General features: G+C 28.1%; 1 protein-coding gene across 1 annotated transcript; it reads left to right on the top strand.

Moving 5' to 3' along the window:
* The first annotated feature begins 29,496 nt into the window (after positions 1-29,496).
* Positions 29,497-31,181, top strand: LOC111285498 (uncharacterized). The gene has a single exon (XM_022874981.2). It carries the CDS (start codon positions 29,964-29,966, stop codon positions 30,906-30,908), a length of 945 nt encoding a protein of 314 aa, XP_022730716.1. The 5' UTR covers positions 29,497-29,963; the 3' UTR covers positions 30,909-31,181.
* Positions 31,182-72,089: the final 40,908 nt, after the last annotated feature.

Genomic DNA, 72,089 nt, shown 5'->3' with positions numbered 1-72,089 from the left:
AAAAAGATTCATAAGTTAAATGGTCATTCCTTAAAAAGAAGATCTTCAATTTAAAACAGCTATGCTTGATCCAATATGAATTTTTATTGGGACGTAATTTAGGCCAATGTTCGGGGTTTTAAAAAAAAAAGGATAAATAAGCCCAAAATAAGTATTTAAGGGTAATTAAACCAATGATCATTTTTCATTTGAAGGATTCACTTTAAAGTATATGTCTTTTTATTTTCCCATGCTTGATCTTCTAGGAATTCCAAAATTTTCTCTTTCTTTTAATTGGTTGTTTCATTATTCATTGCTTAGGAAAAGATTATCACCTCTTTATATCATAATACTATAAAACAAAGGTAGGGCTGACGAATTTAGGTTTATATCATTTGCAGGGTTATAGTTAATGAGTGAAATCATTTAATTAATTAAAAATGATGTGAAGGCATTTGGTGAGTTTATTTCTAATAGAGATTGCCAATTCTTTAGAAACTTCTTCCATCTTTTATTACAAAACAAATTTTTTTTCCTTTTCTTTTTTTTTACTCTTTTTTTTGTTCTTTCTTTTTTTCAAGGAACTTCTCATTTTATGATTTCAAATATTAATTGTGTAGGGCTTTTATTCATAAAAACAAAATTTCATAGAAAAACTCCAAAACATCTATTTCTTTTAAAATAAATTCCAACAAGATTAATCCAAATAACTCCTAGGGACACCATATGTATGTCATACAAAAAATAAAAGGCCAAAGGTTAAAAAAAAATCATCTTATCTTGATCTTTCAAAACTTGAGACCTTTTTTCACATTTCCACTTCTCACATTTTATGATTGAATAGAGTCAACTTCCATTGTTCTTTAAGTTTTAGAGTCAAAGTACTACTCTTGATGATATCTTTAACATTTTCCTTTAGTTGTTTGCTTTTTTCAGTCGAGTAGCCAATTGCCCTTATATGATAATCATGTTTACCATTAGGATCATAACTCATTGTCAATGGATTTGGTATTATTTTTTTAGGCACAGGAATAAAGTATCGACCTTTTATTAGCAAAGGCAAAAGGTAAGAAATAGGGATTGAAAGTTTCTCTTGGTCATTTCTTGGTCTTTTTTATTCTTTGTTGGTCGGATGGTAGGCTCAAGTGTAGGGACAAGATCACAAGTGGTCATTTGAGGATGGGGATTTGCTTGAAAGCCCAAATGCTAGCTTGGTTGACAAAGATATAGGCTTTGAAAGATATTGCCTATGATAAAGAAGTGGGGTTGATGAAAAGAATAAGGATTGCACGAGATAAAGTTCTTGGATAGATGCCCCTCAAGTGTGATTGCTCGCACCTCCTTTATTCTTTTTTGATGTACTTCCCTTTTCAATATTAGTTGCCTTTTTCAACTTAATTCTACTTTTCTTGATTGCATTTTCAATTATTTCCTCAAAAATCATCATATCAATAAAGTTTTTGGAAACATTTCTAATCAGTATTTCGTAATAGGGAGTGTTTAGGGAATTAACAAAAATAACACCAATTTTTTTCTCTGTTAGGAGTGGATGTACTTAGGCCACTATGTCTCTCTATCTGTGTGTATACTCCTTAAAAGTTTTGGATGACTTTTTCTTTATGTTCTGCAGGGATAACTTATTTGACACCATATCTTCAACATGCTTGTATTGTGCTATAAAGGTTCTAACCAAATCTTTTCATGAGTGAATCTTATTTCGAGTTAATTAGGCATACCACTTCGCTGTAGATCCAATGAGACTATCTTGAAAATAATGAATCAAAAATTTGTCATTACAAGTGTGACCCGCCATATTTTTTGAAGTTTGGAACCTTAAACTTGGTCGTTATGACTAGATCAAGCACCAAACTCAACTCATTAGTATCAATATTTCCATATTCATCGTGTTCTTTGATAGCTTTTAACCCTTCCTCTACCAAGTCATACTTGTTTTTCATCTCAGCATTCACTACTAGCTCAGACATACCATATAGCTTTTCTTGTTCAATTGGGTCATCCAAATTTGGTGTTATAATAGGATCGATAGGGCCCGATCCTTGGTTGATATTTAGATGCATCTAGGGTTGACTAATAGACAGACAGGCACATGTGTAAGGTTGTGTAGGCAATGGCTACAAATAGATTCCTCGAGAAGTAGAAACTCAAGACGGGGTGAACCCTAGAGGATATAATGGTTCCTCTGTATTAATTCCATTTTCTAGTCTTGGTGTGCCAACAACCCCTTTAACTTTTAGCGAGCTTGCTAGCAATTGTCTTAAATGAGACATTTGTGCCTCAATGTTCAACTTTATTTTCATGACTTTCTATTTTATCTACTCCTATGCCTTCTCAACCCTCTCAAACCTTGCTATATTTTTTCCTTCCATGATTCAAGAATTATTCTGGATATTATGCCTGTGTATACTTGATTTCCTTCCTTGGCTTTGCTATCCTTGGACCTCCATTCCTTTTTCATGAATTAAAACACATGGCATATATTATTATTATTATTATTATTATTATTATTATTTAATGTAATGCAAACGTGATGCTTATATGATGTATGCAACAAAATCAAAGACTATACAAATAAAATGAATTAATAATCCAAAACAAATAAATAATAGAAATAACATAACAATCATATAATACAATAGAATATATATGTTGTCTTAACTTTTGGTGACTTTCTAAAAAGGCAATGTTGCTTTACCCTAGGTAGGCTTCCTATGGCTCGTGATATACTGGGCCGAGATTTATTCATCTAAAGGTTCCTAGATCAAACCTTACACCATCATCCATTACAAAGTACTAAGGCACACAAATCCTCACCCATTATATGCTATGAAAGAAAAGTGTTCAATATGAGAGGAAGTGTTTCACTAGCAAATACGAAGGTTATCACCTCACAAGAGCATAACTACTTCACATCCTCTTAACAAGGACGGAGCCCGTGTTTAGAGCTCATGAATGTAAGTGAATATGTAAAATTGTGCAAAGTGATATACCACTCAAAACAACATAAATAAATTACAAATAACAAAATCAGAACAAGATAATAACTAACATGTATTTTTATTATTTTTTTGAAAATTAAAATGAAGGGAATTAAATTAAATATCAACTAAAACCAATTAATTCCAAAACTTTCAATAATGCATGATTAAAATTTTTGGCCTGACTCTTAAAATATCTTTAGTGGAGTTGTCAAGCTGGCATAACATATCGATTTGGAGACTCTATCACTATACGTAAAAATTTAAAATTGTAAAAATATGGGGAATCGCTATCAATCTTTTTTAGAGTATGATTAGCCACCCAAAAAAATTTTATCGTATTAATCAAATAGTGAAACGGATTTAAAGTTTATTAAAAAGATACTTTCAATCTATGAACATGATTAGGTTTGGGAGTCGGTTATATGAGGGGAAAGATTAGCACCCATAAAAATTGGTACCAATTAATCATGCACTATCTATAATCTTTGATAAAAATGTTTTTTCATTTAGAAATTTAATAACAATTTCCTTCTTTTTTTTTAGAAAAAAATCAGTTAAAAATCCCTAATTATGAAATTCTAAAAACCTTTAAATTAAAGAAATATTTTATAATTCTCTAACATATAGGCAAAATTCAAAAATAATTTTTTTCATATAAAATTTATCAAAGCATTCCTATAAAAAATAGTAAAATAATATTCTTTGCAAATGATAATCATTGACAACTATCTAACATCTAATTAAAATACCAAAAATTATATTTTTTGAAATGTTATTTTAATTATATTTTTTAAACTAATTTTTTAAAGAACTTTTTATGCAAAAAAAAATGAAAAATACTATAATATATATACATATATATATATATGCAGAACAAGTGCAAACATTAATCTAAAATGAGATATATGCAAATAAATGTCATAAGTAAAAATGATATGCGAATTTAAGATCATATCCTTAAATATAAAAAGATCACTTGGACTCTCTAACCTCTAGGTATTTGTGTATAACTTTTTATATTTAAAATCTCATTTTTATTTTTTATTCTTTATTTAATTTTATTATTTCAAAATAAAGAATTATACGAAAAGTCTCCATGAAATAAAATTTAGTAAAATACCCCATTGTTTAGGTGGTATTCAAGAACAGATTATTTCACAAGAAGTTTTCACACAAATCCTTAAATTTTATGATGGTTTTGGGATTTTAGGTAGATTTAAAGTTTCAAAGTTTTATTTAAGGTTTCAGGTTTCACCTAAGCTGTCGGGTTACACCTAAGATTTAGGGTTTCACCTAGGATTTTGGGGTTTCACCTATAGTTTAGGATCTCACCTAGGGTTTTGGATTTCAAAAATTTAAGAGGCTCTCTAACTCTCCAACATCTAACAGATTTTTGAAGCAAGCTCATTTTTCATAATTTCTCGAAAAAATGAATTTATATATTTTCCTTTTTCATTAAAATTTTACTATTACTATTATTATTATTATTTTGCCTTTTATTATTTAATAATTTTTCAACATTTAGGCAAAATTATTACTATTATTATTTTTAAAATATGATTTTGAACTCCCTCCAACATCAAAGCAGAGATTAGAATAAAATTTATTATTATTATTATTATTATTATTATTATTATTATTATTATTATCTTTAACCGAGCCCATAGAACAGTTTTATGCCAAGAGAGACTAACCTCCATTCTAGGCTACTCAAAAGGGAAAAAAATTGCATGACGATGTAATGCACACTCTAAAACTACAAACATGGCACCTGGGTTAAGGAATTTCTTTCATTGCTTTCCACAACTATGAGCTCAGGCCTTTCACTGGACTTCTCTTTTTTCTAAAACTGTTAAAATATAAAGAACACATGCTCTTATCGGATCCAAAACCGAAAGCATAAAGAATAAGGGAGTAAAAGATAATGAACCAAAAAGTTTGTGCAAATGGAGAATTTAAACTTCCCTAAACACCCGTGCCCACAAGCACGTCAATGTGGATGCTTTATGCTAAATGCAAGTAGACCACACACTAGTCCAAGGAAACAAGAAAGCTAAGCATAAAATGGTTAGGAGTTTTGGGGTTTATACATGACAAAGACAACATGAGAATGAACATGTTAAAGACCTTCACCTCAATAGATTCTCCTAAGATAGCCCGAGCCTGGCCTCTCCTTTTCCAAGCCTCCCCAGCTGATGGTTTTGCTTGATTAGCCTTTGTAAAATCAACAATAGCAGATTCATGCTCTCGTTGGAATACATATACAGTCCCTCTTCCTCACGTTTATGCTTCTGTTTTTTCTGGTCTATATGAGCTTCCCTTTTCTGATTTTCTTCTCCTCTTTTTTTTTTCAATTTCTGTCTTTTTTTGCTGTTGAATGCCGCACCTCTACTATTGAATACCTGTTGCCTGAAAGCTTTCTCTTCTTCACGGAGCTATTTTTCCTTTTTTCTATTCTGCTATTGCTTTTTTTGTTCACGCCACAGTTTTCCACTTCTTTTGGTTCTGACCATTGCTTCTTTACTCCAGCCACTCTCCTCTGGTTTTTTTCTTTTTTCTGGTGCCTCACGCCCCTTTTCCTTTTTCTTCTCCCCTTCTCTTTTTCGGGTTCCCCTTTTTGGTTCACACGAGCTTCTTCCTTCTTTTGGCCACCTCTTGCTTCTTTTTGCTGCTCTTCACTACTCTAACTGTGCCCTTCTTCAGTTTTCGAAAACTGCTTTTCATTCTTCATTTTTTTTAGAGCTCTTCCATTTGTTACTGGCGCTCTTCTGGTATTCTTCTCCTGCTCAGTTCTTTTTTTTCTTTTCTTTTTTCACTAGCCTCTTCTTCTTCTTCGCTTGTTTCATTCCTCGCTTCTTCATTTTTTCCAATGGCTTTTTCAGTTTTTCTCCTCATGCCCCACGTTTCCAGGCCATTTCTTCATGCTGCTCTTCAATTTGTTTCAGCAGTTTTTGCACATCCCATGCTTGACTTCTTCATGCATGAGTTTTATCATTTTTGCAGCACCAGTTTTTTTCTTAATTTCATGCCCTCATGCATGCCCATGCCTTTCACGTGGCTTCTACTCCCATGCCTTTATTTAAGGCCTTGCTCCATGGGCTCTTATGATTTTATTTTGGGCCAAGCTCTCTCTTATTATATTTTTTTGTTTAATAGGCTCTAAAAATAAGTTTTTTATTAGGCCTTTTATCAAGCCATTTTAAGTATTCATTCGGGTCAATGTAACGGATTCCACCATGGGGCTCACATTGGGCCTCATATTTGAGTATTTGAAAATGGACCATGTAATGGGCTCAAAAAATTATGATAAAGGCCTAATTGCAAAACTGAGCTTGGATTAAAGTGATAAAATATCCCAAACAAAATTAAGTATCTACACGAGGTTGTGTCAAAGGTTATAGAATGTCACGCAAGGGCAAAATACATGTGAGGAGGGGAAGGCAAGCATAATGAGGTCACACTGGAAGGAAAAGGGTTCACAATTAAGGGAAGAAAGGTCACAAGAAAAGGGTGCTAACTAGAAGGTGAGAGATGTAAGGGTAAGCATCAAAAGCCAAAGGGTCTACATGTTACGACAAATTAGGATTTCTTTCAAGATGATATGTAGCTAGTGGCTCTAGGTTTTACGAAGGCCTAAATAGAGGTTGAAGGCTATTACTAGACTTTTTAGCAACTAGATAGGCTTAGGCTATTCAACCTTTAGGAGAATCATAAGAACTAAGGAAAAGGAGAAATGTTAGCGAAATGGAGAAAGCTTTTGCAAAGAGAAGATGATTTATTCCTAGTTGTTGTTAGTGAAAATGAAAAACAAGAGTAAGTTATTTCTAGTGAGGGGTTGAGTATTGGAGATGAGGGTTAGACTCCATCATATGAGAGAGATAATTCTAGGTAAGAATTATCAATTGAAAAATCACATTCATAACCTATATTATCTCATTGTGAAATTTATTTCATATTTTTATCCCAAAAGGTAAATTATCAATTGATAATATCACTTGGGACGATAAATTCTGAAAAAAAAAAAATTAATCATGAAATTTGACAAAAAATGAGGAGTTAATTGACACATGCGATTGCCAATCAGCATTTCATTTCCAATATCGCAAGCCCAAATTTCAAATGACCATAACTTTTTTCATTCGATGTTAGAATTAAGTTCATTTTATCTCATTGGAATGCTCAATGAAACTAATTTCACTAAAATTTCATAGTAATATACTAGATAGGCTAAAAATACTAAATATATGTCACATTTCAAGACATGCATCTAATTTTAGTATATCTTATTTAATACTAATCATATTTAAGCTTATAACATATCAAAAGAATGGGAATTAAACTATATTTCAAAAAATGTAAACTTTTATCAAGTATTTCAAATGTCTTGATAAGGCTCAAAATTAGACAAAATCAAACATTAAAGTAAAAGTTCTCTATATGGTTTCTAAATCAACTTTAATGCATAAGTATCACATCAATTTTGATTTGCCCAAAAATTTCCAATGCCTAATTTAAATGTTCAAAGCCTTTTGAAAACCCAAACTATTAGGGTACAACATTTTGGGCTTACACATACTTTGTAGTTTTACTTTGGTAATAAGTGGAGGATTGTTATATATATTATCAAAATACATATTTTCAAATGTGTTTTAAGTGTTTTTACAAAATACAAAGGTTTTCAATCATGTTGTTTGAATTTGTGTTGAAAAATAAAGTTTGGGAGTTGATAAATAACCTATAGAATGTAAAATAAACAAAGGGATTCCAATGAAATTTAAAGGGAATTCAACTGATCAAACTTAAAAGCATTTTCTTTGAGATTTTACCTTAGACATCCAAATGCCTTGTAGGATTTTATATTATATCTAAAAATTTGCCTATGAAATCTAAATTCCACCATTGGGGCATTTAAATGCTCTTGAGAAAAATTAAAAAATCTTGTTTGCTGAACATGATGCTTTATTCCAAATATGATGATTTTTCTCCTAAAAGATGTTTATTAATGAAAAGGTGTTTCAAACATTGATTGAAACTTACAAATACTTTCATTTTTATTTTAACACAACCTTACATGTAATCATTTGAAGAATTAAATCATTCTTTCTCACTCTCTTTTCCTGATTCATGGTTTAGGTATGGTTAAGAATAACTTGAAGTGCAATCTTATGTTTCTTTGATTTAGGTATTGTGTCCTAAAAATAACATTTTCAAGAGTCTATTTCCACCTAAGTGGGAAATTATTGTCATTAAAAAGGTTTTCTAAAAATATCTTACCTATGTTTCTTCTGTTTAGATTAGATGTATTAGTAAACCCCAAATACAACAATTCTAATAATGGAAAATTTTCATTTTGGTCAGTTTACTATGTAGCAAGAAAATACCTAAGTAAAGCTGAATTAAAGGCAAACTAGTGATTAACTATATGGTGTAGGATATGGAGGGCACTAGCCTTACCAAAGGTTAAGTTCTTTATGTGGTGCTTTCTTAAAAAGATTTTACATGTGATAGAGGCACTAAACTAGAAAGTTATAGCAATTGAGATATCTTACTTTATGTGTGGCCATTAAAGTGAGTTATTGATGCATGTTTCTTTGAATGTGATTTTTGGTAAGGCCATTTGGAATGAATTAGGTCCCTTGTTATCTTTCTTCCTTAACCCTTGATTGTATTTTATTGGTTTTTAAGAGATACTAGCAATCATGTTTGTAATCTAGATGAGTAAGAGCAAGTAATGAATAGATGTTGGTTAATTTGAAATAACAAAAATCAATGTTTCCACGATAATATATGTCCATTACCTTAAGGATGGCTAATACAGTAGAAAAGATGATTAGAGGCCATAATGGAAATTTCACTATGCTAGAGAAAAATTATGGACATGCTAGTGGTGATATTTGTTTTTGGCCACCTCCACCATTAGATATAGTTAAAATCAAAGTTGTTGTTGCTTATAGATAAGGATTAAACAACAAGCCGTTAGAAATATTTTCAAAATATGAAAATATTTTATTAAGTAAATTGACTTAATCAAAGAGAAATCATGGTAAGATACTTAACTTATGGAATAGCTCAAAGAATATAATTCTAGTCTTAAAAAATTGAATATAGATAGCCAACTACCATGCATAAAGGAGTCGACACTTTTAGGCTTCTAGGAAGAGCAGTCGACCACTATTGACATGGAGTCAGTTGCTTTGACAAATAAAAGCTAAACTTACTTTCTATATAAATAATAGTTGGCTGCCAAACTTAAGCAATCGACTATTATGGTTGGATACGAGTATAATCAATTCCAAACCCTCTAGGAATCAATTGTTATTGATTGATAGTCTTTTGAAAATTGCCCTAAGTTTAAAGCAGTTAACTATTAACAAAAAGAAGTTGATTGCCCTATTGGAGGCAAAATGTGGAACCGTTTTGGAAATTGAAAGGAGTCAACTATTATATGAAACATTTAGCTACTCACATATTGAATGCATTTTGTAAAATCATAAGAGTCAATTGCTTTATAGAGGAGTCGACTCCCTTACCACAAAAATCATTCTAGAAATTAGAATTGCAAAGAATAGTTGGTTGCCTTTTTGGAGTAGTTGATTGCTTTATGTGAAAAGTTACAATTTTTAAAAAAGTGAAATATTGTTTCTCTTTGATTGAAAAGTTCAATAATTTAATGAACCAATTCATCCTTAATTATTCTTAAGGACATCTCTTTAATAAATGGAAGTGATCTTTTATTGAAACAATACAAAGAAATAATCATTACCTTAGGATTAAATCTCTATAAATATAGATTGTTATGAGTTCATTTAACACAATTTAGAAGTTTTTTTCTTCTTAACTTTTCTCTCAATTCTCTCAAGTAAAAGGTAAGTTTTCTTAGCATTGTTTGCTACAAAAAACTTTGTTGAAGATAAGGTATTTCCATCTCTCATCAAGGAGTGTTTAGTGGTTTGATTTTTCTAGTGTAAAGTAAACCAAATATAAGCTTCATTGTATCTTAGAGGTAATTTGATTCAACCTCTTGTGCATATTGTAATTGGTAGAGGTGAAATTAGCCTTAAGAAAAATCACATTTGTAGCACACCTTAAAGCCTTTTACATTTGTGATTATAGGTTCCATTTGATGTACTTAACTTGCAAAAAAGAAAGCTACAAAAAGATCACAAGTTTTACAACTAAGTATATATGCATTGTTCTTGCATTCTTAAGCCTTGTATTTTCTAACACAAGCCTAGGAACGGTGGGTTGGAACTTAGATGGTGAGATTTGAATCTATGTTGTATCTAAATGTTATGTGGATAGTGTTTTTCACGTGAAAATAAAAGTTATTTTCTTTGGTCTAGTTTTTGCTCGAGATAATAATTTTAGTTCACTTGTTAATAAGGGGTTTTTTATTTTGTGACAAAAGGATTTTTAGTGATATGTCGTACTTAATGAATTTATAAAAATTATTTTTTTTTTCACAACTTTCTAATGAATTAAAACCCAAAAAATAAGTAAGAGGCTAAAATATGAAAAAAACCTTTGAAGAATTCAAAATAATTTAACTAAATCCTTGTATTATTATTACACCTCAATAAGCCTCTTAACTTTTATTTTTCACTATCTAAGCCCCTTTAACCTTAAATTAATGACATGTTGGTATATTTTAAGATATGAGAATAATGAAATGACAAAAAAATATATGCATGTGCAAAAATAGGAAAATTCCAAAAAGAAGGTGGTCTAACAAAAATTTTTATTAATTGATACCACGATCAAAAATAATTATAAAAAATAATAATATATAAATTTAATAAAAAAATATCTATATTTATGTGACAATTAATAAAAATAATTAATTATTTGATTCGATGATTGAAAATAATTGGTAACAGGAAATGAATATAATTAAAATTATTATTTATTAATAAAAATCTTTATATGTAAATTTAATAAAAAAAATATCTATATTTATATGAAAATTAATAAAAAAGGATTAATTATTATTTGATACCAGGATTGAAAATAATTAGTGAAAAAGAAATGTATCTTAGTAAAATTAATAAAACAAAATATCAATATTTATATGGAAATTACAAAATGAATTATTTTTTTATTAATTTTTATATAAATATAAATATTTTCTTTTTTATAAATTTATATAATAGACAATTTCTTTTCTAATAAATAATTATTATTATTTATTATATATATTAAAATTATATGTACATAAAAAATGTTTATTATTTGATACCATAATAAAAAATAATTAGTGAAAAAGAAATGCTCATAAGTAAAATTAATAAAACAGAAATTTAAATTATTTTTATGACTTTCGATGTACATATTTTTTTGACTAAATGTACATATATTTTGTTTATATGTCTGTGTGTGTATATGTATATATGTATATATATATATATATATATATATATATAATAACCACTTGTTATTTTGAGTTAACACTCATTGAATATTAAAGTTATAAAAATAATTTTATTTTTTATTAATTTTATATATTTTTATTAATTTTTTTAATAATTATTTTTTGTTGTGATACTAATTTAGAAAACTGTTGTAATACCATCTTCTTTTTTTTTTTGAAAATTTCTCATTTTTGCATTTGTCATGTATACATTTATTGCTACATCATTGTCCATATATCCAAAATGTCATTAATTTAAAGATAAAAGGAATTTGATAGCAAAAATAAAAATGTAGGGGCTTATTTAAATACAATAATATAAGAGCTTAATTAGATTATTTTGAATACTTTAAGAGCTTTTTTCATATTTTAGCCTAAATAAAAAAATCAACACACTTTCTTTACTACTTAATTTAACTAAAGGCAAAGGTAAAGGGAGTAAAAATGGGCAATGGCCTCCCAAAAATTTTAACAATAAAATATTATTAGAACTTGGCCCTCACTCAATATAAAATTAGCCCTTCCAATTGGTATATGAAACATGTAAACTTGGCTTTTTGTATATTATTTTATTATTTTTATCACTTCATTAGTTATCGATCATTTATTTATTTAGCCCAGTTTAAAAATTCAAGCGAAATTGAAGCCTAGTTTACTATTTAAACCTAATTGAAATCCAAATCAACTATTTTATTATTATATCTATGTGCCTTATTAACATATCTAGCTGACATCTCTTTAAAATTTTTATTAAAATAAATTTTTTCATCCCATTCCCAATCTAGCCATCTTTTTGCTTTAGTAAAAATAAAATTTTCATCTCGATTGATGGTGAATGGTTGAAACACTCTCTTGATTTTTGGAAAAACAAGTAGACAGTCAAATCAGGTTTTTTTATTCTTTTTTATTAGTTTACAATGATAGTAACATGTGCTTTTTAATTTTTTTTATTTATTTATATTGATTTGTTAGATTGTTTTAATTTAATATATGCACCTTATTTTTTATATGTTTGCATTAATCTATTATATTATTTTAATTTAATATGTTTTTTTTTTTTTGCATTGGACTATTAGATTATTTTAATTTAATATGATATTTATGTTGTTATTTATTTGCATTGATTTATTACATTATTTTTTATAAATAGACATAGAAATTTTATTTTATTATACTTATATAGCAATTAGTAATTTTATTCAAATTTTCAAAAATATTATTATAGTTATGAAGTCAAGAACACTAGATTCTTGTTTCCTTAAGAAAAATATTTAAAATATAAAGTTAGGGACAACACTTTCTACTCTAGAAGTTATTAGCTCAAGTGTAAATAACAATCCAAGAAGAGGTGAATTAGATTATCTCCAAAAGTCTTACCTAAAAATAGATTTCAATAAATTTGAATGGAAAATATTAAAAAATAAATTCTTTGATGGAAATTTGATAATATTAACAATAATGAAGAAAATTAAGGCACATATAAATAATAATGAAAATAAAGAGAGTAATGATAAAGAAATCAAACACAAGAATTTATAGAAGTTCGGTCATTCTCCAAAGGCACCTATGTCTTCTCTTCTAGCTTTCCTAGTCAAGCTTTAAATCCACTAGCAAAATGTTTTTACACAAATTACAATCCATATCTTATCAAGGTCAAGATAGCAACTTTTACCCTTTTGTAGGATTTTACCTAATCTTACTATAAAACTCTCAAGAGGATACCTCACCTATTGGTCTCTAATCCCCTTTGTATACTAAAGGTTTTTGCAAATAATAAAATACCTCCCTAAGGTTAAGTGTTTGCCTAATTTAAGTACAAGAATGATGAATGAAAAACAAGAATAACTTGGATACAATAAATACAAAAGATATAGACTTTGAAGCTCTAAAACTCTTGATTTCTTAAGAGATTTTGATTAAATGTTGTTTTGATCTTCTTTTTATTTCCATAAGTGTGTTGGAATGTCCTATTTATAGATGAAATGAGTTTTTAGCAATTAGAGATGAATTGGTGACGAAAATACCCATTGAACATTTGAAAAACTAGCCGTTTGAACCTAAAATAGCAAGAACCAATTAATCCTTTCTTGCTAAGGATCGATTACTTTTGGCTGTTCTGCAATCTTGTGGCTTTCTAGACAAAAAAAAAAAAAAAAAAAACAAATCAATGCATTCCCTAAAGGGATCGATCCATTTTACCTAACCCTAGACCTAATCAATCCTATATCATAGAGGATCGATCCATTTTGTAAAAAATTAAACTTGAAAGCTTTTTGCCTAAAAAATCGATCGATCTTATAATTTAAGGGATCAATCCATTTTGCCAAAGGATCAATCCTATCAACCAAGGGATCGATCCCTTCTTTCTAACTTTGCATAAGAAGGTTTTCAAACAAGGAAAAAAGTTAGTTTTTTTACCTTAAGACATTTTCCACTTGAAAAATAGCTGACAAAACTTTTCTTTTTAAGTTCAAAATATTTTTTCAAGTTTTCCAAGTTTTAGCAAATCAAATATCATTTTCATAAATATATTATACTCTTTATTACAAAATAATAAAACTTAAGAACATTGTACTAAATAAATCTTTTATAAAATCATAATCAAACTTATTTAGCTTAATATTTTGTTATTTCAAAATAAGGATTAATTCAAGTCTAAGAATCTATCCCTTTTTAATATGACAAAACTTAAAGATAAATTTGCTTAATGAAAAATATTTTAGGGTTTTGAAAGCCATTTTCAATAATCATTTTGAAAACTCTCCCTTAAACAATGTATATCAAAACTAAATAAAATTGTCTTTTCAACTAATGCATTTCAACCTAATCCAACACAACTCATACATATATGTTAACGCAAATATATCAATTAAGCACACACACATATATGTATATCAAAACACAAGTAAATTTGTCCACAAAAATATTTCCCCCATTTTTGTTAATAGTATACATATAGAAGGATTTCCATAAACTCTCATCCTTTTTGTCATAGCAAAAGAAAGAGATCAATTTAAGGCATAGGACAAATGCAAAAAGAAATAATACTAAGAGATTAATGAATGCATGTATTCAAGTAATATGCATAATTAAGTTCAAATGCACCTATTCAAACACAAGAGCATAAAAGTATTTTAATTTATCCAATTTTAGTAATTTAGCACAAAATCATTCATAGCATGATTGTTATAACTAAAGAGATAAAAGTATAGTATGCATACTACTCATACATCATGTTTTCATAAAATGTGCTTAGAATGTAAAACATTAATATCATATAACAATATATTCAAGCACATGTATTTAAGCTCATATCTAATGTTAAAGATATGTTATCAAACAAATCATGACAGGTACAAGCTATATCAAGGATAGGCACATATTTTATATCAAGTATAAACATAAGAAGCACAAGCATCGCTGAAAGTTCAAAAATTCATTAGCAATTTTATCCATTAACTTTCAAAAAGCAAAAATATTTTATGCATATGAAAGGTTCAATCAATAAGTCTAAAATGATGAGAGCAATCTTTCATAAGCATATCTTATCCAACTAAATATTCAACAAGAACCACATACCTATACATAATTAATAAAAAATGAGTACTAATGAGCAATGAGATTCAATCATCATGCCATAACCAAAAATTATATAAGCATGATTTTCCTAACATGATGAACATAAATGCTATAGCACAGACATAATAAAAGCATAATTTTTTTAATATATTTCAAATTATTTCAATGCTTAGCAATGTACTTAATTCAAACATATGCAAGTATCCGAACATATATTTCAATCAAAATCATATAAGCATATGCAAAAACATTTCAAATCATATATAGCAATATACCCAATTCAAAAATATATGCAAGCATTTAGGCACAATTTGGTATATGCTATCTCAATATTCTCAATTAATGAACATGTATAAAATTTTAAATCTTAAGTTCATAATCAATGGGTCAAAACAATTAAAATTCAAGAAATTAATATATTCAACTCATAGCCATGTTCAAAGATTCATCTTAGACAAATATTTATGCATTAAAACTATCTTAAAAATAATAAAAAACTAGGCGTGAATATCATTAAAGGTGAATTAATCAATCCAAACTTTCAATAATATTAAAATAATCTTTACCAAGTGGCTTGGTGACTAATATGTGCAATGTGTTCATATATTCAACCACAAAATCATATATTTGCACATAATCTCTCATGAAAAACATTCAAAGCATTTAAATTAGTAACATTTACCTTCATCCTTTTCAGGCTTTGTTGTTGTGCTCATTTAAGTTGAGTGAGGCTTTGAATCCTCTATTCCACATCATTAGAACAAGTCTTTTGGTACTTGGGCTTGATTGATGAAGATGATATACTTTGTTTGCAAAACTTGAAATTTCAAAATATAAGCTCATTCATGCACTTTTCAAGTTTCTCTAGCATAAATTTAGAAAAATTCTTAACAAAGAAATATTCATTAGTAGCATCAAGAATATCAATTGATAAAAAATATACCAATTATTAAAAAATTATTTTCATATTCTAAGTCATTAGAGGCAAAAAAAATTTTGATTAATTTAACATAAGTTGCTAGTTGCAAGAGATAAACTTAAGCTAAAAGGCCATATCAAATCAAATAGCTCGAAGATAGCACAAAGGCTAAAGTTCTCAATGTAATGTGCAAAAAATTAATAATGAACACAAAGAAGACATGTTCAATATTCATATGTATTCAAGAAATCACCAAAAAATAAGTCAAAACAAATGTTAAGCCATAAAAAATTAAAAACTCAAGGAAAACGTGTTCATCATCCAAACATATTCAAGCAAATTACAACATAAAAGAATAAATATGTCTACACGAATCATCGACCATAATCAATAATAACTTAAGATAAAAACAAGCATCATATGAAAATCATTCATTTAAGTGATGTTGCAAACATGTCAAATCAAGCTAAATAACTTTTATCATATAATGATTCACTAGATAAGTATAATAGATGAACTAACAATATATTTAATTTAAAATCAAGTAGTTCATCATGCATCAAATTAAAATAAAATATTAAGAGATATATCAATTGAGCACAAAAATAAGCATATTTCAAAAATATTTGACAAAATTTAATAAATCAATCAAGCATAAAACACCATTTCACAAAATCCAACAATAAGCCATTTAGCAAATCAAAACACAAGCATTAAGATCAAGTTGGATCAAATATCATGTAAGCATATATCTTGACCATGACTATAGATGAACCAAGGATCAATATATTTCATTTAAGCATAAGAAGTTCATCAATCCACAAACATAAGAGAAGAAATAAATCTTGAATTAAAGATAAAGATTTAAACCTTATTTCAAGCTATTTCATCATAATCAAAATTCATGATCATAAGCAAGCTAATAAATTTTGAATTATTAATAAAGATAAAATATATTTCAAAATCATTTCATAAAAATCAAGAGCTAAGCAATTTAGCATTTTTAAAGAATCAAGTATTTTAATCACATAAAAATCCATAAAATCCATAAAAATCATATGTAGCACCAAACTCTTTTCAATCAAATCTATTTATGCAAAAAAAAAAAAAAGATAAACCATTCAAAGCTTAATATGTCCAAAATTTTAATTTTTGACACTTTAAAACTCATTTTTGCTTGAAAAGACCTTGAAAAATCTCAAAACTAGTCAAAGCTCATTTTTAACCAACTTGAACCATTCCAACAAGTTTCAATTAATAAAACAAAGTTGTTCAAGTGGTGATTTATCATTAGAAATAAGGAAATAAAAAAGTCAACTCTTAAACCCTATATTTTCTTGAAAAATGCTACTAAGATGGATAAATATGTTAAAACTCACATTTAAACTCTTTAAACCATTTAGAAAAGTTTTATATCACAATTTGAAATTGTTCAAATGGTTTTTATGTCCATATATGCTCAAAAACAAGATTTGATCTTTTAAGCTCCAAAATTCTTTATAACTTGTATTTAACACTATAAAAGATTAAATCCATTGCACGTTAATCAAGTTTTCTTTGTTTGACTAAGTTTAAGTCATTGAACAAAAGATTTTGAAATTCATTTTGTACCTAAAAACTTGCTAAAATAAAATTTCACGTTTGAAGGCTTGACTCTTGCATAAATGATTTTCAAAGCAAAACTTAATCTCGTCAAGCACCAATAATAATTTCACAAAACATGATATCATCAATATCTAACATTCATATACACAATCATGCAATTTATAACATGTAGTCTACTTTAACTAAACTTGCATAATCAAGATATATCAACAAAGTATATAATAATTAAGCATTCAATATTCAATCAAGAATAGGCAACCAATTTCAAATTCATTTCAAATAAAAGTTTAGAGGTTACTCATCTCCATTGTGTGTTTAAAGTTCTATTCTTCATAACTCATAATGTAACTCTTTACTCTACAACAAACATCGCTCATTTGGATTTTGATACGTGAATTGTTTTAGGTCCTTAAGAGTTAATGACTAATTCTCTTGTTTCTTGTGGAACAAATACTTGCCTAATTCAAAAATGGAACTTTTTTCTTTATAGGACAAATAGTTATGGTATGACCATGAAAATTACAAAAATTTAATTTCATCATTTTAGCACTTGAATTATTGAAACTTTTATGTTTTTCATTCATCAAAACTTCAAACTTCATTTTTAAATCAAAATTTTCTTTTTCCAAAGTTTTGTTTTTCATTTGGCATGCATCAAAATTCATTTTCAATTTCACATTTTTACTTTCCAAGTCATTCTTTGTACTAATCCAAAATTCATTTTCTACATTCAATCTTGAAATTATTTTCTTATATTTCAACCTCATTGACTCAAATTCCATAACTAAATCATCAAGTGCATCTTGTAATTCATAAAAAATATATGCAGTTGAATCATTAAGATTAAAGGTTACCTTAAGCTCTTTATTGGCCATAAAGAATGAAACAATTGGTTTGAGGAGTGCTTGTACTTGGTTCTTTTTCTTTTCTTGTTTATCCATACATCTCATGAAGCTTATCCCATATCTCTTTGGAGGTTGAATACTTTGAGACCAAGTTGAAGTTGTGAGAATCAAAAGCTTCACAAAGAATGCATTTGGCCTTGGCAACATCTAGTATATGCTTCATGTACATTGCATCTTTACAAAGAGTTCCAAGCCTTTTTTTCACCACATTTTATACTCTAAAATCTTGGGCCACGATGAATACTCTCATCCTTATTTTCAATTCACAAAATTTAAATTTATCAAACATGAGAGCTTTAAAGACATTCACTCTACTGAAAAAGATACATAGAGCCATGGGATCTTTTTTTCAAGCTTGTTAAACTTATAAAAAAATATTGTCTAAGCTTTGATACCAATTGTTAGCTCAAGTATAGATAACAATCTAAGAGGAGAGTGAATTGGATTATCTCCAAATTCTTACCTCGAAATAGATTTCAATAAATTTGAATGAAAATTTTAAAACAATAAAATCTTTGAGGGGAATTTGATGATATTAACAATAATGAAGAAAATTAAGGCACATATAAGCTATAATGAAAATAAAAAGAGTAAAGATAGAGAAATTAAACACAAAAATTTATAAAAATTTAAGCCTTCTCTAAAGGCACATATATCCTCTCCTTTAGGTTTCCTAGCCAAAGTTTAAATCCATTAATAAAATATTCTTATACGAATTACAATCTTTATCTTATGAAGGTCAAGATAGCAATCTTTACCTCTTTGTAAAATTTTACCCAATCTTATTATAAAACTCTTTAGAAGATACCTCACCTCATACTCACAACATTTTTTATATATCAAAGGCTTTTATAAGCAATAAAATACCTCCCTAAGGTAAAGTTTTTGCCTAATTTAAGTACAAGGAATAATGAACGAAAAACAAGAATAACTTGGATACAACGAATACAAAAGATATAGACTTTAAAACTCTAAAACTCTTGATTTCTTGAGGGATTTTGATTGAATGCTCTTTTGATCTTTTTTCTATTTCCACAAGTGTGTTAGAATGTCCCTTTTATAAAAAAATTGAGTTTGTAGTTGTTGGAAATGGATTGGTGATGAAAATATCCGTTGAATATTTAAAAAACTAGCCATTTGATCCTGAAACAACAAGAATTGATTGATCTTATTTTGAACCCGATCGATCCTATATGCTACTCGATTGATCCCTTCTTGTAACGGTTTGATCCCTTTTTACTATTCTGTAATCTTATAGTTTTTTGGATAAAAAATAATCGATCCATTCCCATAGGGGATGAATCAATTTTACCAAACGTTAGACCTTATCGATCCTATCTCATAAGGGATCGATCCATTTTGTAACAAAAAAAATCAAACTTGAAAGGTTTTTACCTAAAAAATCGATTGATCCTATAACTAAAAGGATTAATCCATTTTGCCAAAAAATCAATCTTGTCAACCAGGGGATTGACCCATTCTTTTGAACTTTGCATAAAAAAATTTTCAAACAAGGAAAGAAGTTAGTTTTTGATTTTAAGACATTTTTCACTTGAAAAATAGCAGGCAAAATTTTTCTTTTTAAGTTTAAAACATTATTCCAAGTTTTCTAAGTTTTAGCAAATCAAATATCATTTTCATAAACATATTATATATTTTAGTACAAAAATAATAAAACTTAAAAACATTGTACTAAATAAATCTTTTGTAAAATCAAAATCAAGCTTATGTAGCTTAATGTTTTGTCATTTCAAATTAAGGATCAATTCAAGACAAACAAAAGCCAATGCTACACTTTTTAATTTTACCTTAAAAAATTAAATGCCATCACCACTATCATCATATACTCCGAATGGTGAAACTCATATTTATAAAATTCCTAGAGTTGAAGTTAAGACAATTGATTAGTCTAATTTAGAACGTGATCCAAGATTACATAAATAAATATATAAGTATCTAATTAATTTGCATGATGAAATTCAAAGAGCTTACATCAAGGTTGGACAATATTAGCCTAAGCTTTTAGAATATCCTGCTTCTAGTTCAGAAAAGCATTCTTGTTACTTTAAAACATCATAGTTCGAACAACTTTCAAAGTTAGTTTATTAACCTTTTAATGATGCAGCATTTTATTTGTCATGTTTTGTTTTTAATAACAAGCCAAGTGGACACTTTGGATCAATTGCATTTACTCATAATTGTTTAAAAATTGAAAAAAGGTACATGAGGGATGCAAATATGCTTTTTGACTCATTTGGAAAAAGGTCTGAATTTACCACATAAGGGTTGTTCGATAATGGAGTATCATCATGGAGTATCAATAGATAAACAAACAACACAACAATTTATAGTTAATTCTCTACATTTGAAAACTAGTATAAATGTTGTTCAATGGTTGACATTTCAAGGTTGTGCCTTTAGACGTCATGAAAGTTTTGAATTAAAAAATTGTAAAATCTTTCTTGAATTAGTAAAACTATTGACATCTTATGATAAAAAGGTTAAAGATGTTATGAAAAATGCTCCACAAAATGCCATATATACTTCATTAACAACAAAGAAAGAAATTCTATACATTTATGCTAAAAGAGTTCGTGATGAAATTTATGAAGAAATTGATGACAAAAATTTTTGTATTATTATGGATAAAGCCAGAGATGAGTCAAAAAATGAGCAAATGGCAATTGTTTTAAGATTTGTTAATAAAGAAGGCATTGTGAAAGAACCTTTTTTTATCTAGTTCATGTTAAAGATATTCAGTGTTGACATTGGGAAAATGAGATTTTTAATATTCTCTCACATCATAGTTTTGACATTCAAAATCTTCGAGGATAAGGATATCATTGAGTGAGTAATATATGTGGGGAATTAAATGGTTTGCAAGCTTTGATTTTAAAGAAGTGTCTATATGTTTATTATGTTCATGTTTTGCTCATTGACTTCAACTAGCATTGAATGTAGCATCCAGAGAAGTGGTTGAAGTGCATCAATTTTTTCAAGACTTAGATGATATTGTTAATGTGGTTTGTGCTTCTTCCAATCACCATGATGAATTACAAGAAACTCAAGCAATTGAAATTGCTCATTTAATTTCTATTGTTGAGTTGGAAACTGGACTGGTATGAATTAATTGGGCATTTTACAGCATCCAGGTGATATTCGATGAAGTTCTCACTTGAATTCAATTATCAATTCAATAAAGATGTTTCATGCAACATGGACTATTCTTGAAAATATAAAAAATATTGCACCTAATTATTCTTAACAAGGAGAAGCTCATGCTGTAAATAATAGGTTAAGATCTTTTGAATTTGTTTTTATTTTACACTTGTTGAAGGAAATTATGGGGATTACTGATAATCTTTGTCAAGCTTTGTAACGTCATTCTCAGACATATTGAATGCCATAAATCTTATGTCAACAATCTAAAAATTTATTCAAAAGTCTAAAGAAATGGATAGGATGAATTATTGAATAATGTGAGGTCATATTGCGAGACTTGTGAGCTAGATACTCAAGATATGAATGTTACATACATGGTAGGTTGTGGTTGTAACAAGAAAAAAGATACTATTATGGATTATCATTATCAAATAGATATATTTTTTGCTACAAGAGATACTCAGTTGCAAGAATTGAACTATAGATTAAATAACCATGTTATTGAGTTGTTTACTCTCTTTGCATTTTTAGATCATAGTGAGTTTTACAAATTATTTGATATTAAAAAAATTTGCAGTCTTATTAACAAATTTTATCTAGAAGATTTTACTCGCCAGGAGAAAGAACACCTTCTATATAAGTTGAGACATTATGAAGTTAATGTGTGTCAACATTCTAATATGAGAAAAATATCAACACTTTTTTAACTTTGTAGAAGATTAGTTGAAAATGGAAAGTCAATGGTATATTCACTCGTTGATAGATTAATTCATCTCATATTGACTCTTTCCATTTTAACTGCATCTATAAAATGTACTTTTTTATCTATGAATATTGTGAAGACTCGATTTCATAGTAAGATGAAAGATGATTTTTTGAGAAATTCTTTGATTGTCTACAATGAAAAGAAAATTACAAAAAAGTTTAATACAAATGTAACAATTGATGATTTTAGTGTGATAAAAGAATGAATAGTACAATTTAAATTACATTTTTATTTTTCTAACCTATGTGTTTTTAATAGTATAATTTTTTAATTTTATTTAAAAAATTAAAATTAAAATTATTCATTATTTTGGCCCCTTCCCTCCTAATGCTAACTTTGCCTTTGAATTCAACTATTCAATTGGAAGTGACCTTTTGCTAACCATAAAGGAAATTTCTAAGATTCCATATATTATGGCCAAAAAAAGTCTTCATACGTTTAAAAAAAAAAGGGTAAACAAGAAAATAAAATAGGATATTAACTTTTTTATTTTATCCACTTAGGGGTATAAATTATACATAAGTGCTCACAAGTTATTTGGATTTAATTCGGATAAAATTTAAATTTAATTTAATCATTATCAAATCAAGTTCAAACTCGAACATCTCGACTTATCAAGTAAGTCAAGTTCAAGCATTTTAATACCCAATTTGAACAACTCATAAACCTAATTAAGTTTTTCACATTTTAATATATATTTTAATTATTTTAATTTAATAATTATTATTTTATCATTATATATATCAATTCGAACTCAAATTCAAATATAAATAATTAAACTTAAGTAGAATATAATAATCGAACTTAATTAAATGAATTCGATTTTTATTTCAAATTAAACTCAAATTTAAAAATTAAAATTTGATCAAATTAAAAAAAATTCAAATAACAAATTTTGAATTAAACTTAAATTTTTTATTATATAAAATTAATTCAACTCAATTACACCGAGGCAACACCAATAAAAAGTTACCAAGTAAAAATAAAAATTGAAGTGAGGGACCCATATTAAAGATTTGATCGATTATTTTCCCATTCAAAACTCATTGGTGGACCCCATCGTATACGAGGTTCCGACACCACAAACCATAGAATGTCTTTAAAATTGAAACAAAATTAATGTGATAAATGGTCTGACGAGTAATGCGAATGACCAACGACACCTAATATGGTCCAAATGAAGAAAGGGAATTTGACTTTGATTAATGTATGATTTTGAATTAAATTAGTGGCTGAGCTGAGAATATATTTACTATGATGACTTCTCAACTCAAATTGATTCAAATACGGCTTTGTTTAGCATTATCTTTTTGAAAAAAATTATTTTAAAAATATATTTAAAAGTGTAATTAAAAAAATATATTTAAAAATTTTTAAATATTTAATATTATTGTGAAAAGGTGTTATTGATGTATTAAAATGTCTAAAAAATATATATAAAAAATAAAAATTTAAAGTTATAAAAGAAAAAAAATAATTTTATTCTCCAAAAATATTTTTGAATTGTAAATACAATTTTAAGAAGCTTTTGCGTTTAGTTTGCAAAATCAAATTTTTTTTATCTTGATTAATGTTGAGATTGCGGTAAAAACAAATTTTTTTTTAATCAAAAGCACTCTTAGACGCTAGACAAGGCTTAAATATGGATGAGTTTATAATTAAAAAAAAGTTCCTTTCGAACTTTAGCTAAAGTCTCGTAATATATATATATATATATAATGCATTAAAAGTCCATTATAATTAAAGTGGTTAATTCTTTAATAATTAATAGTCATATTTTGTCGCGTACGGTAATCATATAAATCCCTTGGAAATTTCCAAGTCTCCTTGGCCATATGGAGTTGACTCATTTTCGTGTTTTATAAATTGTTCCCATTATACCAACGATAATAACTATGTCAATTGCAATGTATTTTTCAGAAAGGAAAAAGAAATTCTAAATTATGCACGTCGGTCCAAGGCAACCCAACGTCACCAGTGACTTCAATTTTAATCTGTTTCTTGGGGAGCAATTAATGGATTAAATAGGAAATTTAATCTTCTGCCTAATTCTGTATGATTACAATATCAGTCAGTCAACTTTGATGAACATATATAAATTAATAAAAAAAAAGAAAAACCCAAAGCTGAATAGTTACGAGTCATCCCCAAGAAAAAGAAAAGGGTTCGATTTCAATATAATAATTACTCGATATCAATCCTAGCAACAATATCGATAATTCAATGTGATACTTGAATAATTAAAAAAAAATCCCTTGATTAATCTTGTTTAATTATCATTCCAATTCGTATGCATAACTCTACAAATTTACCTGCCTGCCTAGCTATAGTAATTATGATGCGTGCCTTTATTAAAAGGGTAAATAAGTTTAGTTATTCTAACTAGTTTGGCTTGGTGAATGTTGGAATTCAATTCATTCATTAGATAATTAGATTGAGCTTCAATTTAAACATTTTAAGAAACAACTCCAGTTTAGTGTGCAAAATTTAATAATTGTGATATAATTATCGTGGTGATAACATCACCAAAGTAATTTTATCTCACTAGTAATCTTAAACTAATATGTTTGATGTAATATTATAAATAACTTGTGATCTTAAATCACTATACTTTGTATTACATGAAAAAACAAATTATTAAATACAAAATATCTAATATAATCTTTAAAAAAAAAACAACTAAGATTTATTGAATGAACAATTTATAAAATAATATGGCATTTTATTAAAAAAAAAATAAAGTATTAACTAATTTTGATGAAAATAATTTTAAAAAATATTATTAAATAAATTCATCATCTAGTAATTTCAAAAAAATTCATGTAAGTTATAAAATAAATTAAGCGACTGAACTAAAACTTGACTATTTAATTCATTAAAAAGTTCAAATTTCATTAAAAAAATAATTTAATTAAACTTTCATTAACAAATATAATATAATAAATCTTTCTTTTTTTCAAATTAAAAAAATTTAATCAAATATACCTAAAAGATGACTCCATGTTATAATTTCAATTTTATAGAAGAACTCATAACGTTTTGTTAATCGTAATCATATGTACTAAAAGGCATCAATCAAACCGAGTAGAAATTGGAGAGAATAATTAATTTCTCCATAATGATAGTTTACTTATAAAGAGTAAATTTAGAGTGAATTTTGTGTTCATTCTCGTTATCATTAGGATAAATTAATCATAATATTGAAGATTAATTTATCACAATAATAAATTTTTTCCATCTTTTTAAATGAAAATCAAATTATTCCTCAAGACAATGATTTTATTACCTTAGTGATTTAAAATTATTGTCACATAAATTTCTTAAATTGTTACTAAATAGGATGATGTAATTACTAAGTATATATCATCATGGCTTATAAACTAATCACACCATACCAAAAACTCTTTTACTATTTTGTATAATTTTTAAGATAATCATGGTAATTTAATCACCAAGGTGATCTTATCACTAAAGTGATCTTATAACTCGTGGTTTAGATTTGCTTTATTTGGTTAACAATTATTAATTCTTATGAATTAAAAATCATTATATTTGGCATTATTAAAAAATCAAACATTATTTTATTTGAAAGTATAAAAATAACTATATATATATATCATAATAGTTATATAAGTTAATAATTTCAATATTATTTAAAGATAATAATTTAAAATTATTATTATAATTTTATTTATTTTATAATAAAGTATAATTAAATTATTAAATTAACCTATATATTTATTGTTAGTTAAGCTAATTTTTATAATATAAATTATGTAAAAAATATTTAAATTAAAAATTAAAACTAATATAGTAAAATCATAAAACAAAAAAAAAAGATTATATTTTATATATAAAATATTACAAAAATTAAAAGCAAGCACATATATTATTTTTAAACTTATTACAATAAATATTAATTTGAAAATAGATAAAATTATAATATAAAATAATTAAACTTTTAAAAAAAATGAAATTTTAATTCATATAATAATTAAATAATATTAATTATAATTAATTTTATATATCATTTTATATCGATAATAAAATATTCTCATATTTTAAAATAAAAATTAAATCACCCTAAAAAATAATGATGTAGTTACTCCAAAATCAATGTGGCATATAATCATTAATTGTTTATCCAATTCATATATAAAGAGATTTTAGGCTGTTAGCCTTTGTCTTACGTTTTTAATTTGAACGATGACGTTTCCAGTGCCGAAGAATTGTACGAAGGTTGCGGTTAGCGAAGGAAATTGCGTGCAAGCAGACGAAAATACAGACACAACCCCACATTGGAATCAATTCGATGCAATTCAATATTATTACTGTATTATTCAAATGAGCAAAGTCCCATTTTGCTTATAAGATGATTACGAGCAGCAAAAGAAACCATTAGGCTATATATATATATATATATATAATATTTAATTAGAACTCCATGATTCGTTGTTCTTTTTCGCATATGAATTTGATCATGCTAGAGGGCAACTTAGATTATACGGAAAACTAAAAATAAACAAATACTTAATAAATAAGGTTATTTTCAAATTCTTAGACGCCGCTGCCATCGCAATCAGAGCGATAAAGTTACCCACTGAAATAATCGTATTTCAAAATTGTCATTTTCATATTTAAAATAGGAAGCTAAAGAAGTTTCCTTTACGTAAATATTGGTTTATAATTTAGTTGTCATATTTATCTATTTCATTAGAAGAGAAGTTATCTAATTTACAGTTGCCAGTAGAGTTTCAAATTTCATAAATAAATTTTGTAAAATGATACATATTTCTTAGATAACGTTTGATAATATTTTTAAGGTTATCATAATAATGTAATTATTGAAATGATTTTATTATCAAAGTGATTTTATCATTGATGATATGAAATTGTTTTATTTTGTTAATAATTATTAATTCATACAAATTAAGGATCATTTGTTTGGTATTATTAAAAATCAAATATTATTTTATTTAAAAGTATGAAATAACCATCTTTATTGTCATAATTATACAAGTTAATGATTTAGATATTGTTTAAAAATAATAATTCATAAAACATAGTAATATTTTATTTATTTTATAATAAATATAATTAAATTATTAACTATATATTTTTTATTAAGTAAACTAATTTTTATAATATAAATTATGTAAAAAATATTTGAATTAGAAAATAAAACTAATCTATTAAAATTATAGTAAAAAACAAAAACATTATATTATATGTAAAACATTAGAAAAAATAAAAAAAAATACACATTATTTTTAAACTTGTTATAATGAATATTAGTTTGAAAATATAAAAATTTATAATATAAAATAATTACAATTTTAAGAGGATTCAAAATTTTAATTTACACATTAAATAGGTAATATTGATTATTACTAATTTTACATATTAGTTCACTTTAGCGATAAAAAGGTTTTTATCTTTTTGGATGAAAATTAGATTTTTCACAAAGACAGCAATTTGATTACTCTCAATGATCTAAGATCACTATTACGTAGAATCACTAAGTATTTATTAAATATAATGATCCAATTATTATGTATAAATTATTATGATTTTTGAATTAATCACCTCATACCAAACACTAACATATATTAAAAATAAAAAATTAATTAAAAAATAATACTTGACAATCGTTTACTCTTGTCGTGAAATTAAGAAAATTACATATAAGTATATAAAAACAATTTTGGATTATAATTAAAAATAAAAATAATTAACATTAATAATCAAATGAATTTTGGTCGATTTTATAAACTTTTACCGTTTACTTTTGCAAAAGTGAAAATAAAATGAAATAAGTTGTTAAGATTTCCCTTTTTTGAACATAGAAGAGTAAGAACAATGACAAATTATTAAAACTAAAATCTGTAGAATTCCATAAATATGGTCTATTCTCTCTGTATTAACGGCACAGCATAAAGATTTCTTAATTCCTTGGGCATCCAATATTTAGCAGTGCAAAAGTAGTGCAAGCGTTATTAGTTTCCTAATGCACCAAAACCAAAATCTGAGTTCTTTGGTTGGTTGTGCCCCCAAAAGACCTTCTTTCGGTTAGTAGAAGAATTTATTTAATGATTTAGGTGAAAAATTGATGCGTATGGAGTAAGGCAATCCTAGCGAATTAAGGCCTAACGGATAAGCATATAAATTGACTTGACTATGGTATGTTCCTTTTTCAATACTTCCTCGTTTCCTTTGATCATTATTTGGATTAAACATAAAAAATAATTTATTCTCAAAGATCTAATAATTTAAAATATAATATAATGATATAATATAAAAAATAAAATAATACAGCTTAAAAATTTATCAAAGTAAATTTAATAAAAATAAAAAATATATTTCATATTTATTATGTTGAACGAATATATAATTATTTATTTTTTAAATGATATGAATATATGAATTGATAGAATTAAAATATACAAACATACTTAAATTAGTGGCCATTTAATTAAACTTGTAATGTCCCGCAACGAATTTATGTTTAATAAGAAAATGAAAATTTTTTTGATTTAATGATTGAAATTGATGACAATTTATTTTATTTTACTTTATAGTTCAACCATTAAATTATTTTTTTTCTTTTCTTCCTTCCTATACATCAAAAGGAGTATAAAATAAATTTAAGTTTCAAGTCCGAAAGTTGATTTTGAGCTCAGTTAATATAATTTTTATAGAATATATAGCAATATGATGATGAATAATAACATGTATATTATGTGATTAATCAACAGCTAAAAATTAAAATTCATATGAAGTCTCACAAGGCATAGATGAGTAAGCAGTCTAAATAGCAATAGTAAATCTTTACTTTTCTTTTGTAACGTGTAAGGGTTAGTTTAATATTGTTGTGGTTGAAAAAAATACATTTAAAAAATTTGATACAAAATAATTTAAATGTTTAAAAAATGTATAAAACAATAAAATATAATAATTTAGTGCTTTTTTATTTCAAACGCGGTAAAAACATCTTTGAGGAACTTTTTATTTGACTTTGCAAATTATATTTTTAAACTAAAAAGCTATATTTTTTATTGTTTAATATTGTGATAAAATAAAAACACTTTTTAAATGCAAAACTACTTTGAATTGCTATGCTAAATTAAGTCTAAGTTTGATAAATGAGCCAGGTGTGGAACACATGCCACTAACAAAATTAATATTATTTGATGAGTATTTCACAAAACCAAAGAGAGAGGAAGAGTGGGTTCATTTGTCATTTAATTCAGATTTTATTACGAAAATTTTATATTCTAGAAAACAGGGGTGCTGCTGACAATGGCTGATTTCTAGGCAAACAGCTTGATTATATAAATATACATATATTGGTCAACTGTGTTAATCTCATTCCTTAACTCATCAGAAGTTCAAATTTTCAAACTCCCCAATAGAAGGCTCTAGAGTCCTTTGAAATTCAACCCCAACGCACCCCTTAAAAAGGTGGCTTCCTCGGGCCATTTGTCTCAAGTTCACCAAATTCTCCCTCTTCTTTTCTCTCTCCCCTGCAACATTGAAGAGACGCCCCTCTTTTTTCCTGTCGTTCCCTCCCTTTCTTTCTCCAAGTACTTGAAAAAAATAAAGCAAGAAAAAAGAGTTGGATTCCGATATAGGAGCACATGGGATGGGTACCTTAGTGGGGCATGTTGCACCAGGTTTTGCCTTCTTTGCACTTGGTTTTTGGCATCTCTTTAATCACATCAGGCTCCATTCTCTCCACCCAAATTCCTATGCATCTTCCCCATGGTTCCCAACATCCAAATTACGGCACATAGAGCTGTTCCTGATCATGGTAGGCTCCGCAGTCTCCATCTCCATGGAACTCTTTATTGGCCCTGAAAGGCACCAGCCTTTTGATACTGATGGAACCATCCCATCAAATCATCTCCACAACTTTGAGCATGCTTCTATATCACTGACTTTCTTTACTTACGCAGCTTTTGCTATACTCCTTGATAAAATTAGCCCCAAAGCTAAGTATAGCCTAACACAGTTTCTTGGAGCAGTAGCCTTTGCCCAACAGCTACTCCTTTTCCACCTTCATTCAGCTGATCACATGGGGATTGAGGGTCAATATCATTTGCTTCTACAGAGTGCCATAGTTGTTTCTTTAGCCACCACCCTTATGGGAATTGGGCTCCCTAAGAGCTTCATGGTCAGCTTTATTAGGTCTCTCAGTATTTTGTATCAAGGTGTGTGGCTCATAGTCATGGGGTACATGCTTTGGATTCCACAGTTAATTTCTAAAGGCTGCTTCATCCACTCGGAAGAGGGTCACCAGGTGGTTAGATGCTCGAGCGATGAGGCACTACACCGAGCTAAATCACTAGTAAATATTCAATTTAGCTGGACCTTGATAGCTGTCACCATTTTTGCAATGACTTACTATTTGGTATTGGTTAAATTATATGGAGAAAAGGTTCAGTATTCGACACTGACAAAGGAAGAAGACCTGGAACTTGAAGAAGATTCTGATGATGTTGAATCTCAGAAGGAGAGAAAACATGGGGAGCCCGAAAGCTTTATTCATATGGGAAAAGGATATGCAGTTATGGACATTGAAAGGTAGATTAAAGACAAATGAAAAAGGAAGAATTAGATATCAATTAGGTGTGTGTACAAAGTTAGTATGGTGGAAATTCCACTTGGTTTTATTAATTAAGCTTTGCAATAATTGGGGCTTAATGACAGCAAAATGTCTTGTGGGGAGGAGGGGTTGAAAAAAGTGTGTTGTGAAGTTGGTTGGTTAATTTGAATTCATCGGCTTTGAGGTTAGGGTGATTTCATCGTGATTGTATGTATACTGAAAATTAATAAACAAAGAAAGAATTTATTTATGATATCTTGAAAGCAACTAATTAAGCTCTCATTTTGATTGATTGTAAGAAATTTTTATTAGATTTAAGAAATCCTTAGCTATTGTATTCAGGCTTGAAACCACAATATCACATTTAGAAAAATCAACAAGAATATGCGTACACTCAACTCAAGTGAGCTATTAACAGGTTAATGTTAATGAGGAATTTGATAATCAGAGAATCTTTGTATTTTTTAAAGCATGCAGTAACTTTCTATTTATCCCTATCTTTTTCTAATTTTATCCCTCGGAGAATGGAGGCTGATTTTGCCATCTTGCCTTCAACTCAAATTTGGTGAACTTTCTAAGCTACGTTTGAAAATGAAATGACTCCGGCTGAGAAACATCACGGCCCATCCACAAAATAATAAATAAAATAAAATAAAATAAATGTGAAGAAGTACAAATATATAAGTAGAGTGCTGTTATTGTTTTGTCAATAATAGATTAGGAGTATGATGGTGTTGGTGTTGGTTTTGGGAAGAATAATACACCACTTGCAATTGACAGGTCAGATTTGAAGTTCCCACAAGCAGGAAGATCATTAGGATAAGATATATTTGATGTAGGCCACATGCCAATGCCTGTTTCATTTTGTTTTGATTGCTGCTTTTAAAGGTTGACATAAAGCCCTAAGGGGTAAGTTTACCGAGTGAAACATAAATGGGCTTTAATTTAATTTCTTCTACCAAAAAAATCAAAGAAGGATGTAGAAAGTAATTCTGTGGATGAAAAAGGAAAAAGGAAAAAGCAAATAGGTATGTTCATTATAGCTCAAATTAACGGTGCGTTTGATTAAAGATGATAGTTATAGGAGGAGAATTCATACTCACACCTTGAAGAGGCTACCTCACGTTCCTCATCATCAAGGAATCCCAATTTCAATTATTAATGTAATATTGAAACTTGCTATATAAGTTTAAGGTAGTTTGTTGAAAATATCACTCTTAATCTAATAATATAATTAGGCACCAACAGCATAATCACTTGCATCACACATCAATTCGAATAGGAGATCCCAATCTGTTGCAACAATCATTGGAGTAGTGACTAGTTTTTCCTTCAAAGATTGGAACATAGTGATTGATTATCAGTAAGTGTAGTCATATAAATAGTAAATAAAGATTGTTCCTGTAAGGATTCTAAAAGAGTAATTCAGGTATTGAAATTATCTCACCTTTATTTATATTTGAAGAAATTGAATAATATGCAATTATTACTTAACTACCTAAAATAATCAAAACAAAAACCGAAACATGCAAACTATATGCTTTAGACTAAATTAACCACTAAATTTAATGAAAAACTAACGCAACAACCTAAGTAAGTAATTAAACATCCAAAGAAGACCAATTAAACTAAAACCAAATTAAACTAGATGAATTAAAGTAAGCCTCACGTGAATTAAATTAACTAATGTAAGAACATGCAAATTAAATTTAAACTAACATGCAAGAACATAAACAAAATCAAATTAACTTAAATCGCATCAAACAGAAGTGAAATAAATTAAATTAAACCTTAAAACATGCAATTACTAAGAATCAAACTTAAACTTAACTCAATTAAACTGAATTAAACCTCATTTAAACAAAATAAACTTTAATTAACCCTAATCGCATGCAAACTAACCAAATTAATAAGAATTAACTTAAAATCAAATCAAATTAACTTATTAACATGCAAACCAAATTCAATTTAGACTAATCAAGTATGCAAACAACAATTTAGAGTGAGAATAATATGTAATCGCATGAATCAAAGTAACCTAAGCAAATTAAATCACTAATAGCATGTAAACAATGAAACCGCTTGAAACTTAAAGTAAGCTTGAATTGAAATAAAAAATTAAGATGACTAGAACCTAAGATTAAAATTGAAAGCAAGCTTTGAATTGAAAATAAAATAGAACTTAAATTAAATTGAAAAATTGAAATGAAGCTTGATTAAATTGAAACAAAGTAAAGAAAGCTTAAGAACTTTGAAAACAATAAAGAAAACCTAAACAATTAGAAAGATCGGTATGTTCCCCTAATCATAAAAATAAAATAGAACTTAAATTAAATTGAAAAATTGAAATGAAGCTTGATTAAATTGAAACAAAGTAAAGAAAGCTTACGAACTTTGAAAACAATAAAGAAAACCTAAACAATTAGAAAGATCGGTATGTTCCCCTAATCATAAAAATAAAATAGAACTTAAATTAAATTGAAAAATTGAAATGAAGCTTGATTAAATTGAAACAAAGTAAAGAAAGCTTACGAACTTTGAAAACAATAAAGAAAACCTAAAATATTAGAAAGATCGGTATGTTCCCCTAATCATAAACTAAAGCAAGCTTAAAAGAGTAAAAGAACAATAAAAAAGAGCTTAGTAACTAGAGAGGATCGGCTATCACCCCAACCATACTCTTCCTAATGCCTAAAATTAGCTATTTATAGAAAAAGAGTATAAAGAACCCTAGACTAATGGCCAATAGAATTTGATCTTGAACTCTTGAAAAGAGTAGGTTTGGCCAAGCTTGGATTCTCAAGTGAAGAGGACTTCTAGCTATGAATCTTTGTTATGCTGAAGTTGATCCTCTTTTTATAAATACATGTAGAACGAATCTTGACTAGATTAGGTATTGATTTGGATAAATCTCATTGACTTGTATTCTTTTTATTTTCTTTGGATAAGTTTTGGTTGACTTAGCACTTACAAGACAAGAGTATTGTGTAGCTAGCCTTCTTGAATTAAAAAGAGACTCGTTCACTTTTAAACTCTCTTAAGTAGCTCTCGAAGTCCTAACTTTGAGCTTCTTGCAACCTTCTTTTGGCAAACATCTTATAAGATTTTAAGTCGTTTTGGCAAATTAAAAGTTTTGAAAGTTTTAACTACTTAACTTTTCTTAATAGTTTCTTGAACTTTAAATCTTAAAATTGAATAATGGTGTACGGCTAAAGTTCTTTAAGAGAAAAGAAAAGTTTTTGAGTTATTTTGAACCTTAAGCAGCTTTTTAGAATGAGATCTTTAAGTTGAAGTAGTTCTTGTTCTTTTGGAGACTTCTTAGAGTTTTCCTTCGAGTTGAAGTCTTTTGAAAGAAAAGAAAGTCAAAATTTTGAATGTAAATCCCTTAATATGCCACCTTCTCTTTAAAGTCTCACACAAGTTTTACTTCAAATAGGAATAAATTTAAATTTTAAAATTTAAAACTCTCATATTTAAACTTAAAATTCCCACTTAGAATAAGATTACCCTAATTCTGGTTTAATACTTTTCAAATAGATTTAAATTCCAATTCCATGTTATCATTCCAACTCAGCATCCAAATCATCTATTTTGGCCAATGAGATTAGACTTGCTACCATGTCATCTATTAGTAATCCTATATATGTGCGCTTACATAAAACACCATGGACTTGCATTCAATTTAAATATGCTCTATGTATCTTAACTTGATTTTTTTTCATTCTTGTATGATTTTCATGAATTTTCCATCAAGATTCAACCATTCTTAAGTCTTAAGGTTTGACATTAAAATCTTGCACAAATTATTGCACTTGCACTCTAAAATTTTTTAAGAACTCTAAAAATCAATAAGAACACATGAAGAACCATCCAAGATTCACCAAATCTATTAGGATTATCCAAAGCATTTTAAGATTCACCAAAATTCAATCTTTTCTTCAATATTTCCTAGAAAATAGCAAATTAAGCACATTACAAGTAAAAAGAAACTTATTTAGCTAAAAACTAAGCAAAAAAGGTGGAAGCTTTTCAATTACTTTAATTTTTACTTAATCTACCTCAATTCCTTTGAAAGAGACCTTATGACTAGGCACCAGACCTTTTACCATGAAATGGCACTTCTCCCAATTTAGCATAAAGTTGATTTCTTTATATCTTTTGAGCACTAAAATAAAATGAGCCAAATAAAGGTCAAAGCTATCCTTAAAGACTGAAAAATCATCCTTGAACACTTTTAAAAACTCTTTCACCATATTGGAAAAGATGGTTATCATACATCATTAAATGGTTATAAAAGCATTGTAGAAATTGAAGAGCATCCTCTTAAAAGTAAATATCCTATAAGGGTAGGTAAAGGTAGTTTTCTCTTGATCTTCTATGGCAATAGCAATTTAGTTATAGTTAGAATATCCATCCAAAAAGTAGTAGAACTCATGACGGCTAACCTATCCAACATTCAGTCAATGAAAGTAAGTGGGAAGTGATATTTCCTTATTACTTTGTTATGCTTTTAGTAGTCCATGCAGAATCTCTAATCAGTGACAATCCCAGTAAGGATGAGTTCATTATTGTCATTTGAAATCATTATCATCCTATCTTTTTTAGGCACATATTGCACTGTGCTAACCCATGAACTATCTAAGATGTGATAGATGATACCAGCGTCAAGCCACTTAATGATTTTGTTTTTTACCATTTTTTTCATAGCAAGATTGAAATGATGCTAGTGCTCTATGGTTGCCTTATAATTCACTTCCATTAGGATATTGTGCATACAAATAGATGGAATGATTCTTTTAATGTCGACAATAGACCAATTAAGAGCTTTCTTATACTTTTTCAATACCTTTAACAACTTACTTTATTGAACATTATCTAAGGCAAAGAAAATGATGACTGGTAGAATGGAAAACTCTCTTAGATAAGCATATTTGACATGGCTAGGTAGAAGTTTTAGCTCTAAATAAGGTGGTTCTTTTATTAAGGGTTTAATTGGGTTGTTAGACAATGGGGCACCTAAAAATTTAAACCAATCTTGAGAACCAAAACTAAGATTGAAAGCCTTAATCTAATTGGCACTTTTAGTAGCTCCTACCTTTTCATCATCATCATTAAAGGTAAACTCTAAAGATTTAAGTAAGTGGTCAACCATAAATACTTTTTTCATCAAACTATTTATCATATCAACTCTGAAGTAGTCATCTAAGTCATTAGGATACTTTATTACTTTAAAGACACTAAATGTTACTTCTTGATCTTGGACTCTCGTGGTGAGTTCACCTCTCTGGACATTGATAATGGTCTTTTCAGTAGCTAAAAATGGTCTCTCTAGAATGATTGGGACCTTTTTATCCTCCTATATGTCAAGAACCATAAAGTTCACGAGGAATATGAGCTTTTCAACTTTGACCAAAACATTCTCAATAATTCCCTTTAGATAGTTGATGAATCGATCAACTAACTGGAGTCTCACCATGGCCAATTTAACCTTATTGAAACCAACTCACCTAAAAATAAAAAAGGGCATAAGATTAATGCTAACTTCTAAATCACATAAAGCTCTATCAATAAACAAACTACCAATGGTCTAAGGGGTAGTGAAACTACCTAGATTTTTTAGTTTAGTTGAAAGTCTCTTTTGGATGATTGTGCTACACTCTTTAGTGAGTATAATAATCTCATAGTCCTTAAGCTTCATTTTTCTTGAGATGATCTCTTTCATAAATTTCACATAGTTGGGCATCTGTTTTAAAGCATCTACTTATGGATAAATGGTTCTCCATGTTTGTAATCTAATTTACATATGAATAACCTTTTAAAACTAAAGGTTCACCACTATAGACTATAGCTAACCACTATAGACTATGCCATAGTCTATAGTTTTCTTTAGATAGTTCAATACCCTTGATATGGCATTCTAATGCAAGTTACTTAGTTTACTCGTATACCTACTAAACTTGCCAACCACAGAAGCTATGTTCAGTTTGGTGCATGTCATTGCATATATTAAACAACTTATGACTTTTGCATACTTTAATTGTGTAATTGACATTCCCTTATTTGGAATTAACTTCAAATTAGAATCATAGGGTATGTTAACCATTTCCCAATCATAATGATTAAACCTTTTAAAAATCTTTTCAATCTAATATGATTAGGATAAGAATTAACCATCATTCTTTCTCATAATTCTTATTCCTAAAATCACATCCACCACACCTATATCCTTTATGGCAGAATCATTAGATAATAACTTTTTGTTCCTTTCAACTTGTTCTAAACATATACTAAAAATTAGCATGTCATCAATATAAAGATATATGATGACACATTTGCCATGTTTAAGATTACTATAGGTACACTTATCTGATTTATTGATATTTTAAAACTGTTAGCTACAACAATTTTATCAAATTTTTAATGTCATTATTTATGTGCCTTTTTAAAACAAGTTCATATAAAGATTTAATAAGTTTACTCAATTTCTTTTCTTATCTCAGAACAGCTAACTCTTTTGGTTGTTCTGTATATACTTCTTCATCTAACTCACCATTTAAGAATGTCATTTTAACATCCATTTGATAAAATTCTAACTTGTACATTGAGGCAATGCAATAAGCATTTTTATAGATGCTATTCTTGTTATTTGTGAATAGATATCAAAATAATCTATACTATGCTTTTATGTAAACCTTTTAACAACCAATCTAGCTTTGAACTTGTCTATAGTACCATCCACTTTCATTTTCATTTTGAATATTCATTTGCAACCAATTGGTTTACAATATGGAGGTAAGTCTACTAGTATCCAAGTATTATTATCCATAATTGAATCCATTTCATCGTTTATTACTTCTTTCCAAAAAGTTACATCTTAAGACTTTATGTCTCATCAAATGTCTTAGGATCCGATTCTATATTGAAACAATATTCAAATAGCTATTAAGTGTTTCTATTTTTCCTTCAACTAGAAGCATATAAAAAATCGAGCAAAAGAACTAAGTTTTCGTTGCTCTTTTACTTGTTCTAGGTATAATGTTTTCTTCTTTTTTTATTTTGGAAAAATTTACTAGCTCATTTGAACTACTTTGAACAATTTCATTAGGTTTAAGTTTTATCCGAAACCTAAATTCATCAAATATACATCTTTTAATTCAATTACTATATTTATTAATATTAAATTAGTAGGTTCTATTGCAATGAGCCTATATGTCTTACTATTTTGTGCATAACCTATAAATATGCATTTAATTTCTCTTTCATCTAATTTCTTCTTTTTAAGTTCGAAAACTTTCACTACAAGAAATTAAGGTATTACTAATGAATTTTTACTGATGGAATACTTCCATCGGTAAATATTGATGGCTTATTGATGGATTATCGATGGACCATAATTATAAAATAATGCAATATTCATCAGTAAAATATCGAATGAATTTATTGAGGAATACAATTTTCCTTGGTATTTCATAGGTAAAAATTGCACAGAATTGGCAAAAGTCAATGCGAGATTCATCGACAGAATAATCCATCAATAATCTATCAATAAATATTATAGCAATGGATTACCAATGAATAATTCTATTGGTATTAAAAAAATTAAGTTTGTTAAATTAATAAATTAATTTACGAGAAAAATGAAATTCTTTTACAAATGAAATTTTTAACGATAATTCTTCGATAAGTTCATTAAAACTAAAATCCCTACTTCCTTTTCTTGTTTTCCCTTACCTTAAATTCCTAACCATTGTCAGAATGCTCTCTTTCCCCTTGTCATTGGCATGCTGCTATTGTTTTAATTGCTAGAGCTTCATCAAAGTGCTATTTCTCTCCCCTTATCATCATGTCATCATTGGCTTTTCTAGGTATTCAAGAATTTCTCTTATCTTTTTTGCTTATCTATTTCTATTCATCTGTCCATTTTTTTCATTTGTCTACATGTAATTAGTTGTGTAAGTAGTATTTCTTTTATTTGGAATTTAAGAATTAATTCTAACATAGTTTTGTTGGCATTTTATTTCATTGAAACCACACGAAAAAATTAATTTTTTATGCTTATATTAGATGCAGGTAGCTTCATTCATCCATCAAATTCTACTAATATCTTATCTTTGCAAGTTACAATCAAACCCAATTTTCAGATTGTTGACTATTCATATTTCATGCTAATGTACCGTATGGATTTCTATTAATCATCAAGTTTGACTCTATGGAGCTTTTGGTAAAAACCTTGGGGACTTAGTTTGTGATGGCACTGAGTTCATTAAGACATAAAAGTGAGGCATAGTTTCCTATGGTGGATGAAGGTTTAGATATTGTTTTGATGAATATAGTGAGTTGTGAATTATGTTGATGGTAAACTACAATTAGTATTGTAGCCTTAGAGGGTTGATAGCAAGTAGCCTTCATGGAATGCTTTTAAATGATGTAACTTGATGAATAACCTTTGAAAGATATAAGTGTACTATAGGAATCTAATAACCAAAAACTTTGCTATTTTAAGTGACATAAGGTTTAAGCTCCCTTACTTTTAGCCATTTTGAGATAGTTGTATGAAGGTTTTTTGTAGATGAAACTAAAATAATGTTGAGAAACAATTTTTGTGTACATTATTGTACAAACTTTTTCTTTCATTATTTTTTTTATTTATTTTAAAATACACATATCAGTAGTTATTGGTGTATATGTTAAAGGAATTGACCTTTTATTGATGGTCTATCTAGAAATTGAAATTTTTAGTTTTGCTAACATGTAACTAAACCATTTAAAGAACGTAAGTAAGAAGTAATGAATGTAACTAAACCATTTCAGTTTCACTTTAATACTAAAAGGTAAATTCTAAACTTTTATGATTGGCCATTAATTACAAATTTCAAATTTATTCATTCAAATATATATGAACTTTATTACTTATTTAAAATGTAACTTATTTCACCTAAACCTATATGTAGTACTAAACAATAATTTACTGTTATTTTTTATATTAAAGTGAAAATAAAATTAATTTGTTATTTTTTTATACGTATGAGGAAGTTTGAAAGTATAAATGATGTTCGAGGCATGTGCTCATTACCAAAGGTCACCATGTGCAAATGGTGTCCGAGGCAGCTGCCACCACCAAGGTTAGTTGGTACCAATAGTAGTCGAGGTAACAACTTGTGCTAAGGTTTAGCATGTGCTAATGATGATCAAGGCAAGTGCCTGCACCAAGGGCCAACATGTGCATGCATACATGTCAAATACGAACACCAAGTGTCTGATAATGTGTACATGCGAGTCAAATGGTTGATGGTGCATGCTTGTGTCAAATAGTTAAGAATACATGCTTTTGTTTGATGATACATGCATGCCTGTATGTGTCTAATTATCTTTATTATCCCATTAACTATGAAATGGCTGATAATGCATGCTTGTGTCTAATGATTTTTATTATCCCCTTAATTATGAAATGGCTAATAATGTGTGCTTATGTTTGATGATGCATGCATGTGTGTCATATGGCTGATAGTGCGAGCTTGTGCTAAAAAGCTAATGGTGTGTGCTTGTGTTTGATGACGTATGCTTATGTTTGATGATGTGTGTGTGCATGCATACGTGTGACTAATGATCTTTATTATCCCATTAACTATGGAATGGTTGATGGTGCGTTCTTGTTCCTGATGATGTGTATGTGTGTGTCAAATGGCTATATGAGATACGTAGTGTTTAGGATTAGGTTTGGTTATTACAAGACTAAAAGATTGCTTTCGACATCCTTCTTTGTATATCTATTTATACATGTGAAACAAATACTTTTTCTCTTTGATTTCCTCTTTTAAATTCATATATTTAATAAGACCATGCATGCTTTTCATTATTTTCTTTTTAATTAATATGCTTTTTTCATTCATTTTCATGATACTTATTTTTGTTATTTTCCATTCTATTGACTTTTAAAGTAGAACAAGCACCGTAAAAGTGCCTTAGAGAAAATCCCCTGCAACACATTGACCTGCATTGAGAAGCCTAGCATTTGAGGTATTTTTCAGTCATTAAAACCAAAAATATATTATTTTTGTGTTGAACATTGGACTTGTTGTGAAAGTGTTGTTTTGTAGTATACATGATGAATTTTTTTGACTTTTTGTGCCATTGATAGACTTTAATTGCTTAATTATATTTCAATTTAAGATACTAAGAGATATTTTATGGACCTTTATGATTATTCTATTAGAGTTGAAAAAATGGACAAAAATCGCTCTTAGATGTATTTTGGGTGAGATGTAAATGGATACATTAGTCAAAACTTCTGCGATGTTGTGGAGGAATTTATTGAATATGCTTTTACTCAACCATACTTTGTAAGTTATGGGAAGATTAGGTGTCATTGTGTCCATGATGAGAACAAAATTATTTTAAAAGTGGATGTTGTGTATGAGCACCTTTATTATAAAAGGGTTTAGTCTTGGTTATATGAATTGCACGTCACATGTGGAGCTAGAAGTAGGATAATTAGCAATAAATAGAGATACCTTTGAATCAATTAGTGAAGTAAGAATAGAAAATTCATATACTAGAATGGTTATGGATGCCGTTTATCATGATTTTAGGGTGAATGCTTCTCATGCTAGTGAGGCAAAAGTTGACGAGGAGGATTCATGGGAAAACACAACAAGCTTCTATTCTTTGTTGTATGATGTAGATGAACTATTGTGGTCAGACTGTATGAAGCACACAATCGTTTCTACTATGTCGTAACTTTTAAATTATAAATCAAGGTTTAACATGAGTGAGTCATGTTTTGATTTTCTGATGAGCATAGTGAAGGATTTGTTGCTGATGGATGATAAATTATTGAAAACCTTCTACAAAATGGAAAAACTTTGACAAAACTTAGACTTAGTTATAAGAAAATTTATGTATACAGAAACAGTTGCATGTTATTTTGTAATGAAGTGGCAAATTTGACATATTGTTTGATATGTGGTTATCCTCAATTATGTGTGGATGGTTTTTGTCCATTTGGTCCAAGTGTGAAACCACACTCTTGTTGGTCAGTAATGCTAATGGTATACAATTTACCACCATAGTTGTGTATGAAGCAAGAATATATCTTATTGAATATGGTCATTTCAAGAAAAAATAGTTTGAGTTAAAATATAGATATTTTATTGAGACCTTTAATAGTCTAGGAATTATGCATCATTATATAAAGTTAAATCAACAAAATTTTTAAAAATTTTAATTCTCTAAAGCCAAGATCAATCAACAAGATTATACAAACGACATATATTTACAAGTATGCATAGTTTCGACTCAAGGTGTTACCTTGAATGCCAAAATTCCCTTGGTTCAATTTGGTGACCTTTCAAATAGATTCCATGCCAAAAAGCTGCCTAAGTGTATAGTGTCTAATAGTGATGCACAAACTCTTGAGAAAGAACCTTCTTCAAGGTTTGGTAGAACTTAAAGCCACACTTTAGCTAGTAAGTGTTTACAAGACCTTTTGTATTTTCTTGAGTGAAACTTCTTTCTCTAGTTTTTTTTTTCTTCTCTAAATACTTCCTTAGTTACAAGAAAGGGTGGCTTGATGTTCCTATTATAGGGGAAGCATTCAACCACATTAAGTTTAATGCTTAGAATGCAATTTTTCATAATTAATCTTATGCTAGCTGAATGTACCAAATAAGGGAAACTCTTTCTCTTGTTTTTATTTCCTCTATTTTTTGTCATACCAAAATCAAATTAAGTCCAATTTAATTTGTCCCAATTTTAATCTTTCATAATTGTACTATTATGTGTGACCCATTAGGTTCTTTAACATGTTGGTAATAAACATAAGTATTGTAAGCCTTAGTATTCGGCTATGGATGAAACAAACTTTTTTTCTTCACCACTAATTCTATAATTAGTTAATCTTATGTTTATAGATCATGATTAATGCTAGCTTCATTGCCATGACCCCTAATTGTTAAAGAAAATTCAATATGGCTTAACAACCTATCTGTGAATGGTCTTAGTGTATAATTTATATCTTTTCATCACATAGTATCTCGGTTTGAACATTAAGTATGGCTTAGTGTCTAATCAATCTTATTCAACCATATTAAATCTTGTCCTTGACATTAACTCACAAATAAGCTTTAGAACAATTTTAAACTCTTATTTTATTTTGGCTAAATATTTTTCAAGTTAGTTTAATCAAGGCTAGTTAAGATACTCTCTTGATCACACAAGGTGATGAATCCTATCTTGATTACTTTATGCATCTTCATATGCCTGATGTTATACCCAACAATACTTGACTAAAGCATTCTTAGTTAGAACCATAAGTAAAATCAAAGTATAACATTCATCATATAAGATCATAAGTAATCTCAAATAAAGGATCAATTATACAACCATCACATGATAATGTAGCTATAGACACTATGTGAATTACCATAAAGCATTCTCATATCAAGTCATGTTTAGTGAACTTGTTCTTGCAATAAACACTCATATGTTAGCTTAAGTTTATCCAAACTTTAATCTATGAAATTAGTTGCTTACTTTATAAGCAAGAGCATAACCATGTGCTAGTCCAATAGCTTTTGTCAATGTCTTCTTATTGATAAAACATCGACTAGAAACAATTGTGGAATATATAACTTCTATTTAATGAATATTTCATAATTATAATCTCATTGTAATTCCCTTGCAAAGCTTTATTTATATTCTGATGACTTTATCATATAAGCATCAATATTGAAATATATGTACACAAGCTAAATGATAAAGAAGTTAGACCTTTATAAGATATCAAATATCAAAGTACTACAAATATGATAATATCTTAAGCAAAATATGATTTACCTTGAAGGGCAAATACCAACAAACATTATACACTATAGAGGGATAGAAATAAGGTAAATCATAAGTCCAATTTAGGATGCTCTTATTGAGAATATATGGAGCACTCCGAAATGGCAAAACATTTCCTCCAATGCTAAATAAAATTGTTAGACACAAAAAGAAAAAAGTATTATAAAACACACTGGTGACTCAATTGCATTTCCTATTCATAGAAAAATAATGGTATGATGTTTTTTCATGAATTATTTTTATCATCACATTACAATTTTATATAAATTGCATTGTTACATATTTCATTGAATATGTCTTCAAATGAATGCAGTCAATTAAGATGTAAAGAGAACCCATAGTTAAAAAAGTTTTCAATTGCACTTATAAATGTTCTAAAAGATGTAGTGATTTATTGTCAACAAGTCCAAAATTGTCATTGTATGTCACTTTCCAATGACTTTGTGAGTGCTTTAACATTGCTGCCTTGTTTTATTGAAATAGATAATGTTTTGTGTGTTTTGAGATGCAGAGACTTTATGAAAGTTAAAAATTATTGTGTATTTTGTTTTGTGATTCTTGTTACGTATTGTGCTTGTTGATGAACTACTTTTATTGTTGCATATTTTGCTTTTTGTTTCTTGTTGTATATTGTGCTTGTCAATGAACTACTTTTGTAGTAATTGAAAGCCTAAATTTTGTAGAAAATTCTTTATTGAACTAGATAGTGTATTGTGTGTATTATAATACAATGACTTTGTGAAAAGTGAAAACTATTGCATATTTTGCTTAGTGATTCTGGTTGTGTATTGCGCTTGTTGATAAACTATTGCTATAGTAATTTAAAGCCTTAAAATAGTAGGAAATTTAGTATTGAACTAGATAGTGTTTTATGCATATTTAGATGCAATAACTTTGTGAAAGGTGAAAACTGTTGTGTATTCAATTATGACTTGTCTAGAATTTTTTCCTTTTTCAATAAATCTTGACATTTTGAATTGTTTGAAGTTGTTTTACTTTATTGAACTATACAGGTAAAATGGAATGATAATTATTTTAAACTTTTTGTAGGAGAATTATACTACTGCATTATCTCATAAATATGATGAAGACTCTTCCAATCATCTAGATTTTGATCCACAGGCATGGCTAAAACTATCAGAGGGGTTGAAACTCTAAGCACTAATGTATATGGCTTTGGATCTATAGATAGATCTCAAGAGCTACTTTATTCTAGTAAGTCTAATGCTACTGTAGTAGTGTCCACTCAGTTTGTGATCCGTTATCTATGCCTCCTCAACCTTAGATACAATAACAAATTGACAAGTTGAGGATTGAGTTGAGGGTTAAGCTCAAGTCTTTCATGGATCTAATGATGCAATTGATATGGTTTAAATAATTTCCTCCAACACAATGTTTTAAACCTGATGATGGTAATGCAAATTTTTGATCATGAGATGTAGCACATTGACATATTTTTTATATGATGATTCAGATTATTTTACACTACTATAATTTAAGGATTTCAACATTATAATTTGGATTGTTTTAAAATTTCTGTGGATATAAACTTTATGATGTGGATTTGATCTTTTATGCTTCTTTAATGAATAATAGATGTAGACACCGAATTTTGATTGAAATATTTTAGTATGGTTAACCCAGACCCATTTACAACCCTTTAAGAGTCCATAAAATGAATCAATATTTAACCTTAGTAAAAAGGAAACCCATACGATTAATGTCAAATTCTTTTGTATGAGATTTATATGGACGATACTTTTTCACATGAATACAAGAGAAGTAAAGAATAAATAAAACGAGTAAAGCCCAAAGTTAACTCAAGTCAAAATTACACAAAACCTGATCAAAATGAATAGAATAAGGGTTAACCTTCAAAGTTCAAAGTCTAATTAAAATCAATAATGTTTAAAATTAAATTTGGTGATTTTTAAAACCCTAAAAAATTTTATTGCACCAGGGAAGTACAAAATTACCAAAATACTTTTATAAAGGATATTTTCATAATTTGATCTTTTCGAGCTCAAATTTTTATGAAACTTTTTAGATCTTAATTTCATAATATTTTATGATTTTTAGTGCATTTGAAATCATAACCGTATCCCGAGAAGTGTGAAATTATCAAAATACCCTTCACAAATTTACAAACCTCTTAAAAAATCTTCAATATTTAGACAAATTTTCAGAGTAAACTCTTTTTTTGTAATTTTCTAAAAAGTGAATTTTTATATTTTTATATATATTTCTTTTCTTTAAAATTATATTATTATTTATTTATCTTTTTTTGTTTAATAATTCTTTAACATTTAGATAGAATTATTAATTTTTAAAATATGATTTTTATTTCCTCCAATATCTAGGTAGGGATTTTAAAAAAAAATTATTTCTTTTCAAATTATTTGTTTTTTCTTTTCCTTTTTTTTTGGTGTTTTTGTTTTAGAATTTCAAAATACCGACTAAGAATAGAGATGACAAAAAGCTAATGCATAGATCAATTTATTAAACAATTAAAATAAAAAATAAGCAAAAATAATCAAATAATAATAATAATAATAATGTAAAAGCTATTCAAACATTCTTAGAACCTAAAGTTTTTTATTATATATTTTTTAAAAAACGTCTTTGTTTTTTTTTTAAAACATTACTTCATTTTTCATTCATCATTTAAAAAAAAAAATCTGCAATTTTCTTTTAAACCTTATTTCTTATGCCCTTTTTCTTAAAACGTCACCATTTTCTTATGATCTTTATGCACCAAATGAAGCATGAACTTCCCTGTACATTGAACCGGCAACCTATGGTGCTTTAACTCCGGCCAACCAATTTCATGCTGAAAAAGGAGCACCCAGAAAATCAAAACATGTAAAGGTTTAAGTTTAAAGGATTTTGGCAAACAATCTTCACATGGAGACCACAAGCAAAGAAACTAAACGTAGACTTTAAACCACTTTTTCACAGCAAACTTTCATACTCTGTTTTAGCAACTTTGTTTTTCTGCTGAAGAAAAAAAAAACTAGGAGATAAAGGCCAAAGGAGAATCAATCATGAACCATGAGTTTCCTAGACACAACATGCACCATGCAAAAAAACAAAAAAACAAAAACAAAACAAAAGAACAACAAGAGAAGAAAATAGTTTCCAACCAGAAAAGGAGAAGGGTTTCGGTCTCACCTTTACTACAAATTCTACTATTCTTTTCTCTTTTGCCTTTTACGTTTGTTTCTTCTTTTTTTTTTTTTTTTTTGGTTGGTTTCCACTTCCTTTCTCTACTAGTTTTCTTTTTTCGTTCTGTTTCTTTTCTGCTCACTGCTTTTTTTTTCACGCCAATTTTTTTTGCTTCTGTTTTTTATTTTTTTATGCATTTTTTGCTACTTTTTCTCGCTTTTGCATGCTGGCGTTCCCCTGGCCGTTTCCCATTTCCTTCACTTCCTCCCTTTTTTGGTTCTTCTCTGTTTAGTTTTTCTGCTCCATGATCCAGGCCACAATGCACGGTTCCCTCTCACGTTTTTTATTAGTTTTTTTTGTCTTCTCTCTTTCTCTTCCACTGGTTTCATTTCTCCTTTACTACCTTTCAGACGTCTGCCTTCCCATTGCTGCCTGCGTTTTTGTTTTTCAAGCTCTTCAGTTTTTCCATTTCTGCTGGTATTGTTTTTCCTTTCTGCTCTTCTTCTGGTTACCACCTCTTTCGCCACTGCCCAGTTTTTACCCAGTCTTTCCTTCGTCATTCTGCTTTGCGTTCCTCTTCCTTTTTCTTGGTTTTTCTATAACCGTGCTTTATTTGCCTCTTGCCCTTTTATTCAGCGACCTTTTTTCTTTTTTTCTTCCAGTTTCTGCTGCCCCCCTTCACGTTGCCAACCTTTCCTTTCTCTTTATTTTTAAAATTTTCGCCTGCTGCTAGATTTTGTTTTTGCTTTTTTTTTTTTTTTTTGCCTGTCCCCAAATGCCTCTCACAAAAGCCTCAACCACGTTTTCTTTTTAGTTTTTTTTCTTTGCTTTCAGTTTCCCTCTTCAAACTGTTTTCCTTTCACGTGGGGCTTCATGCATATGCCTGAATTCCTTTATGTGAGATAGCCCCTCTTCATGCACCAAATGGGCCTTGATTGAGGCATCATGTTTTAAGGCCTTAATTTGGTCCTACTTCATTTGGTTCTTCATTTTTTGTGTTTTGGGGCTTTTAATTTTTTTTGGGGACAAGGTTTTGTTGTTTTGGTTTATATATATATATATATATATATATTTAAAATTTTATTATTTATTTATTTGTATATTATTTTTACATATTTTAATTTTAATTTTTTGTCATTTTATTATTATTATTAATTTTTTACTTTTTGTTTAATGGCCAACAACAGGCCATCAATGGGCTCTTATCGAGCCTTTTATTCCAGGCTTTTTATGAGGCATTCATTCAAGCCCGCATAACGAGTCTCACTATGGGGCGAGCACATTGGACCTTATATCAAAGCATTTAAAAATGAACCATGTAATGAACCTGAAAAATTATGGTTAGGGTCTAATTGCAAAATCGAACCCAAGTTAAAGTGATAAAATATCTCGAACAAAATTAGGTGCCTACAACAGTCTATTTCTTTGTATATTTATGAGAATCAATAATAATGTAAGGACATAGATAACAATTTTGTCTGGATGTTGCTTCCTAAGAAAAGTTTTTCCTTTTTTTGTCTTTTGTTTGTTATTATTTTTTTGTTGTTTTTTTTTTTTTTTTTTGAAGTTCCTAATCTACCTTTAAACTCCTTATCCAATTACATACTTGGCTGAGAAGGACATTACGCACCCAAGCTCTTTCAAACCTGCTACTTTCAAGTGCCAACTTTAATGACATGCCAATTGATTTAAGGGATAACCAGCTTGTTGTTTTTGTTTCTTTGTTTTTTTTGTTATTTTTATTTTTGTTTTTCTTAAGATGACGAAGATTAATCCATGAGTTAAAAGATAAGGATGATTAGGATTAAATCGTAGGATGAATGAAGTGATCGAGATTAAACTACAAGTTAAACGAAGTGACTGAGATTGAACCACAAGTCGAGTGAGGTGACCATTAATCTTTGCTTATGTGCTAGCTAATCTGGGTTTTTATGCCAGCTAATTCTAGGCTTACATGCTAGCTAAACTAAGCTTAAATTTTCACAAGTGTCAGATAATCTGGGCTTTCATGCTAGCTAATCTAGGCTTGTGTGCCAACTAAACTACACTTAAATTTGGGTGCCAGCTAAACTAAACTTAAGACTTCTCAATGCCAACTAATATTGGGCTTAAAACCTAGATGCCAACTAATACTGGGCTTAAAACCTAGGTGCCAGCCAAAATAGGCTTAAATTTTCATTGGTTGCCAACTAATCTAGGCTTAAATTTTCATTTGGTACTAGTGAAACTAGGCTTAAATTTTTATTGGTGCCAACTAAATTGGGCTTAATTTCTATAGGTGCCAGATAATCTAGACTTAAATTTGCATTGCGTGCTAGATAATCTAAGCTTAAAACTCATTAGGTTCCAAATAAATTGGGCTTAAAGTTCATTGGGTGCTAGCTAGACTAAGTTTAAATTTCATTAGTGCCATATAACTTAGACTTAAAACTTGGATGGACTTAAATTTTTTTAGGGAATTGGCAATCCCTATCAAAAATGAAAAAGATGAAAATTTTTTTTCTCAATGGATTGGACAATTCAACACACAGAGGTTTCTATTGAATCAAAAGGAATTCACAACTTAAAGGGATAAAAAGGTGTATACTTTTCACTTAATCTAAGCTTAAGTGCCAGCTAGACTGGCTTTAAAACTCGGGTTCCAACTAAATTGCATTTAAATTTTCATGGGTGCCAGATAATATGGGCTTAAAACCTAGGTGTTAGTTAAACTGGGCTTAAAACCTGGGTGCCAACTAAACTTGGCTTAAATTCTTTCTCGGGTACTAGAAAAACTAGAACAAAATTTTTCTCAAGAATTGGAAATCCCTACTAGAAATGAAGGAGATGAAAATTTTCTTTCCAAATGGATTGAATGGTTTAGTATACGAAGGTTTCTATTCGTTCAAAAAGGGTTTCTCCACTTGAAAGGGATAAAAGAGGTAGATATTGTTTGCCATGTAAGCTCACAAATGAAATATAAGTTTTTCTAAAAACATTAATCCCTTGAATACAAAACATATTCAACACATTATTTAGTTTCCAAATGCAACATTTCGATATATGTCAAAGTTAGCTGTAAAGGCTTGAGATTTTGAAAAGTTATATGAAAATGAAAAAAGGCTAAGATTTTTTAGATCCATCCTTCTTGAACTTTGGAATTTTGATATTTCAGATCTTTCAAAAGGCCTAGTTTATTTTGTTCAGCATCCTTCTTATATAGTATTAAGAGTGGCCTTCAAGGTTTCCTGTAAACTACCCTCTTGTAAGGTTTTCAAATTAGAGCCACATTATTTTTTTTTTGTTTTTTATTTTTTCTTAATTATTAAAACATGCACTTAAGAATTCAAACTTATCCAAAATGGGTTAATGGTCTTGAAAGGAAATTAGGTAATAAAAAGGGATAAAATAAGGTTTATGGATTTCATGATTATTTTTCCAAGAGAAACACTTTAATTTTAAGCATCCATGCTTAATCTAAAATAAACTTTTCATAGGATGTAACATAGGCCAAGGTTTGAATTTCTAAAAAAAAATGATAAACAAGCCTAAAATAAGTGTTTAAGGGTATTTAAAGCCAAGGATCATTTTTCCATTTGAAGGATTCCCTCTGAGGTATATTCCTTATCATTTTCTTGTACAGTCCACCCATTCATTCTTTTTCTTTTCTTTCTTTCTTTCACGTTTTTTTTTTTCATCTTTCTTTTTTTCTTTTTTTTTTCACTCTTTCACTTTTTTTTTTTATTTTCTTTAAATGGATCCAAAACTTTTAGAAATTTTTATAATGAGCCTTTGTCCCAACACACGAGATTCCTTGTTAGACATCACCATTCTTAACCCCTAAATGCCTTTTTACCTCCCAATGCAAAGAGTGATGCTTAGTTAAGAGGTTTTTTTTCTTTTTTAAAGAAAATTTATTAGGATCAAAAAGGTAGTAAAAGATAAATTTCTACAATTGTGAAGAATGATGAAAGATGGCCAGTTGTCATTTTAAGCATGATCATTTAAATTGAAGAATAGTTCCTTTTAGGAAAATGAATTGGAAAAAAGGTTTTTCATTTCAAAATGTTATCTTCTCTCTCTCTCTCTTTGATTATTAGCTTTTTTGATTTTTTCTTTGGCTTTTTCACTTTGGACTTTGGTATTTCTTGTTGTTTCTTCTCCAAACTTTTTGGATTTGTTAGGTCTTCATTTGGATTTATTCAAATTTCTTAAGTGCATGACGTCATAACCTTTTTTCCTTTGTCCCTTTTTCTTTTCCTTTTTTATTGTTGTTGTTTTTTTCCTTTTGTCCCTTTTTTTTGCTTTTTTTTACTTGCCCCCTAATTTATATATTAATCCACCTTATCAATAGTGCGATTTATTGAAGATGCCCCATTTTAATAAACCACCCTTAATGAAAGTTATTGTGAGAAAAAAAAAGAAGTCATATAGAATGTACAAAAAAAAGAGTCATGTAGAATGAACCCGTTTAAGGTATTAAATGGTTCATGTCATTCACAAAAAGAAAACATATAGGCTGATCATAACTCAAATTGTCTAAGGGTAATAAGTTCTTTCTTTTCTAATCAATGTACCCTTAAGACACTGAACCATGATAATTTTAGGGTAAAAAATCGAAAGATTGGTATGTTTGAGATCATTTTACAAGACTTAGGGTGATTTTGACTTTGAAAATTTTTAAAGCTATGGCGTAACATTGACACATCAAATTACCGCATCTAGTTTTTTAAAAAATGTCATGTTAATCTAAGCTTCAGGAACCATATTTTTTTTGCTTTTTCAGTTAGTTATTTTATTATTCATTGCCTAAGAAAAGAATTCCATCTTTCGATATCATAATGTTATCAAGCAAGGACAAAGTTCACAAATTAAAAGTAATGGCTTTTGAAGGGTTATGGCTAATAGATTGAATCAACTGAATAATTTAAGAAATGGTGTTTAAGTATTTGAGAATTTCTAATAGTAATCACCAACTCATCCGAGACTCTCTTCTTTTACCATAAAACTTTCTCTTTTTTCAACCTTTTTCTCTTTTTTCTTTCTCTTTTTTCCTTATTTCATTTTTTAAGGCATTTCCTTTCTAAAACGTTAGGGCTTAACTATATAGGGCTTTATTTAAATCTAACAACTTTCCCCTCTTTACTATTTTTCTTTCAAAGAAAACCATAAATCTAAAATTTTTAAAAAATTGAAAACATCATATGACAATATATATCCATGAAACACTTACAATACACAATATCCATTCATGTAATGCAAACACTTAAACCTAACCCAAACATTCACATCCTATTACTGCTGTTATGATGATATTCAAATTTGAAGAAATAAAAGTTTCCCACTTGGTGTTTCGACTTTAGCAATATTGACCCTTGACTCCATTGCTATCAATCATTAAAATCATTAATTAGTTTTTTAAACTTCGTGAGATTTACATCAATCAAAGCCTAAATTGTATCCTTGAAGGCAAAACAGTCTTCTATGGAATGCCCTTTGACCCCATCATAAAATTTACACTTAGTATTGGGATCATACCACTATGGGTAAGGAGGCTTTTTGGGCTTGGTAGGGAAAATAGAAATCATATGATTTTTTATAAGTAAAGTGAAGAGTTTAGCATAAAACATTGGGAGTGAATGATACATCTTCATTCTTTTTCTCTTACGACTTTATGAATGACTTAGGTTAATCTTTTTTTCTGTGAATGTTTGTGAAAAAAGAATTGGATCACAATGATGAGATGGTTGATGAAAATTACCAGCCTGAGGTGTCTATTGGGAATAATACGGTGACCATTTGAGCATATTGATCAAAAATATTCCCTTACCATTCATTATGAATTTCTATATTGGCATCTATAATTGCCCTTTTATCTTATCTTCAATTCTGCCCACAGTAGATAGTAAATCAATAAATTCTGAGGGCATAGTACCAATCAACTTATATAATAAATAGAAAAAAGGTATCCATAAATTGAGAATTCAACTCCTTATTAGTTAAAGGTGATCAGACTTATAATGTAACCTTTTTTAATGTAGCAACATATCATTTATAGCTCTCATTAGGGATCTTTCTCATGTTTTGAAAGGCTACTTAATCTGAAACCATCTCTAATATGTATTGGTATTATTTTAAGAATGCTCACAATAAATCTTCTAAGTATGAATTAGGTTACTTTCCAAACTATAATACCAATTACTACTGCCTCAACTAGACTTTCTTGAAAGATATAAATAAGCAGCCTTTTTTCATAGCCATATCCAATCATTTTGTGATAGTATTGAGCCAAATATGTCTCAAGACATCCAGTTCCATCATACTTCTTAAACATTGGAACCATGAACTTGGGTGGAATAACTACATCTAAAACTAGCTGGGATTCTTTTACATCATAAGATTTATCTTTATCTTCAATAGCTTGAATATTTTTTTCCAAGAGATTATACCTCTTCTATTCATCTAAATTTCATGACTCTTCTTTTATAAGTCCTAAGCTAAGTCCTTTGAGTTGTTCATTTTCTTGAGCAAAAAGTCCTCGATAATCTCCGCCATTTACCCCCATCAAATCAATATTTTCCTAATATTTAGAAGAAATCATAGGAATTATTTTTAAAGAAATTCCTTTCTTTTAGAGCACACATGAATTGCATTCTATGTAGTGGATACATATATGGATGCACGAATGAATGGCAAAGTTTTTTGGTGAAAAGTGTGGAAATTGAAAAAGCGACAAGAATTAAAGACAAACCATAATTCACATATTCAAGTTAAAAAAAAAAACAAAATTATATTAATATAAAAAGAAACATTTTTCAAACAAAAAAAATTCATAAAGCATTTTATTTTCCCAACAACCTATTACTTGAAGACCCTTTTTAATAAAAAAATCCCATTCATATTCATCATCATGCCATTCTTTCTCATTGTTCCTAAATTTTTAACCCCTTATTATAGTTGGATTGAACCATTTCACATTTATGAGTGATTGCACCCTGCATTTAAAACCTTCACAATTCTCAATGGAGGCCTCATGTTCCCACCATGCTATTTGCATGTTGCATTTGGGTCAAAATATTTTGGGTACGGTGACTTTAAAGGCTCTAAAGGCAGAGGAACAACAAGATGTCTCTCAAACAGATAGGGAAATAGTTTTTCATATGAATGGGAATATGATATTACTGTTTCTTTTTCTTGGATGATTTTTGGGCAACAGATTGATTAGGAGTCCATGAATTTGGTGGTGTTGCAAAGGTGCAGCATGAAGAAATTAGTAGAACAAGTGATTAGGGAATGAAAGGCTAGAGATGTGGACTTCTTAAAGACTATATAAAGTTTTTGGGCTTGATTCTAGATGCTTGAAAATGATGTCAAAAACAAGCATGAGAAGGATTTGAATGCAAGTTTGGATTCAAAGCAATTTGTGAAGGTTGTATGGAACCTAGTAACTTTGTTTTAGAAATCAAGTTCTAGAACTCAGACACTTTTATGGCTAAATCATTCATCCCTTACATGATCTTGTCCAACCCTTTATTATCGGTTAAACCATAAATACTTTAACATGCTTAGGAAATGTACTAGACCTTGTAGGAATCTTTTGAACGTAACTCTATAAGTTCATAGGACTTACTTGAGCTAAAACTGGTAAAAACCCTTGAAAAGGCACCAACTTAAATTCCTTGAGTCTATCAACCGTTTTCGTTAACTCAGCGAGCTGTTTTGTCATCTCTCGAATGTCATGACCAAACTCCTTTTGATTGCATTCTAATGCACTAATTTGGGCCTCCAATTGATCTTCCATATTTTTAGCTTTTTATACCCACTAAAACAAATATTTTATTTTAAAGGTTTAAACCAAAATGCATATGCTATTTTCTTGCTAAATAGATGGCATAAAACAATTCTTAATTTACATGCTATTCCAAATATGTTTATGAATGCCTAAGTATGATAATGATGCAAATATATCTACAACAATGGAGCAACTTAAAATATACAAATCACCTTAGTGATGAATGTAGAATGCAATAATAGAATTCCAAAAAGATGACAAACACCTTACCAATCCTAAATCTCTTTTTTGCTTTTTCCTTCCTTTTATTTGAACTCTTTTTTTTTTTTTATCTTAACTTTATTTGCACTATACCCTAAACACAAATTGCATCAAAATGCCCCATATATCTTATTTTTAGGTAACTTCTACAAAAAAGATTGGCATGGCTTTTATCTTTTAAATAATTTCTACAATAGGTTGACACCACTATTGGTTTCTTAAGAACTTTCTTTACTGATGACTGACCTTAAACAAATACCCCCTTTAAAATATAATGCTTATATAATGTATGCAACAAAATTAAAGACTATACAAATAAAAATGAAATAATAATCCAAAACAAATAAATAATAGAAATAACATATCAACCATATAACTTTTGGTGATTTTCTGAAAATGTGGCAAGGCTCTACCTTAGGCAGGCTTCTTACGGCTCATGATATGTTGGGTCGAGATTTATTCATCTAAAGTTTTTCAAATCAAACCTTACATTATCGTCCATCACAAACTAATAAGACACACCTCACTCATTATAAGCTACAAATGGAAAGGGTTCGAACTAAGTGGAAGTGTTTTGCTAGCAAATGTAGAGGTTATCACTTCACGAGAGCGTAGCTACTAACTTCCTCCTAATAAGGACGGAGCCATTGTCTAGAGCTCATGGATGTAAGTAAATATGCAAAGTGTGTAAGGCAGTATATCAATCTAAATAACATAAAGAAATTACAAATAACATAATCAAAATAAGATAATAACTAACATGCAATTTATTTATTTTTATATATTTTTTATTTTTGAAAAATTAAAATAAAGCGAATTAAATTAAATATCAAATAAAACCAAGTAATTCCAAAACATTCTATAGCGCATGATTAATTTTTTTTGCCTAACTATCAAAGTGTCCCCAATGGAGTCGCCAAGTTGTCATAACGTATCAGTACTATGACTCGATCGCTAAACTTAAAATTTTTAAATTGTGAAAATATAAGGAGTTACCACCAATCTTTTTAAGGGTGTGATTGGCCACCCAAAAATTTTATCTTTTTAATAAAACAATAAATGGGTTTAAAGTTTATTAAAAAGTTAATTTTGGTCTATAAAAAAAGAATTAGTTTCAGAAGTAGGTTACATATAGGGAACGAGTAGCACCCTCAAAACACCCATAAAAATTGATACCAATTAACCATGCACTATCAATAGTTTTGGAGAAAAATAGTTTTTTTTTTTTAAGATTTAATAACAATTCCCTTTAAAAGAAACAAAATCAATTAAAAATCTTTACTTAGGAATATTATGAAAATATTTAGATTAAAGAAATATCTTATAATTCTCCAACATCTAAGCAGAATCCAAAGATAATCTTTTTCATGTGAAATTCATCACAAAATTCTATTAAAAGTAAAAACAACATTCTTTGCAAATAGTAATTGTTGGTGACTCCAAATCTAGGCAGAGTACCAAAAATTATCTCCTTCAGAATGTTAATTTAATTTAATTTATTTATTTGAAATCAATTTTTCAAAAATTTTCTCAATGCAGTAAAAATGGAAAATACTATAATTAACAATAAGCATTAATAATTAAAATAAATATATATATATATGCATGATGAGTTCAAATAATAATCTAAGAATGAATATATGCAAATGTGTCTTATGCAATGATAAAATGCAAATTTAAAATCAGGTCTTTAAATATAAAAAAAAAATCACCTAGACTCTCCAACATCTAGACAAAGTTTGGGTGTGACTATTTATATTTAACCCACTTTTATTATTTTATTTTGTTTAATTTATTATTGTTTTGATTAAGGAATTATATGAAAATCTTAATGAAATAAAATTTTCTAAATACCCCATCTTTTATGCCACATTCGAGAACAAATTATTTTACAAAATGTTTTCATACAAATCCCTAAAAATTTAGGATGATTTGGAGTTTCGAGACTTTAGGGCTTAGGTTTTCATTTAGGGTTTGAACTAAGGCTTTAGGGGTTTTTTTAGGGTTTCGGGCTCACCTATAATTTAAAGTCTCACCTAGGGTTTTAGATTTCACCTAGGATTTAAAATTTCATTTTATATTTTTATTTTAGGGTTTTGTTTTAGGGCTTCAGTTTTGAGTTTTACTTAAGGTTTCAAGTTAAGGTTTCATTTAATGTTCTGGTTAAGGTTCCACTTAGGTTTCAATAAATTTACAAACCTTTCGAAAAATCTCCAATATCTAGGCAAATTTTCAAAACAAACTCACTTTTCATAATTTTTCTAAAAAGTGGATTTCATATTTTATATATTTTTCTTTTCTTTAAAATTACATTATTATTTATTTATCTTTTATTATTTACTAATTCTTTAACATTTAGGTGGAATTATTATTTTTTAAAGCACAATTTTTATTCTCTCCAATATCTAGGTAGAGATTTTAAAATTTTTATTTTTTTTAATTATCTTTTTTTCTTTCTTTTTATGTTTTTGTTTTAGAATTTAAAAAATACCAACTAAGAATAAAGATGACAAAAGCTAATGCATAGATCAATTTATTAAACAATGGAAAAACTATTCAAACATTCTTAGAACCTAAAATTTTTTATTATATATTTTAAAAAAATTTCTTTGTTTTTTTTTAACATTACTTTATTTTTCTTTAATCATTTAAAAAAAACTTGCAATTTTCTTTTTAACATTATTTTTTATGCACCTTTCTTAAAACGTAGCCATTTTCTTATGATCTTCATGCACCAAATGACATAGACTTTTCAAAGCAAGTAACAAAGGCTAAGATTAGGGGTTTTAAAGAAAAAGACAAATAAGCCCAAAAAATGTTTGAGTGTGATCAAACCAATGATCATTTCATATCATATAAAGGGTTCCCTTTAAGATATTTGTCTTTTCATTTCCCCACACTTGTTAATTCATCATTTTATTCTGTTTCTTTCTTTTTTTTATTATTTTTTTACTTTATTTTTTTCCTTACCTTTTTTTTCCTTCTTTTTAAATTTCTTTGCACATATCCACTTCTGATTGAATGAATTCAAAACTATTTTTGGAAACTTATTTTATTAAACATGTACCCCTTGGTATATGAGATTCTCTTTTTATACCTAGGGTAAAACTTCACCATGAATGATTTTTGAATATGTCCCTCTTTCACCCCTAATATGGAAGGTGATCATTGGTCAAAGTTCATTTTAAAACATTTTATCAAGCTCAAAGAGGTAGTTAAGGAATAATTTCATACTTCTAAAAAGATAATAAAAGACGATCATTTGTCATCTCAAGCATAACCACTTAATTTGTAGAGAATTCCTTTTAGGAAAATGAATTTAAATTTTTTTTTATGTTTTCTTAATTTTCTCTGGTTTTTTCATTTTGAACTTTTTGGTTTACAAACGTTTTTACTTATTTTTTTATATTTTTCAAGTCTTTGTTTGGATTTATTCGAACTTCTTTAGTGCATAAAGTTACAACCATTTTTTCTTTTTCATTTATTTTTTTCCTCTTTTTTATGTGCCCCCATAACTCATACATTAATCCATTTCACCAAAAGCACAATTCAAGGAAGATGTTCTATTTTAGCGTGTCATTTTAAATGGAAGCCCATAGATAATGATGATCACATTGATAAACTCACTTAGGGTTTCAAATTGTTCGTGTCTTTCAATCAAGAGGAAAGGTTATGGCTTAAATCGAGGGTAGTGAGCTAACCTGCTCTTTGGGTTAATATGCCTAAGACATGAAACAAGGTAGGGTGAGAATTGAACCTCTGGGTGTTTGATGTCATTTGATGATGAAAATTTTGGTTTTTGGCACATTTGAGACTATGGTATAGCCTTGACATATCAAAATTACCAATATCCGAATTCTAAAAAAAAAGTGTCATATTTGCTTTATTTTTTATAAATCCAAAAAAATATTTTTTTTCAAATTAACTGTCTCATTATTTATCACCTAAGAAAAGGTTATCAACCTTTTATACCGTAATACGTTCGAGTGAAAACTAAGTTCACTAATCAAGTTCATGCCTTTAAAGGAGTTATGGCTGATGAATGAAATTATTCGAGTGGTTTGGGACATGAGAGTATTCGAAAAATGTGTGAAAGTATTGGTAGTAATCACCAATTCCTTCAAGACTCATGTCACTTTTATATAAAAACATATACTTCTCCTTTCTTTTTGAAATGGTCCATTTTTTCAAAATGTTTTGCTTTCTTTTTTATCCTAAATTTTCCTTCATTATCTTAAAAATTGCTTTATGGGGCTTTATTCTACAAAAAAAAAATTACAAATCATTTTTTTATTTTTTTAAAATTTTTTCAAACAAAAGTTAGGAAATCTAAAAAAAAAACAATATTTACAAATGCAATCTAACTAGTCAATATGCCATCACTTACAAAGTCCAAAAATTAAAAGCCATTCTTTTTTAAAAAAACAACAATTCACTTTCAAGAATTTCCAAAACAAAATTATATACAAAGCTATAAAGGCTAAACATGGTCTGTGATCAACAAAGTATGCCTTTGTGTCCATGATATTTGTTTTTCATCCTAGACTTATTCTCTTCAAAGTGATTAATCCTCTCCCATATTCAATTTCTTGAAGCTCTTGCCAAACTCAAAGGAAAAAGCAAGTAAACTGAAAGACAATTGGCTCCATCAAACTTTCTATGATCATGATCTTTTCTCATAAGAACTTTAGGATTTTTTTTCTTTGTTTTCACCAACAAGGTGCACTCTTTATTCATCAAATGATGGGATGTCGTGAGAGAACAATTAAATGAATATGTGCATGGCATGATATTTTTATGATGAATTTGTGAATGTATGTGTAATAAAGATGATGCATACTTCCCTAAAATGCAATGCATGTACCATTCAAGTTTGACAAGAATCATATTATTTATACATATATAAATAAAAAATAGCAAGACATATTTGCATAAAATAAAGTGTATCTATAATGTGAGTGTGATGGCTATCATACCTATACACATGAAATGTAATGCCCCATTATCTGAGTGATAAGTCACATTTATATGAAATACAATATATGTACAATACAACCATGTGAATATATATGCATGGAATGCAATGTCCTATTTCATGAGAGATGACATGTTTGCATGAAATGTAATGTGAATAGGCAAGTTCATAATCCTATCATTTGAGAATGTATATGCATGAAACATAATAACATATTATATGAGTAATGAGATTTATATGTGAGAATAATAAAATATACTTCTATGAATTGCATTCAAATATGACAAGATATGTTTACTCAAAATGCAATGCATACCATTCAAATGCATATATAATAAATTATATGTACAACCTTATTATTTTCAAATATGAAACATGATGAAAATGGATGCAAAAGGATCAAATGAAATGCAAAGGGTAAAATGACCTTCAAAACCAAAATTTTCTTTTTCTTCTTCTTTCTTTTTGGTGTAGAAAGTAATATGAATTCAAGAAAATAATTCCCATGAAAAAGCAAGCATAACAAACAAAATCCAAGGATTTTTTTCATTCTTGCTTTCATTATTTGGTCGATAAATAAAGAAATTAAGAAAAATCATTTTTTTGAAAAATTTTGTTTCTGTTTGTTGGAAAATACCAAAAAAATCTTTTTTCTAAAAAATTTTAAAGATGCAAATTTTAAACAAACATTGGACAAATCGAACTGCATGTCCAAATGAAATTTATTAAAAGAATATTTTTCTTTTATTCCTTTTTTTTTCAAAATTTAAGTTTTATTTGAATTATTACAATTCCTAGATACATATTGTATTAGAGTGTTCTTCATGTGTTCTAATCTGAGTGATTCCTACAAAAAGGTCAACATGACTCTACCTAAGATTGGTCCTCTAAGGTTCACTATATGCAGAGTTAGGATTTATACATCTAAAAGTTCCTAAATTACTCTTCACATCTTAGTTCATTATATACTAGTAAGGCATCTCAATCTTCACCAATGATAGGTTACAAAAGGAAACAATTCAATTTGAGTGAGAGTATTTCACTTGCTATTACGAAAGTTATCATCTCATAAGAGTATAGGTACTCTACTCTCTCCTAAAAGGGACAGAGCCTGGGTATAGAACTCATGCATGAGATGAATGTACCATGTGTGAATGAAGGAACATAACATTGGAATTCTAATCTTAAATGCCTTGCAATTTATGAAAAATAATATATATAAAACATTAAATAATAAATGAATAAATAACATAATTAAAATGAAATGCATATGATTTTTTTTCTTTTTATTATTATTGTTATCTAAAAAATAAAATCAAAACCAAGGAAATTAAAGTTAAATACTAATTAAGATTATTAAATCAAAATTAAGGATAATACATAATTAATTTTGGACTAACTTTTAAAAAAACTCACATTCCTTAGTTGAGTTGCCAAGCTATCATAACGATTTTGTGGACTGTTAGATGAATTTTAAGAAAAATCAAAACAAGAGAAGTCACCCCCAATCCTTTTTTATTAGGTATGATTGGCCATATAAAAATTTATCTTTTTAATAAAATCTTAAAATTAATTAAAACTTATTTAAAAAATAATTTTTAGGCTATGAAAATTAAAGTTGGATTCAAAAGTATAGTTATGTGTAGGGAAATATTAGCACCCCCACAATATTTGTTTTAAAAATGATATCAATTAATCATGTGTTTTCCATTAGTTTTGACAAAAAAATCCTAATTTTGCTATTTAAAAATGATTTCTTTAATTCTTTTTATTTTATTTTAATTTTGATTTTTTTCATTTCGTTTAGTTTTTTACGAAATTTTCTCTTTTTCCTTTTTTAAAAAAATTATTATTTCATTTTTATTTGAAAAAAATATTGGAACCTTTTTATTAAAAAATTCTCAAAATATTTCAATACGTTAGTAACATTAAGAGAAATATTCTCACCTACGGATTTATTAAAAATCAGTAGTTAGACTTTTAAAGCATCTCATCTTTAGCAGTTCATATTTATAATCAACAATCAATATTTATAATGCATAAAATGATACTCATAATTTAACCTAAGTAATATTTCTTTTTATGAAAATTCACTTCTTGTTTTTTTTTATTAAATAAAAGGTAAACAAGAAATCTTTATTGAAAATTATTCTAAATGCCTTAATACTTTAGCGACATTTTAGAAAAATTTTCTCATCTAAAGATTACTAAAGAATCACCATTCGGACTTCCTTAAAATCTCATCCTTGAAATTTCATGTTTATTTTTGAAAAAATTATTATTTTTTCACCTTAAAAATTATACCATAATACAATTATCCATAAATAAATTTATTTCCTAAAAAACATATATTTAAAGATATTTTATATTTCTATCTTTTAAGAAAATTATCCAAATTAAAGGAAAAGAAAGGAAAAAGGAAAAAAAATGACAATCTATGTATTGAAAGAAGTTTCTAAATATTCCAATACTTTGACAATTTTTAAAAGATTTTTCTTACTTAGGTAGTTCTTGGGAATCGGTTACTTGGATTTCCCAGAGTTCCATAATTAGAAAATTTTTCATTTACTTATTAGTATTTCATATTAAAATTCTTACACTAACATAATTACCCACAAATAAATTTATTTCTTAAAATGTATACATTTTATTTATTCATATATAATTTTTAAATCACTAATTCATATTGACAAGCATTAAAACAAAAAAATATGAAACATAACCAAATAAATGAACATACCAAATTAAATATTTGAATTTAAGCCCAAAATCACTTAAGTAATAGAGTCCAAATTAATAGCCCAAAATGGGCCCAAGCGGGTTGGGCCTCCCCTAGGTCATAGGCCTGGTTAGTAATGTTGGTATAGGTTAGGTTGGTTTGGGTCAGGTTGACCCGTTTGGTTCTCTCCTTTTTTTTAAGCCATAAAACCTTTTTTTCTCTTAACTTATTTTTGTCTTTTTTCTAACAAACAAAAAAAAAAAAAAAACCTTCATTTCCTTAAACACAAACTAGACATCTACCTCTTCAAAACCCAGATGTCAATTACCCGCTATCACTCCCATTTATCTGAATCCCCTTTTACTTATGAAATATTTTCTCCTTAAATTCAATCCCCTAATAAGATAAAAAAATATATATGAGTATGAGAAATGGGATTTTGGAGCCTTGTTACAACAATGGATGTTGTTATTGTTCAAGTTGTATATTATTGTATTTGGGAGGAGACAAAGTGATGACTTGGCGGGTAGTGCTTGTTGCTCTTGTGTCTTTTATTTTTCATCAATTTATATTAAAAGTTAGTAAGGGTAAAATGAAAGGGGAAATTAAAGGGCCGAAAATAAATGAACAAAATGGATGAAGTTGACAAAAGGGAAGAACAAGAAAGTCAACATTTTCCTTTTCTTTTATTTTCTTTTATTTTTTATAATTTTTCAATTTTTTAATTAATTTAATTAATTTTAAAAAATAAAATTGAGCTTTAAAATTGATTTGGGCTCACAATTAAACTTTGGACTTTTTAAATAGGCTTTGGGCTTTTATTAGGCTTTCAAACCTAAGTGCTTGAATTTTGAATACCAAAATGAAATTAGGTTGGATTTTTAGCCCATGCAAAATGATCCACAAATGATTAATCCGAATCAAAATCCTAACAAACCCAATTAAAACTCTTAAGCTTGCTCAAATGAAAATGTTCAAGTAAAGTATAAAAATCAAACAAACTCGAATCGATTTAGACAAAATTAGGTGTCTACAATTGGTCCTATGAGTAAAGATTGAAATTATTATATGCCGTATTATTCTTAGGACCCATTTGGATGATGGACATGGTTTTAATTAAAGCCACAAAAACGCGTAATAATGTCCATGATAAAGGTTGTATATATGTATAATATTTTGATAGTCATTTGGTAAGTCCATTGATGGTCTTCTAATATGACTATATCCTAAAAAGAATATGTAAAACACCCTTATGTATATATGTAACATGATGAAAAGTCTTATTTGAGTACATATACACAATAAGTTTTAAGTTTTAAATTGATTATCATAAGAAGCTATAAAAATAGCAAAAATATTGTTTTGTTCCATCAATAGATTTGAAGCCTCTTTATAATAATTTACTTGGTGAAAAAAGATCATATGATGTATGGTTCACACATTGGTGGCAATGAAATTAATATCTTAGGATATTAAGAAATATATAAAATGGGCAAATGTGAAACCATCGTGACAATTATAAAAATAAAGTGATTACTATGAACTAAAAGAATTTATGATATTTGTGCAAATAACATCCTCAATAGTTGAATTACTATAAAAGGAGCATTCTTTAAAGAATGGAAATACATACATGTTGGGGGTGTTGGTTTTATGAATCTACAAGATATAGAATATGAATAAGTTAAAATTTCATTGTGGTATGGAAAATTAACATAACTATGTTAAAAATTTAGGGACAACATTCAAGCTTATAATATAAAGTTACCCATAATGGAAACTCGACTTAGTGCTTGGTATAATGTCAAGTCTTGAGTTTAATGAGCCAACGTGCATCATCTATATGTGACTGCAAGTACTATAATCTTATATTTCCATCCTAAGTGGTTGGTACCTATAAGGAAGGATGTGGCTATACTCTCAATAGACCCATAACATAAATATATTAAAGTGTTATAGTTATGAGAACATTTTTTATAGAAGCTACCTAAGTAAGTGTAAAATGTGGTCGCTTTTAGGAGTTCAAGGATTTGGCTCTTACAACACTCATGAAAGGAGGATGTATACACATAGTCAAAATAGTATCCCCAAATATTGATCATTTATTAGGTTTTGAAATCATTATATGAGATAAGTTCAGTTAACCAAATGGAAAAACTAGTTTAAAGCATAATTTACCATGTAGTTTTGGCTAACTTTAACTTGTTTTCACTAAATGAAGGTTCAACTGGTAAGATACCTTCATTTATGCAATTAATCTCTAAAGCTATTATAAATCTAGATTATTTTGAAAATGATGAGGGATTCTTTTTCCTAAATCTAGGTCATTTTTTCTAGGTAGTTTTATATTAGTAATTTAAAACTAAAAAGTTACTAATATATTCAAAAGTCACTATTTGTTAAGAATACATATATATTAGCTAAAAAAATACTTAAAACTCCATTTTTTTTCTAAAATAGATTTTTTTTAAAATTTCTCTCTAACCCCAAACAATCAAGAACTTCGGCTGCTAATTTAATTCAATAAAAAAAATAAATGAAGCTAGACTTGTAGGTTTGATGATTTGACCTGCTCCTAATTGGGTTATTGGACTTAACTTAACTGTGTAACTCACAACAATTAAAAAATCCTATTTTGAACACATTTGAAAACATTAATCTTAAATTAAACAAAATTAAAGATGATAACCTTAATTGAAAAAATGCTTAAACATTAGATTATAAATTAAGCATTTAACTATCCTTTTATTCAAAATATGCACAAAAGAGGATGGAGATTGCTTTAGCCAACTCAAACTGCACATCTTCTTATAGCTAAAGATAGCTATCTAATCTAATTAAAAGAATATTCTTCTTTGGTATTCTCTGCAACATATGCTCTATATCCCTAATAATAGGCCTCACTTTCTCGCTTTTGGTATTACTACTAGTAACTAATTTTAAATCAATATTAATGGTTGAATTAGTTTCAACACCATCTTTTGACACCTTCTGTTATTTCTAGAAACTAAAATTAATAGAATAAATGTTAGTAACGAAAAATAATAAGAGAAAGGACAATAAATTGATGTCATTGATAGTATGAAGAACTAGATTGAGGCATAGATATCTCATTTTCTTTAAGACGATTCACGTTTCTATAGGATTATATCAACTGGAATAGTAGGTTCTCAAAACGTGTCGCCTCTAGGATACAACAACCAAGCTATATCTTTATAATACACTCTAAAATTCTACACTAATAGTAGAGTAATAAAGCTAAAAAAAAAAAACTAAACGCCTTTTTTGCCCAAGAATTAGAAAATATGTAACTATGTATGGTTTATAAAAATAGTTAATAGAATAGATTGTTATGTCATTTGATTTTAAAACATATTTATAAGCTTTAGAATTTGTGATTGATTATAATTGAATTTATGACAAATGTTTTCTAACAACTAGTATTATTAGGAGTTATAGAAACTTTATTATATAGGAGTTACATACTATTAAATATATAGTAACTGTAAAACATTTTTATTATTAAAATATATACAACAATTCCCTCTTTTATTTTAATAATATAGCTTTATAACAAATGTTATTCATCATTTTTAAGATTTGGACAAAGATGAATTATTATGCATAATAAAGGTATGCAATCGCATTAAACGTTCTAGTTAGTGTAGTAGTAATTTTTTATTTCATAGTTAATAGTATGCCATTCGCATTGAACTTTGACTATAAAAGAAGCATAAAAATTGTATTACACACATAACAATTCAGATGTTCATAAGATTCTAATAAGCCAACGCATTATGACTTTATGCTTGATCTCGATTTTAGTGAGTGATCTAGAAACTTGCCCAAATAAGTTTATAGAAGCGGCTCCATTCCAATACCCACATAAGTGAAATCTATCAAGAGTGTTCCCATAACTAACATATCCTACTCATAATGCACCATAAATTTCATTAAGATTTTTTTATAAAAAAATCAACATTTTAAAGCATTACAAGATAGATACACTTACATCATAAGGATAAATAAAAGAGCTTGAAGCCTTGAAATGTGTATCATTCACCAAACGATCCCTTTATGATTAATTTTTCCCATTAAACCTAACTCTTACGATCTTTACTCATTAGGTTGGGTTTCCTCATAAGAGATTCCAGATTCTTTCGACAAAAGTCCCACTCCCTTCGATATACTCCAAATCTTTTCTATAGCTAAAGCTTTGTTAAAAGATCAACAAGATTATCATTTATTCTAGTATAATTCAATCTTATAGTCCCATTACTTAAACAGGATTTTATTATAGTTTGCTTCCTTTTAATAGATTTGGATTGTAATAAAGGTTATGCACTCTACCAATTGCAACAGTGCTATCATAAGGTATTAGGATAGGTGGTATTGGTTTATCCCATATTGGAATTTCATGTAATAAATCTTTTAACCATTTAGCCTCTTCACTAGCTGAAGTGAAGGCACTTAGCTTAGCCTTCATCATGGATTTTGCAATGATTTGTTCTTTCTTAGACTTTCAACAAATGACACTACCACTTAAAGTAAAATTATAACCTATTATGGATAAAGAATCACATGATAGTGTATTCCAGTTAGCATCTCTAAAACATTCAAGGATAGCAGGGTGTTTTTTATAACATAATACATAACTTTTAGTACTACATAAATATTTATCACATGATCTAATGCATGCCAATGTTTTATGTTAGGTGTGCTAGAGAATCTACTTAAAACACCTACTACATATGCTATATCAGGTCTAGTAGAATAACAAGCATAACGTAAACTACCAATTATTCTTGCATATTCCTCTTGAGTAACAATGTCTTTATTTTCAATGGTAGAAAATAAACTTACATAAGATAAAAATGGAGTAGTCACATGCTTGCAATCAATATAATTAAATTTCTTTAATATTTTATCTATATAATGAGACTGATCAAGTAAAATATATTCACTATTTCTAGTAATTTTCATACCAAGTATAATGTTAGCTTCACAAAAATCTTTCGTTTCAAAATATTTCTAGAGTAAATCTTTAACAACATTAATGGCATCCAAAACACTTCTAAAAATTAAAAGATCATCCATATATAAACATATAATCACATGACAATTATCAAAAGATTTAAAATAAATACATTTGTCCCATTAACTAGACTTGAAATCATTATCTATCATGCATCAAAATTTTCATGCCATTGCTTAGGAGTCTTTTAAGACCATATAAAGATTTAACTAACTTTCATACCTTGTTTTCTTGACCAAGGATCACAAAACCTTCAGATTGCTCCCAATATAATTCTTCTTCTAAGTCTTCATTTAAAAAAGTTGATTTGACCTTCATTTGATGAATTATGAGATTATGAATAGATGCAATAACTATAAAAAGTCTAATATCTGTTATTCTAGTAATAAGAGAAAAAGTATAAAAAAAGTTAATTCCTTCTTTTTGTTTAAAGCCCTTTGCAACAAGCTTCACTTTATACTTATCTGTTGTTCCATTAGGTTTGAGTTTTTTTAATAAGAACCCATTTGCAACCTATCGTGTGGCAATTTACAAGTAAATCAACTAATTTTCAAGTTTTATTAAAGATAAAAGAATTCATTTCATCATCAATGGCTTCTATCCAAAACTTAAAATCATGAGAAGATAAAGCTTCTTGATAAGAAATTATATCATCTACATTATAAACATAAAAATCATACCAAAATTATTTTCAACTCTTGTTCTTTTACTCCTTTTAGGTTAAAAATCATCATTTACCATTGATTTATTAGTAGATAGTGAAAAACCAGAATTTGGTTTAACAATTTCTTGGTCTCGACCAATTTTTTGTTTAAAAAGAAACTTGTTTTCAAGAAAAATAACATCTAAAGATTTTGTTATAACATTCCTCTCAAGGTCTAAAAATCTATAAGCTTTACCATTCAAAAAATTTCCAACAAATGCACAATTAGAAGTTTGAACACTTAATTTAGGGCTCTTTGGATCTATCAATCTCACATAGGCTAAACTATCCCAAATCCTCAAGTAGCCTAAATTTGGTCTATAACCTTTCCACAATTCAAATGGGGTCTTAAGTGATTTTTTATGAGGAATTATATTTAGTACATAGCAAGCTATTAATATGGCTTCACTCTAGAAATTATTTAAAGCCCCTGAACTAACAAGCATGGCAATGACTAAATTCTTTAATGTTCTATTTTTGTGCTCTGTACCCCATTAAAAGTGAGTGAATAAAGAGGTGTAACTTTATGAATTATTCCAAAGGATTAAACAAAAGTACTAAAATCAATTAATCCATATTCTGTTCCCCTATCACTATGAAATCTTTTAATCTTTTTACCAAGTTGATTTTTAACTTCATTAAGAAAAATTTTTAAAACATCAAAAGTATCACTCTTATTTTTAGTTAAATAAATATATGAATATTGTGAAAAATCATCTATGAAATTTATAAAATACCTATTTCCTCCATGTTTTAAAACCCCTTCAAATTCACAAATATCTATATGCATCAAATCTAATAAATCAGTATTTCTTTCAACACTATTACGAGACACTTTTGTAATTTTTGACATACTACAAGGATCAAATTTTTTAAATTCATTATTCAAACTAGGAATTAAACCATAGTTACTCATATTTTTCACATATTTAGTATTAATATGACATAAACGAGCATGCCAATTATTAACATAAAAAACAATATAAACAAAACTATGAGAAGTTTTATTCACTTCAATGCTCAATTTAAACTTATCATCAAAAGCATACCTTTTTCCTACAAACAGCCCACTTTTAGTAATGACATATTGACCAAATTCTTTATTTTGCTTAAAGCTAACCTTATCAAGAAGAAAACTAGACATCAAGTTCTTTCTCATGTAAGGTGTGTGCAAAACATCTTTCAAAATAAATGTTCTACTAAACTTTAATTCAATGTCTCATTGGCCAAAAACCTTAGTAGTGTGAGAGTCACCAAGCATAACTTCTTTTGCTTCATTAAAATTAGAATAAGTCATGAACCAAGACTTATCGTTGCAAACATGCCTAGTAACACCAAAATCTGCCCACCACCCATCTAATGGATTAACCATGTTAATTTCAGTTATAATCGCCACAAATGGCTCCTTAGTTATGTAAACCTAAAGTGCTTGCCCACGCTTTACAAACTCTTGCTGTGTAACCAACTTTTCCACACACAAAACAAAGGCCAACTTGAACATGAGTTGATAGGCTTGAATTAGCTTTGAATTTTGGTTTAGTTTTACATTCTTTCTAATAAGCCTATTTTTCATTGACTTGTTTCTAGGTCTTAGTAGAGCATTGTTCTTAAAATTTTGGCTTTTAGGCAAGTTTTCATTAGAGGAAATGAGATTTACCTTAATGGAAATATTGCAATGACATCTTTGTGTACTTGTTGCATCTTGGTTTCTTGCTTTCTTTTCCATTTGAATGCGAGTGATGAGTTTTTCAACTAAAGTTTTCTTTTGTTTATGGCAAACCAATTTCTAAAATTCTTTCCAAAAGGGTGACAGCTTATCAATAATGGCCACAACTTGTAGATTGTCTTCAGTCTTAATTCCTTTAGTCATGAGTTCATGTGCCAACATTTGAAATTCTCTGATCTATTCCATAACTGACTTTCCATCCACCATCTAATAACGAAACCATTTGCTGCCTGCATACATCTTTGCACCATCTTTCTCTTTGTCATATTTTTTTTTTGCAAAGCTTTCCAAATCTTTTTAACAATTTTATAAGTACTCTCATAATAATCATAAAATTGATCAGAAAGACAATTAAGCAAGCTATAATGACAATTATATTAATTTTTTTTGGATTTTTATTTGAAAGTACATATGCTACATTCAATAAATTTAAATAATATAAAACTTTTTCTTTCCATCTTTTAAAATGCTTTCACTAAAACAAAAAGGCATATTCCAGTAATTGGTAAGTTTCAAAGGTTTTTCTTACATTAAAGTCATTTTTTAGAATTATGAATCGTCTTAAAATTTTTGTTTCTAGAAACTAAAATTAATAAAAAAAATGTTAGTAACAAAAAATAATGAGTGAATGGAAAATAAATTGATTTCACTGATAGTAGAAAGAACTTAACTCAGGCATGGATATCTCACCTTTTTTAAGACGATTCATGCCTCTATAGGATTGTATCAACTGGTGTAATAGGTTCTCAAAGCATACCACCTCTAGGATATAATAACCCAACTTTATCTTCATAATACACTTTACAATTCTACACTAACGGAAGAATAATAAAGTTAAAAAAAAAAATTGAACACCTTCTCTACCCAAGAATTAAAAATTATATAACTATGTGTGTTTTGTAGAAATAGTGAATAAAATATATTGTTATGTTATTTGATTTTTAGAACCTATTTATAAGCTCTAGAATTTTTATCTAATCATAATTGAATTTATGACAAATATTTTCTAACAATTAGTATTATTAGGAGTTATATACTATTAAATATATAGTAATGGCAGGAGTTACATACTATTAAATATATAGTAATGATAAAAACATTTTTATTATTAAAATATATACAACTTTAACTTCAATGGCCTTAGCAGCTAAAGCACAATTAGCCTTTACTTCTGCACATACTCCTGAGACAAGTTGGCATTCTACATTGTGTACCACAACCCCTACTTGCCTTATTCCCAACATTTTGGTAAGGCATCATCATAATTAATTTGGTGCCAATCCTCATTTGGGGTAGACCACTCACTAATACCACTTCTTGAGGTTTATACGTTTGCTTAAACTCCATAAAAGCTACTTGAATTTTTTAATAATCGAATGTACTTGAACTAATCTCTTTTCAAAAACAACTTCACACTTATCTTTCCATACTACTCCAACAAGTAAAAGCTATTAAAGTTTTAATCTCCACCAACATATCCTTATCCCCCTTTATACAATTAAAAATCTTAATGAGCCAATTACTAGAAGTGTCAATAGATTCCTTGACAAAATTAAGCCTATAGTATACCTCAAATCACAAACCCTTTATCCATTTGCACAATAATAACAAATGCTCCATGTTTACACATAGAATCTTTTATTAACTTTCTCTTTCATAAATCGTAACAGAAGGAATGACATCAAAACACGCTCTACAAAAACACCCTAATTTTACTTGAAACATTCAAAGACCAAATTGGGACATTTTCATTAGTCTTCTCCTCATCAGTGATCCAACGCTCAATTCTTAACAATTTTCACACCCTCTATTCTTTATTAATAAGAACAACAACCTTTCAGGTATTCGAAATTTATTAACCCATGATGACTCAATTTTTTTCACGCAGACCAGGGATCCAATGATCATTCCAAATTGAAATGTAAACACTTGCCATGTTATCTTATCTATGAAAAAAAAAATCCT

Source organism: Durio zibethinus, chromosome 6 (assembly GCF_047325235.1).
Source record: "Durio zibethinus cultivar Kanyao isolate XHJ-2024 chromosome 6, ASM4732523v1, whole genome shotgun sequence".
NCBI lineage: Eukaryota > Viridiplantae > Streptophyta > Magnoliopsida > Malvales > Malvaceae > Durio > Durio zibethinus.
The sequence above is the reverse complement of the archived record's forward strand: the minus strand, read 5'-3'. Positions and strand labels throughout refer to the sequence as shown.

Excerpts from the sequence above, each read along its gene's own strand:
- LOC111285498 (XM_022874981.2), top strand. The coding sequence starts at position 29,964 with ATGGGTACCTTAGTGGGGCATGTTGCACCAGGTTTTGCCTTCTTTGCA.